Below are 72,089 nucleotides of genomic sequence, written 5' to 3' on the forward strand. Positions count from 1 at the left end.
GAAAGCTCTATTTATGGGAACAAAATGATAAAAAATTTTGTTTGGGTACAGTGTTCCATGACTGCGTAATTGTCATTCAAAATGCGACAGCGCAAAAACATGAAAATTGGCCTGGGCAGGAAGGGGTTGAAAGTGCCTGGTATTGAAGTAGTTAGTAGACATGGATTAAAGGATAACAAACTGCATTCTCAGTAAGTGAATAAATCAGAGCTGAAAGTGCCTAACAACTGAGGGTTTAAAGCGATAATAAAGTCTTGTTTTTGTTGTATAAAAATAACAAACATGTCATATTTACCTGCTCTGTGCAGTGGTTTTGCACAGAGTAGCACGCCCAGATCCTCCTCTTCTCGGGGTCCCTCGCTGGCGTTCCTGGCCCCTTCCTTCTGCCGAGTTTGCTATGGGGGCACCAGAGCCACTGCTCTGTGTGCCCATTCAGACACAAAGCCGTGGCTCGGCCCCACCCTATCTCTCTCCTGATTGACTCACTGACTTGACAGCAGTGGGAGCCAATGACAGCCACTGTTGTGTCTCAGCCAATCAGGCGGGAGAGTCCCAGACAGCCAAGTCTCTTGTGCAATGTCGCTGGATCGAGATGGGGCTCAGGTAAGTATTAGGGGGCTGCTGCACAAAGAAGTTTTTTATCTTAATGCATAGAATGCATTAAGTTAAAAAAAAACTTCTGTCTTTAGAACCACTTTAATAATGAATATGTGTAGATTTATTCACTGGCATAATGTTTATCTAGTTTAACCAGCATAGAGAGCTGTAGGGCATTTGGCACACATGATCAGGAGAGCGTGTCTTGTACAGTATTCTGTATTGGTCCTGCAAGCTCCAAATTTGACATCTGTGCAGGTGCATGGCCCCAAACTCAGACAGGGCCATGCACCTCCAAGGATGTCAAATTGGGAACAGTGACTATGGGGATGATTTATGAAAGCCGTGCACCATCAGTAAAGGCGCACGGCGAGGCGCAACGCACATTACCATATTTATGAAATGGTGCGCCGGTAACAGAGCATGGGAGAATGCAATCTGTGCGCCACTATGGACATGGCGCACGGCATCTCCAAATCAATATTGACAGAAGATGGAGGTGCCAATATTATGGGGTGATGTGAGGAAGTTTAGTAACAACTGTCCAAGTAACAAATATGCCCAAAATAGAATGAGAAATAACTTTTTCAGAGAAAGCCTGCTGTGCCTGCAAGTCTGTTTAGAACTGCGTGAGAGCAATGTAAGCAATGCGCATGGGCAAGTGGCTCTTGGGCTCGTTCAAATGCGTTTGTTCACTGTGCACCCAAAATCTTAGAAAATGTTAAGTAATGTACATGCAATTGCACGGGTTGAACGGGTGCACCTCTAAACTTGACACATTTTGTTTTTACGCTGGTTCACCTTTTTTTACTTTTTTAAGGGGATTTGCACACAGGTCATGTTAGCATGTTACGTTGCCAACATGGGAGATGCACCTTGTTAAAATTATGTAATTAGACTCTCGCTCCTCTAGCTCCTCCTAAAAGGGCATTTAACCACTTCAGCCCCAGAAGGATTTACCCCCTTCCTGACCAGAGCACTTTTTGCGATACGGCACTGCGTCGCTTTAACTGACAATTGCGCAGTCGTGCGACGTTGTGCCCAAACAAAATTGATGTCCTTTTTTTCCCACAAATAGAGCTTTCTTTTGGTGGTATTTGTTTCTTGCGCTATAAACAAAAAAATAGTGACGATTTTGAAAAAAAAAAGCTATATTTTTTACTTTTTGCTATAATAAATATCCCCCAAAAATATATAAAAAAAAACCTAATTTCTCTCTCAGTTTAGGCCGATATGTATTCTTGAACATATTTTTGGTAAAAAAAATAAAATCGCAATAAGCGCATATTAATTGGTTTGCGCAAAAGTTATAGCATCTACAAAATAGGGGATAGTTTTATAGCATGTTTATAAATTTTCTTTTTTTTTTTTACTAGTAATGGTGGTGATGAGCGATTTTTATCATGACTGCGACATTATGGCAGACCAATCGGACACTTTTGGCGCTATTTTGGGACCATTCACATTTATACAGCGATCAGTGCGATGAAAAATGCATTGATTACTGTGTAGTGACTGGTAGTGAAGGGGTTAACCAGGAGGGGCGCTGAAGGGGTTAAGTGTGTCCTAGGGATGTGTTCTAACTGTAGGGGGTATGGGCTACGTGTGTCAGGACACTAATCACTGCTCCCGATTACAGGAAATGCTTGTTTACATCAGCATTTCCCCGTTATTCTCCGTGAGACAATCGCGTGCCCCCGGTGGACATCAAATCCGCGGGACCCGCGGGCACGCTCACGGAGTATGCGGCACGTGCGTCCACTATGCCGCGATTTAAAGGGGACATACCTGTACGCCCATTTGCCCAGCCGTGCCATTGTGCCGATGTACATCGTCGTGCGCTGGTCAGCAAGGGGTTAACCTTCCCCCTCTAATGCATACAATTTCCTTGGGCTAGCTTTTGCTTTTAAAAGGGAACTCCACACTCCATTCTCCAATGCTCTTGTCTCCCCCTCTAATCTCTTGGATTTCCATGGGCTAACATTTGCTTTTAAATTGGAACTTCACACTCCACTCCATTCTCAAATGGCTGTGAGTCCAATCCAAACCACATCCTTTTTCAGAGCATACAACAGGGCCAGCTAGGAAAAGGGCGAGAAGAGCGATCGCCCAACCCCCTCCTGAACCATACAAGGCCACATGCACTCAACATAGCTGGCTGCCTTTGGGGCATGTTGGACTCAGCCCAATACCAACCACAAAGCACCATGTACCCACTAGTTTAAAAGGGGCTTTCCACATTCCGTAAAGCCCCCTGTCTGCAGCCCCCCACAACCCCAGCCTAGGGTTACTTGGAAGAGGCCCTTGTTCCCCTGAATATGGGAACAAGGTGGTTGACTTCTGGGGTGCCCGAGCCCCCTCCGGCCCTCAAGCATCCACCCCCTTTCATGGACTGGCTTGCTGTGTGTTTGGTTAGGGGTTTGTTAGTTTGTGGGAGGGGCACAATATTTTTTTTGTTTAGTTTAGGTGGTATTTTTCACGTGGGGGTTCTCATTTTAAGCCTTAACAAACCCAAATGGCCTTGTATGTATTGGGGGGCAGGCTATTTTTTGTTTTGGGCTAAAATCTTGCAGATTTGCAAGTTTTCTCTAAAGCCGTACATCTTTGAAGCAGCATTTTGGATACATGCTACAGATGCACCACTTTACAGGCAGAGTAAGCCCCCCAAGTTACTATCTTTTAAGCAATTTTGCATTTTTAAAGACAGTGTGCCTCCTGCACTTTGTCACTGGAGTTCATTATAACAATGGCACCACTTGAGTCTGCTACTGTTAAATTTTACAAAGAGAATGTAAAAGAAGGGGCAGTGGCCACAGTGCTCCCCCATAGGAGTGCCCATAAATTGCCTTGGGTGGAGCTACAACCAGTACAAGCAAAGTATTGCATGCACTTGGTCCCTTGGGAAAGTCAACAGTAATTACTGGTAGTTTGCCTTTACAAAAAAAATCCTATGCATTGCAGCCTCCTAAGTATATTACAAAGCAGTGCTCCTATTTTCAGAATAAAAGCTTCTTGTAAAAGCAATAACCATAGGTAGTGTACAACCTCTCCTAAGCCTGTCGCCTTAATGGCAGAATGCACTGGATGTTGGGAGTGGTGCATGACTAGCATGGGCTCTCTTCCTCTATCATACATCGCTGAGCTTAGCAGCTTCTGTGACAGCTGGAGGGAGGGCTCCCTGCACACGTGCAAGTTCTGAATGAACCAGAGTACTCATTCATGCTGTGCTGGGGCCTCGTCCACCAGCATCTAGAGCAGGGATCTCCAAAATTTCTAAACAAACAGCCAGTTTATTATTGTTCCGACTTTAGAGGTGCCAGACTGTCGCCAGTAGGAGTACAAAATGTCCTGGCATAGGTAAAAAATGACCCATCCTTGGTGTCAGTGAGAGAAATAGTGCCCCATCCTTGGTGTCAGTGAGATGAATAGTGCCCAATCATTGGTCCATGAAAGGAATAGTGCTCCATCGTTGGTGTCTGTGAAAAGAATAGTGCCCTGTTATTGCTGTCAGTAGGAGGAATAGTGCCCCAAGGGCCAGATAAGGGCCCTTGGGGCACTATTCCTTGGGCTTGGGTCCAGAAATGTGCAATTAGCAGACCTCCAGCTGTTGCAGAACTACAAGTCCCATGAAGCATAGCAAAACTCTGACAGCCACAAGCATGACACCCAGAGGCAGAGGCATGATGGGACTTGTAGTTTTGCAACAGCTGGAGGTCAGCTAAATGCATATCCCTGACCTAGGAGTTGTGAGGACAGGCTTGGGAGAGGCTGTACACAGCCAACAGGTATAGCTTTTAAAAAATACGTTTTTTTCCCCCAAAATTGAAGAACTGCTTTGTAATATGCTGCAATGCATAGGACATTTATTTAATAAACTTGCTCTTTATTAGCGTTTACAATTAAAACAATTAAACTGTACATATCCAGTCAATACCAATATGTATGCATAACACATATAATTATTTTTTTTACATGTTTACAGTAAAGATCAATTCACTTTTTACATATTAATAAAGAACTTTAAATATCAGCTACTTCTCTGTGCATTGTATCTTTCAGACTCTCATTCACAAAGGTACACATCATTTTAACCCCTTCCTGCTGGTGCCTCCCGGCCCTTTAAGAACTTCTAGATGGCGGGAGGCAGAGGCGGGCATTTGGGTCATGTGACCGTTGTGATTGGCAGTTACATCATAGCAAAGCTCCTGATTGCAAGCATCGGGAACTTTTCGGCACACCTGTGCTGAGAATGCGCAGGGCACACGCTCTCAGCACAGTTTTGTGTTTACCTAGGACCCCATATATGTGGCCTCTCGGCGTTAAAGATCCCACTCGCCGAGAGGCCACATATTTGCGAGCAGCCAGGGAGAAGAGGTTAAGGTTTTACAATGTTTTCCCACTCATTATTCCTGCACAATGGTATGTTGGGTCTCCTGCCAGGCAGCCCATTACTTATCAACTGTTTGAGGCAACCACAAGCTTTATGACCATAGGTAATTTTATACATCAGCAGGGCCTGGTTAAAGTGTTTCTAAAGTCTTTTTTTATTATTATTAAATTAATAAACATGTTATACTTACCTGCTCTGTGCAATGGTAATGCAGAACAGACTGGCCCAAAACCTCCTCACCTGGGGTCCCCCACTGGTGCTTTTGGCTCCTCCTCTTCACTATCTGCCCTCATAGTAAGCTGCTTGCTATGGGGCAGATGTGCTGGCTTGATGCAGACAATGGCTGTGCATGTCTTTTTAATCACACCACGTGGCTCAGCCCCCCACCACCACCACCAGAACACAATAAGGCTGTCGGATTCACGTGGTGGAAGGAAAGAAAATCGAATCATCTCTGGCTTGCCTTAAAGTACAAATAAAAGCAAGACTTTATTTTAACCGCTTCAACCCCAGAAGATTTGGCTGCTCAAAGACCAGGCCATTTTTTGCGATTTGGCACTCCGTCACTTTAACAATTGCGCAGTCATGCGACGCTGTACCCAAACAAAATTGATGTCCTTTTTTTTTTTTCGCACATGTATAGCTTTTTTTTGGGAGGTATTTGATCGCCTCTGCGGTTTTTATTTTTTGCACTATAAAACAAACAAAAAAAAAGACTATTTTGTAAAAAAAAAAAAAAATAAATAATTTTTTACTTTTTTGCTATAATAAATGTTCCCAAAAGTTTTTAAAAAAAACAAATTTCTTCTCAGTTTAGGCCAATATTTATTCTTCTACATATTTTTGGTAATAAAGAAAAAATTGATTGGTTTGCGCAACGCAAAAGTTATAGCATCTACAAACTATGGGAAAGATTTATGGCATTACTATCATTTTATTTTTTGTACTAGTAATGGCGGTGATCTGCGATTTGTAGCAGTACTGCGACATTGTGATGGACAGATTGGAGCCTTTTGACACTTTTTTGGGACCATTGGCATTTATACAGTGATCAGTGCTATAAAAATGCACTGATTACTGTGTAAATGTCACTGGCAGGGAAGGGTTAACACTAGGGGGCGATCAAAGGGTTAATTGTGTGCGCATGTTCTAACTGTGTGGGGATGTGAGTAACTAGGAGAGGAGCCATCTTGTTTTTCCTACTTAGTAGGAAGAAACAAGATGGCTCCTCTCCTCTGACAACACAGGGATTTGTGTGTTTACACACACAAATCCCCATGCTGGCGCTCGTCCACGAGATAGTGTGTGGCCGGCGGCGATCATGCCCGCCGCCAGCATCAGGTCCCCCACTGTGCAGTGGGCCTGCACCCTCTAGTGGCCAAAAACGTGTAGGACTTACCCGTACGAGATTTCGCCCAGGAGAGCCATTGTGCCGCAGTATATCTGCGTGACACAGTCAGTAAGTGGTTAAATAAGCTGACTGTGCACCGGAAAGTTCTGTGCATGCATGCGCATGTACGTGTGTGGTCTCAGCAAACGGGCGTGGCCAGATAAAGGCTACTGCGCATGTGCGGCGCAGCCACGTGCGCAATGGCCACCAAACAAACTGCTAAGTCTGCTTAGTCCAGGGGTGCTTTTGCGAATGCACGTGTGCCATGGTCACCAAACAACTGCTGAATACAGTGGCACTCTTGCGAATGCACGTTCACCCTGGTAAACCAAGGTGAAATGGCGCACCGACAGTCACCATCATACAGGTAAAAACAGCCAGACGCAAGCAAAAAAGGTACACTTTGCAAAACACCCACAGCTGGCCCAAAACTCCCCTGTATGGTCACCGCACACAGGTGTCCAGCCTCTAGCTAGCTTGAATGACTGTTACAATCACTGGGACACCCCACAATATTAAAATAAAGGGGTTTCACTTACCCGTCCAGGTGCAGGGCAGCTTAGAAACTAAGAGCCCAATCTTCACCCTTCACAACGGGTTCCTGTCACTTGAGGACCTTCAAGGACTGGGTACCCTTTTCATGTTTAGGGCCCTCTCCCTTGGACCTGAACAGCACCCTGCAGGAATGCCTTAGTGCTGTAGTGTCCAGGAATCCACTACACAGGGTCCAGCGCCTGGAGGCCGCATTACAGCCAAAACCTCGCAGGATCTTGCGTCTTCTTTGCAAGGCTCAGGTACCATTTATCTAAGCAGAAAAAGCCTGTGTCAAATGGATCCGATCGGTCGACCCCTTGATTCATTTAAGAACCGTTTGTGGGACTAGAGAGCAAACGAACGGTGCCATCCACCTTGCAGACACTGGTTAAAAAAAAAAAACTGAAGTGCTTCCTGTATGGAAGGGGTTATATAGGGGATCACTTCCTGTCTAAAGACCTTTGGTCTATCAGTGTCCATGAGATGAAGTATAACCCAGCAAGAAATGAATATTAGCCTGACTTTGTGCCCCATGATGTATGAAAAAGAAAAAAGTTTTGCCTATAGTGCTACTTTTTTTTTTTTTTAACAGTGTAGAGTTTTATTAAAGGTTTTACAGGGTATACAGGCAAGGCAAAACTGGGTGCAAGAACTTAAACACAACAACAGCAGTATCTCATGTCCACAGGCATAAAAGAAGGGATAATCAGAGTCTGCAGTATAACAGCAAAGTGTGGTACCATTACAAAACAAAATAACATGCCCAATGGAGGTTAACAAATACTATTCAAACACCAGCAAGGAAGGGAAGAAAGGGAGGGAAGGCGGGGAGAGCAAGAGGGTCATAAGCACGTAGGTAGCCCGCAACATTAGGTTGCACAACAGGCCAAAGTTGGGCATGATTTAAACAGTGTCACCTTGCGCATCAACCCAACAGCTCCAGATCTTATCGAACTTGTGAGGGCAGTTTCTTCTAGCGTAGGTCAACCTATACAAGGTAAGGGTATTGGTAAACTCTGTACTTCCACTTGTACCTACAGGCAAGCCTATAAAAAGGCTTACTTGTAGTCAGGCACTGTAAAGATTTTCTAAACTTACAGAGTTTAGGAGATATTCAGAGTGTATGCACCAGATGACATCATCGGCTTATGCGCTCTGAAGGTCTGGCTTACAGTGTCGGTGTTCTGCCAAGAAGGGTCCCCCTGTCGGATAGTGTCCGCCCTGTACTGCGCAGGCGCAGTGCTTGCGCAGTACGGGGGACAAAGGAGACGCCGATAGTCTCCAAACATGAACAGCTGTTCATCAGCTGTACACGGCGCCTGCGCAATTAAGAGTACATTGTGCCACCCGCTCCCGATGCTCGTGCAACTCTGCAAGGGTCAGGTGTAGGGGTGGATGCATACAGAAGAGGCCGCATGATGGGCAGAGCTGATACGATGGGGGTGGATTTCTGAAAGGGCGGCCTCTACTGTATGCATCCGCCCCTACACGCGGCCCTTGCAGAGTTGCACGAGGCATTGGGAGCATGCGGCACAATATACTCTTAATTGCGCATGTGCCGTGTACAGCACCGAAAGTCTCCGAACATGAACAGCTGTACACGGCGCATGCGCAATTAAGAGTACATTGTGCCACATGCTCCCAATGCCTCGTGCAACTGCCGGGTGTAGGGGTGGATGCATGCAGTAGAGGCCGCCCCTTTCAGAAATCCACCCCCATCGTATGAGCTCTGCCCATCATGCGGCCTCTTCTGTATGCTTCCCCCTACACCTGACCCTTGCAGAGTTGCATGAGTATCGGGAGCGTGTGGCACAATGTACTCTTAATTTCACAGGTGCCATGTACAGCTGATGAACAGCTGTTCATGTTCGGAGACTTTCGGCGTCTCCTTTGTCCTCTGTACTGCGCAAGTGCTGCGCCTGCGCAGTACAGGGTGGACACTATCCGACAGGGATATTTCTCGACAGGACACCAGACCTTCAGAGCCCGTGCTGGCCAACCACATAGCCAGAGCTTGCAATCCCGGATTACAGACAGGGAGAGCATGTCAGCCCTCTCAGTGGTGACTTTACAGCGCTGGAAGGCTTTGTTAGTATTTCATAATCTGCTAGTATGCTATGCATACTAGCAGATTATGCCATTGCCTTGCAGGGTTTTTTTAATTCAGCGGTTTACTGCTTCAGTGGTCATCCTCCCTCCATATACAGTGGGAGGCATTGAAGCTTTCCAGCATAGAATTTCTCCACATGCATAGTGGAACACAGAGTCGTGTGCATCTGGCAGGTACCACCCCTTCCACAAGGCCCAGTAGCCAAATGACTGTATACAGTGGAAGAGAGAGACCACCCACGTCAGTAACTGTATTTACCACACCTTTCCAGTAATAATGTAGAGCTGAGCCTGACCAAAATACATGGAAGTAGGTGCCCACCTCTGTGCCACAATGAAGGCAAGTTTCTGATGTCCCAAGGGTATATGCGAGACAATTGTTGGGGTGGAGAAACTTCAATTGAAGGAACTGATCCCTAGAAGAGATCATAGTTTAGTCTTCCCAATCATCGTCTGTCAAAGTAGGGATATCAGTCTGTCATTTAGGGCAAAGTCATAGTTCTACTTTAAAGGGAAAGATCACCTTTACCGAAAATCTGTAAGGTGAACTTACACTGGACCCTCTTCCCCACCCCCCGGTCCTGCTGTACCTGAGGCCAGTGAACACCTGCGAGAAGACGACACCACTTCACCGGTCCGGGGATTTGAAATCCCAGCGGCTAATCACCTAAAAGTACCCCGTAAAGGTACGTATAGGAGGCATTCTAATTGGTCGGCGATGACCAATCAGAACCCGCCTAGCCTGTCCGTGAGAGAGGAGAGAGAAAGCCGTAGGGATTTCAAATCCCTGGACTGGTAAAACGGCGACCCAATGTCTCCTAGCGGGTGATCCCTGGCCTCTGATACAGCGGAACGGGGTGGGTGGAGAGGGGGCCTAGTGTAAGACCCCTTTCACACTGGGGCGGTATTGCGCTAAAAATACCGCCTGCAAACCGCCCCTAAACAGCCTCCGAGGGCTTTCACACTGAAGCGGTGCGCAGGCAGGGTGGTGAAAAAGTCCTGCAAACCGCTTTTTTGGAGCGGTGTATTCACCGCTCCTTCCCATTGAAATCAATGGGACAGCGCGGCTATACCGCGGCAATATCGCAGCTATAGCCGCGCTGTACGAGGGATTTTAACCCTTTTTCGGCCACCAGTGGGGGTTAAAACCGCACCGCTAGCGGCCGAATACCGCTGCAAGGACGGTACAGCAGCGCTAAAAATAGCGCTGTTGTACCGCCGACGCCCCCACCGCCCCAGTGTGAAAGGGGCCTTAGTTCACCTTACAGATTTTCTGTAAAGGTGAACTTACACTTTAAGCTGGCCATAGAGGGAATTTTCTTTCCTGTGGTTGCAGGAAACCTCTTGATTCCCCATCAACATAGTCTTTGTTGATGTGTTGATGGGGGGGGGGGGGGTTTCCCTCCAGCAGAGCTATTGTGCTCTCCCAGTGGGGGTGGATGGGCGTGGGGATTGGAGAACACAGTGATTGCTGATAAAATCTATAGCCGCTGGCAAAAAGTGCATGAAAGAAATCCAACAGTCTGGTTGTACCCAAGTTGATTAATCGGGTACAATCAGCCTGCCCATACATGCTTCGAATCTCAGCAAGTCCCAGCCAAGATTCGAACTGTCTATGGGCTTTATACCCAGACTAATCCCAGACATAAAAATGATGCAACCACATTGCAATCTCCTTCCCACGTGGTGCACTGTGCAGCAGCCTGGACACCCCTTATACACAGATTCCCATCATGCACTGCACAGATCTGTGTGAGCACACATTAAATGGGCAGATAGAAGCCCTGGCACTAGGCCACAGCAATGACAATGCAGCAGAGCACCGTGCACTCGGTGCTGGTCAGCACACACAGGCTCAGGTAAAGAATCCCCCTCCCCGCCTGCGGTGCAGCACCTCCGCTGCAGGAAACCCGCACCACGCCCTGCCTTCTGAGCATGAGGAGCCAGAACTTAAAAAAAAAAAAAAGCTGCAACTCTGTTCCCACAGCAACAGTGACGTCATGTCACCCTGCACTCCACTGGAGGAAACCCCGTGCACCCAAGCCTTGTCCTTCAACCTAACCCAGCCCCTTTTAGCCCAGCCCTCAGCTCCCGCGCTAAGTTCTCATTGGCTCACGGGCTGAAGGAACACGGAATTGGCGGGTGTCCACCTCGGTTTTGATTGGCGGAGGCCTCTTTTCCCCACGCCCCTTTTGCCAACGCCTGGTAATTGGGTTAGGTAGAGCCAGGAGGATTTCTTGTACTCTGTGTGTGTGGTGTGGTTCGGTTCCATCCTGTTCTCTGTCTTTTCCTCACAGCGCCGGCCAGCGGCTCACACGGCGAGGAGCGCCCACCAGGTGAGTGTGTCAGCGCGGCCTCCCTCCATTCCTCCTCCGTCCTTGCTTCGCGGCCCTGCGGTGGGAGCGGCACGCCTTATACTTCGCCGCTGTGTGCGTGCGCCAGACGCCATTACCGACGCCGCCTCTAAGCTGTGACCGGACATGGTGCCCGTGTAATGGCTGTGCGCACACCGTTCCGGATACGCCTTGTGGACAGGGGGCAGCTTATGTAAGAGCACCACGGCCTTCCAGGACACACGGCCATTGTGTCCGATAACCATCAATGGCCGCCTAGGCCGGGGGCCAATGTGAGGAGCCCTTACTGAGGATACAGAGCAGTGTGCTCCCATAGGGCCCTCTTCTGGATGGATGTGTCCGCCCTTTGCTGTCTATACTTGTCTCCTCTCCTGGCTGGGCTCTCTCCCTAATGTAATGTGCTGCCCACACCCACCCCTCCGATGGGGTCCCCATGACCTCTTCTTCCTGTGCTGGAGGAAGAGAGGGATCTGGGACTAATGGGGGGTGTACGGAGAGAGGGATCTGGGACTAATGGGGGGGGGGGGTGTACGGAGAGAGGGATCTGGGACTAATGGGGGGGGAGGGGTATACAGAGAGAGGGATCTGGGACTAATGGGGGGGAGGGGTATACAGAGAGAGGGATCTGGGACTAATGGGGGGGTGTACGGAGAGAGGGATCTGGGACTAATGGGGGGGGGGGGTGTACGGAGAGAGGGATCTGGGACTAATGGGGGGGGTGTACGGAGAGAGGGATCTGGGACTAATGGGGGGGGGGTGTACGGAGAGAGGGATCTGGGACTAATGGGGGGGGGGTGTACGGAGAGAGGGATCTGGGACTAATGGGGGGGGGGGGGTGTACGGAGAGAGGGATCTGGGACTAATGGGGGGGGGGGGGTGTACGGAGAGAGGGATCTGGGACTAATGGGGGGGGTGTACGGAGAGAGGGATCTGGGACTAATGGGGGGGGGGGGGGGTGTACGGAGAGAGGGATCTGGGACTAATGGGGGGGGGGTGTACGGAGAGAGGGATCTGGGATTAATGGGGGGGGGGGTGTACGGAGAGAGGGATCTGGGACTAATGGGGGGGGGGGTGTACGGAGAGAGGGATCTGGGACTAATGGGGGGGGGGGGGTGTACGGAGAGAGGGATCTGGGACTAATGGGGGGGGTGTACGGAGAGAGGGATCTGGGACTAATGGGGGGGGGGGGTGTACGGAGAGAGGGATCTGGGACTAATGGGGGGGGGGTGTACGGAGAGAGGGATCTGGGATTAATGGGGGGGGGGTGTACGGAGAGAGGGATCTGGGACTAATGGGGGGGGGGGTGTACGGAGAGAGGGATCTGGGACTAATGGGGGGGGGGGTGTACGGAGAGAGGGATCTGGGACTAATGGGGGGGGGGGGTGTACGGAGAGAGGGATCTGGGACTAATGGGGGGGGGGGGTGTATGAAGAGAGGGATCTGGGACTAATGGAAGGTGTACGGAGTGAGGGATCTGGGGCTAATGGAAGGTGTATGGAGAGGGGAATCTGGGACTAATGGGAGGTGTAAGGAGAGATCAGGTTTGCTAGTGTCTAAATTTGTTAGTCCCCCCCCCCCCCCCCCACAATGCTGCTGTCAAAGGTGGGGCACTCTAATGCAGGAGGTGGGGCACTGGTAAGATCACCAGGTGTGACGGCAAATGCAGCTCTAATGTTTAGTAGGCTGCTGTATCTTACATTCTTGGCTTTGTATTGAATAATGCTTTAGCTCCCCTTTCAGGTTTGCAGTGTTTTCCTACCCTACCCCCCACAGTCCTGGTGACCACTGCTGCCCAGACAGGAAGTAATGGGAAGATCCATCACCTTAGTGGTGTCACCACAGTTGAGCTCCCTTACGCCAATACATTTTCTTACAAACACCCCACCAGGGGGAGGTTTAGTGGGGTCAAATTGGCATTTATTTCCAACAATAGTAATGAGAAAAATGAAAAGCCGTATCGTAAATTTTATTTTCCCCATGTGCAAAATCCTAACTAAGGCTTTTGTTTGGCTAGAAATTGTAGTACTTTTAATGAAACTTTAATACATCTGTGGTTCCATTCAGTGAGGAGTGGAGGAAATTTTAGGGGTTATCCATCAAAATTGGTTGAATCTATGATTGGGGAGAGAATGTTCTGACAAACATTTTATTCTACAAATGTTCAAATGGGTGTTCCCTTTATTATTACGTAGATCAGAAATGGGACTTCATTGTATCTCTGTAGTTGGCTTTTTTTATGGACCGGATGTGGAAGATGCACATCCACTTCTGGGAATTACATAGGCCTACAGGGATGTCATGTAGAAGACCATTTTTATCTGACTCTGCAGAGGATTGGGCTAGGGTCCCTTACTGAGACAGAATGGAGGAGGACACCCATGTTAAAGTGGCCTAGGGCTTGTTGATCAGTCTGGGGTACCCTAATGAGGAGGGATGGAGTGAAAGTGGCCTGGAAGGAGGTAGAGAAGTCTCCACTAGGGACAAATAATGACTCTGATTTGGGGAATTCTGATGTGAGTGAGATTTCCTGTTGGGTCGCAAGGACAGGAAGTGAAGGGAAATCCTCAGGGTGGACACAAGCAGATTAATAAGCACCCAGATGTGTGGTTTTTTTTTTTTTTTTTTTTTTTTTTTTTTTTTTTTTTTAGCTCTTGCCTTCTCTAGCCAAAACCTAATGAGACTTTACATTTAACAGCCCTTCTTTGATGTGTTTGCAAAATAGAAGTGTTGAATTTTCGAGAGCTGGACTCGTCATGGTAGCCAGGGCACCTTGGAATCTTCTCGGGGTGTGATGTTCAGATTACATGCCAAACCTTTATCCCTTTAAGCTAAACACGTAGCTTTTTGTGGGATTTCAGGTTGTCCTCCGTTTGTCTGATGTTGCACTAGGATGTTAGTGAGCCTGTCTGACATTGGAATACTTTGCACCTTCTGTCATATGTGACACGGCAATTCTCTGGTTTCTGCATGTCTGCCTCTGGTTGATGGATTGTGGGTTGGTGTGGGGATCTCCATCTCTGGATTTAGTCGCTGCCTCCAGTGGTAGGAGGGGGGATTCCTGCTCTGTATAATCCTATATGCAGAATATGCCAGTCTGCCAATCATTACTGTTTTTATGTTGGTTTTTGCTGTGTGGGCTGAAGCTGGTTGTGGAGGGTTGGCACTGTCACAGATTTGCAGGTAAATAACGTGGGGTGTGAGCGATACCACTTTTCTAAACAGATTGTATGACTAATTGCACATCTCTATTGTCTTTTAGCTGGGAAGCAAACTGTTCATTCCTGATATCTATTAGTGATAGGAAATCTGCTCACAGGGACATTTTGTGGCTCTGCAGTGATACAAAATCATTGTGTGTATTTGGTTACCACCCCTTTTTTTTTTTTTTTTTCATATGTATATGGGTTACATGTATATTTTGGGTGCCTGTCTACTGACTGGTAGAATGGCAGCTGTTTGTCTTTTGCAGGACTTGGTGTTTCCCGCACTGTCAGCCCTGCGTGTTGTGTGAAGCTGGTAGCGTGTTGCTGGGATGGGAAGCCTGGCTCCCCTGAGGGGTGGGAGGAATGGTGGAGGGAGAGGCAGGCAGGGCGGAGATGATTCAGGGAGCCTGGAGACAAAAGGCAGGGCAGCCAGATTCATTTCTGCTCTCTCCTCTAGTTCGGGTTTAATTTGTGAGCTCCTCCTGCTTCTGACTCATGCTTTAACTCCATTTGCAAGCATATACGCCTTTTGGAGGATTTTGGTCTTCCAGCCTGATTTTGCTAGAGTATTAGAATGCTCACTATGCTGTGAGGTAACTTTAGTTACTGTTATAGGTATTCTATATAGTACCAGCAATGTATGTAGTTTTACTTACTGTACAGTTACATCAGTTCTGCCCTCAAGGAGCTTACAATCTAAGGTCCCTACTATCATGCATAACATACACTTTTTGGCGCTAATTTGGAAAGGAGCCAGTTAACCTACCAGCATGTCTTCAGAATGTTGGAAGAAACCGAAGGAAACCTAAACAATTCAGGAAAAGATACAAACTCCATGCAGATGTCCATGGCAGGCTTAAAAGGATGCTTCTAAACAGTCCTGTATCTTTTACATGCTGGGTATTTAGGTTGATTAAAATCAGCACTATGATATGATTGTCAAATGCGGTTTCCTCAGTGTATTATGTGCATAATTCCACCAAGGTACTGATGGTTAGGTCTAAACATATTATTTAAAAAAAGTAGTTTGAAAGTGCGTGTGTGGTTTTTCTTAATGAAGCTTACTTTTATTTTTACAGGTTTGGCTTCCTGCTTGTAGTCCATTTCCAGCTACAACTCCTCACTTGAGTCCTTCACATCTCTGATCTACCTAATTTTATTTCCATCTCCTGTGTATACCAAATCACACAAAAGCCATGGCAGAAAGAACCGATCTGATCCAGAGGGCCAAGCTGGCAGAGCAGGCAGAAAGATATGATGATATGGCAGCCAACATGAAGGATGTAACAGTATGCGGAGCGGAGCTGTCCAATGAAGAAAGGAACCTTCTTTCTGTTGCTTACAAAAATGTGGTTGGAGCAAGGAGGTCTTCTTGGAGGGTCATTTCCAGCATTGAGCAGAAGTCAGGTGAATCGGAAAAGAAGTTGCAATTGACTAAAGAATACCGGGAGAAAATAGAGGGCGAGCTCAAGAGTGTTTGTGACACGGTTTTGGTAAGTTGGTTATCTGAATTGATGGAGAATAGAAATGGCTTCATAAGCCATCTTTTTGAATATTGTAGTAAAGGTAATTTTAGTCCCTCCTTCTTTTTTTTTTTTTTTTTTTTTTTTTTTTTTTTTTTTTTCTTCTCTTTCTGGTGGACTCTTGGAAATATAGTTGGTCATTACTTCCAAAGAGATTGTGTCATGGACTTTGAGTTCCAGGTATGACATTTTTTACATAATTACAGCTTATGTGTATATCATACTTGTGGGAGATTGCTAGAAATCACTGTAGAGGGAACTGCTACTCCAGTGATCGCCACTAGCTTCCAAGTCCCATGCTGAGCGTCTGCCTTGCAGCATTGATTGGCTTGTCAGCACAGGCACCATTTGGATCATTTTCATTGTCTCAATTGTTGCAAAGCATTCTCTAATTGAACAAGGTGGAGAGGTGGGGCGGTGACATCCCCCCCCCCCCCCCCACTTTGTTCAATCAGAGAATGCTCTGCAACAATTGAAAAAAATGCAAGGCTTTCTCTGGGTGGTGCCCAGTGGATTACCTCCAGCCATTAACAACGCATCAGGGCAGCCACTTGGTACAGAACCCCGAAGTTAAAAAAAAAAAAAAAAAAAAAATGTTGCTGTAATAAGGGTGCCTACTACAGTGATTTCCACCTTCCAGAAGGATCCCACAAGCCTGGTATACGCATAGTTATATTGGTCCAAGCTGGGCCAATGTAACTATGTATAATGCCATGCCTAGAATTCATTTTCACAATTCAGAAACCCTAAAATCTTTTCTGCATTCATTTTAAAGTGTAGTACAGTGGGACCCAACCCCTTTTTTTTTTTTTTTTTTTTATCATGGGGACAAGTATGAGGATAGGGACATGGAATAACCTTTTACAGTACAATCATTCCACATCACTAAATCCATTTCAGTACTATTCCACTGTTTGAAGTAATGTCCTGTAGTAGTGCTGTCTCAGATTATTAACCCCAATGCTAGCAGCTCTGTGAAAATCTCATATTTTTCAGACCTTCCTGGAAAGGGTTGGAAATTGTCTTTTGGTGTTAAAGCGTATAGAAATATATTGTGGGGTTTTATTTATTTTTTCTGCCAGTAATGCACCTCTACTCGCTGATTACAGCATCTGCAGAGCAGTATTGTCACCCTTTAGTTGCTCTCCTGATTTGAACCAATACCCCCTCATAATTACATACAGAGTAGGTGTTGTATTTCACAGAAGATGGCTTGGAAACTGATATTGTGGTAAATGATATTCCTGTTCCTGGGTTTGTATCCCATCCTTGAAAGTATGTATCTGTCTAGGCACAACTTTGCAGTTTTGGATAGAATGATTGGGTTGCATTCAGGATTTCCTGCAGCAGATTCCTACTACAAGAAGCCGCAGCTGTTCACAAATCTGTGCACACATTTGCACATTTATCAATTGCCTGTGGACCTATGACCGGTCCTGGGGGCTGACGGATTGCCATGGACGCTCATCTGTCCCTACACAGGTAACTGCTGAAGATTGGTGACAGATGTGGCTCCTGTTGGGCCTGCCATTATTTTGTACAGTCTGGGAAGCTGCAGTTGTCTGCAATCGCCTGTTTCCAGCTGTAAGAATCCACTGCCAGACCTAAAATCGCCAGGCCTTGGAACCTCTTGCAGTTTGTATTGCTCTCTAGTCCTGCTGGAGACTTCCCTTGATGACTAATATCTCACCACAACAGGAATAAAACATTTTAAAGGTACCGCAACCAGTACTCATTAATATTCCCCTCCCCAGCTAGGCCTAAGCATAGTCTAGTAAAAACCTAAGGGTTATAATTCCCCCATCCTGCTGTCTGGTGTAACACTTTTTATTGCAAGTGATCGAGAAGTGTGAAAATGTACATACAGTACCTGTAAGGCCCCTTTCACATTGACGAACTGATCAGAGCCGCCTGTCAGTTTTTTCAGATGGACCGGACTATTCATTGCTGTGTATGGGGCGGCGGATGTCAGTAGACATGTCTGACACTCGTTGGCATCCAATCCGAGCCATCAAAAAGATGGATCGATTGATCCATCTGCCGATTTCTATGGCATGACAGCTGAATGAAAGCAGACAGGGGCTCAGTTTCTATCTGAACGCCCGAAAGAGAACAGTGGGCTGTGTCCTGCAGAGAGTAAATGGACCTGTCAGCCTGCTCGGTGGGGATGAGCGGACATATTCCCTGCTGAGCAGGGAGATCTGCTTGATGGAGTCTGCTCCATGTCAAAAGGGCCTAACACAGTTGTCCTTTTCTATCTTAAGTCGTCTTTTTGTGTTAATCCTTTTTTGTGTTCTCATAATGCATCAGTTTACCATGTTTAGGTCTTTTTTGATTATTGTTTAATTCAGTTTTCTGCACAACTGGCTTATTTTAGTAATCTATAATCTCTATTTTCAAAACAGCCTTTTCTGCTCGCAATGTGTCCTTTTTTCCCATAGGGGTATTGTGATTTATACTGTGACCCTTCTAGGTCAGGAGTATATAACATAAGCTAGTTAATCCTGCTTTGAGACTTTAATTTGCAAAATAATTGGCCATTGATGGAACGATACCAACGTTTGCAGGAAAGAAAATTGCTTCTGTGGTTGCTAGCGGCTAGAATAGCTGTTGGCAATAATTGCATATAAAATTCAACAGGCTGGTTGTATCCAAGTTGCTAAACAGCCTGTCCATGGTTAGAATCTAGGCCAGTCCTTGCTGATTCGGTCAGGTTTCTAACAGTCTATGGCCAGCTTAAGGATCATATTCAGCTCCAAACCTGATGTTCACCAAATATTCAATGCCAGTAAACCTTTGTGGTAAAAGTTTTTTAAATTTTATAGCGATTGACAGTGAATGCCACATTTACTACTTTATACATTTGCCCCAATGTCTGACCTTTTTAGATATTAGAATTCTGCAAAGCTTGGGGATCGGGCTGTAAAGATTTGTCAAATAGTATGCAAATTCGGTATATTATAGTCCAGAAAATGGAAATTTTTATCTGCACCTGTGTTGGACTGCATGTTTGCTTCAAAAGGGTGGCTCTGCAGTTTGATTAAAAAGGCCATCAGCAATGTATTGCAGCTTACTGTCCTGAGATGTGGTGGCTGCTTATGTGTGTATGTATATTCTACTTTTTATTTTTTTACCTACTTTCACCTGGTGATCCATTCATTAACACATTTCCTGTTTTTAGATGACAATGTTCGCTTGCTGTACTGTATCTAGGGAGGAGCTGTGTTGTTACCCTAGGCTGGGAAGTTAGGACTCAAAACGCCTCCCTTTCCTCCATTACGTATGTGGAGGTGTTCTGTAGTCCTAATATACTTTCTAATGCCATTCTTTTATGAGATTGTAGAGTGCACAGGTTTTCTGTCAGGACCAACTGGTACTTTTTACTTATCAAGCAGATGTAGAAAAATGCTTTTCAGTGGTTTAATTTAGTAGACCAAAATGGAACAGCAACTAAAATTCTTTAATATTGTAAGGTTTTTGTTTTGTGTGTACTGCCTGCTAGTAGTATTTCTAGACCTCTTTTGCTCATCGAACATCATAGCTGAGCTTTCAGGATCCCCCACAGAGCTGCTGCTACCCTGAAGCTGAACATATCCTTCAAATGCCCTCATTCAGTTTTTGCGTAGCTTGATATAAAGGAGTGATGGAGATGGCAAACTTTTAGTGAGAGATTGAACCTCAACGATGCATTGTAGCATTTAACATCTTAAAAAAAAAAAAAAAAAAAAAAACCTCTCCCTCCATGTTCTGGCTACTCTGTATAATACTGCATTGTGCTGGCTGCCTTCATGTGAGCAGTGCAGTAGTGGTGCTGGATCAATAAGCACTGAAGCTGCATAAATCCTGCTGCCTGTGGCACTGCAAACAAGCATGCTGCAGATATACTATGTCAGCAAAGCTTGCAGCAGAGTACTACACTGGATACTGGGTGTGTCATGTCCCAGGCTTCCAAGGTGCCTAAATTGCTTTATTTAACCATTTCACTTCTATTATTCAGATTGCTTTTTGATGGAACAGTCTTCCCCTTTAGAATTTCACTTGTTTGACTTGCCTGTTTAAGTGTAGAATTTCATATCTGCGCCACTTTTTAGTCATGGTTAGCACATGTTCCCTGGAATTTATAAAGACTGGCGCAGACCTTTTTTACCAAAAGTTTCTCATGCATGCTAAGTGGTGCAAAATGCTCTAAATTCAGGTGCCTGTCTAGAACATTTACTCAAATTTGGCGTACGATGCACAACTTTTAGCATGTTTTTTCTCTGTATACGAAAAGTTGGTCCTAATTAGCTCCACTTTTGTAAGATATTAAGTCAGTTTAACTTTGAATTTGCGCATTTGTTGCGCGACAATGTGAATTTAAGAAATGCCTGAATTTGTTTGTTACTGTAATAACAAAGTGTCAAACTTTTCATGAATTTGATGCAATACATACATCAACGGGGATTAATAGCAGCTTTGTTGCATTTTACTCCCCCATTATCTGTGGGTTATTTTTTTTGATGGCTGCTAGGGAGCTCCTGTATTCTAGTGCAGCTCCTGAGCCTGGACAGGAGGTTGTAATGTGAGCTGTCTGGTACAGAACGTTTCTGATACACAGTAGTGTTGGAGGTTAAAGTACATCAGTCAGAAAGAAAAGCTAAGAGCCGGGTCACACTGGGGCGACTTGTCAGGTTCTGTACAATAGAACCGTTCTAATGCCCTGTACACGCGGTCGGATTTTCCGACGGAAAATGTGTGATAGGACCTTGTTGGAAATTCTGACCGTGTGTGGGCTCCATCACACATTTTCCATTGGAATTTCCGACACGCAAAGTTTGAGAGCAGGCTATAAAATTTTCCGACAACAAAATCCGTTGTCGGAAATTCCGATCGTGTGTACACAAATCCGACGCACAAAGTGCCACGCATGCTCAGAATAAATTAAGAGATGAAAACTATTGGCTATTGCCCCGTGTTTTACGTCACCGCGTTCAGAACGATCGGATTTTCCAACAACTTTGTGTGACCGTGTGTATGCAAGACAAGTTTGAGCCAACATCCGTCGGGAAAAAAAACCATGGGTTTTGTTGTTGGAATGTCCGATCAATGTCCGACCGTGTGTACGGGGCATTATAGGATCGACTCAAGTTGCTCCGACTTAGTAAAAGGTTCCTGTACTACTTTGGGGGCGACTTGCATTGACTTCTATATAGAAGTCGTTTTGCAAGTCGCTTCTGCTGTCGTGTGCAGGCAGGTCGCCTGAGGCAATCGTGCTGCAAGTCGTGCTGCCTCAGTGTGAACCGGCTCTGAAGGGTATCTTAAGTATCCTTTCTGTTCAGTCACAAAAAGTTTGGCTTTACAGACATTGACAGACTTTTGTCTACGTGAAGCATATGTACTATGTACAAGCATATGGCTCACTCAAATAAGATTACAGTACAGGCATGCAGGGCACCTAGCTGAGAAGTTGCACAGACAACATACCGGTACTATAGTGAGTGGTGTGTGCCAACATTGTGCAAATGGTGGTGGCATAAAACTTCAGATTATGTGCAGAATATGAAATGTACAGTGTGGGGTCAAGAGTAGGTAACCCAGATTGCAGGGGTCAGATGTGTAATGTATGTAGTGCAGGGATCAGAAGTATATACAGGCCAGCACCTTCTAAGACTGGTGTCCAAACTTTCCACCTTCCTGGGTCTCGGAGGAAGAGTCTTGGGCTGCACATAATATACACTAATTATAGGGATAGCTGATGAGCAGAAAGTCAGGCAGGTCACAAGTTAACTATCACTGATTTAGATAATGTACCTATCTGAGTAATATAACATTTTTTTTTTACTTTCATAAAAAAGAGGGCAGCCTTAAACTAGTGATATTTGACTTTTTTTTTTTTTTTTAAACTCATCGATATCTGGATGGATGTAGCAATAATTCTCAAGGTGCTCATTGGATATTTTGGTTCTAAGTTTGCCCTTTGCTTCATCCTTGAAAATGCTTACAAATGATAGGTGCTGCTGGAAACTGGGTGACATGAGGGGTGGTTGTGAAGAGTGGGAGATTATTCTTTGGGAATATAAATGTCCAGTAAAGAGGCATGATCCAATTTTTCTTTGGCTAGGTGTATTCGCTAAGTTTTAGGGAGTGTTTTTTTTTTTCTCCAATTAATTTTTGCAAAAATTTAACGATTGTGTTGAGCCGCATTCATAGCTGTCTTGGGCTGCAGGTTGGACACCCGTGTTCTGATTTCACATCTACCCCTTAATGCATAGAACAGCAATACATACTCTATATACAGAACACGGATTCTATACACTGTCTGACCGTGCATATACATATATATATATATTCGCACGCAATCACCCCTTTGGTGACAGGGCTGCTGGTTTTAACCCTTCAAGCAGTTTTCGGCCTCTTGCACACTGCAGCTTGAAGGCTCAGTACAGCCTTTTTGTTTTATAAAAAAAGCGTTGTGCGTTCTTCAATTAAAAAAAAAGTGAGAAATCTGCTTTTTTTTTTTTTTTTTTTTTTTTTTTTTTTTTTTTTTTTTTTTTTTTTTTGTAATGTGCGCCTCATGCGCATTTTTCGCGTATATGCACATGCAATTTTGAGTAAGTGTGTGAACTTATTTTCACGTTCTTGTTCTGCACATTATGCAAATGGACATTTGTGCACATGAGGTGTAAATTACTGACTAAAAAGCAGATTTTTATTTAATTTTTTTTTTTCTTGTGAGCACATTCCCTCTGTTCTCAGCTGCATAAAGGATCACAGAACTGGGGGAGGAGAGCAGCACACCGATCTTCTCAGTGAATTGGGGGGGGTGATATGTCAGGGCAACTCTGATCATAGGAGCTGGATAACTGACCACGGCATATTTTTTGGTGCACGCTAGCATAATGTGGTGTAGACCGAAAAGTTTTGCGAAATTAAATTCTGCTTTCAGCTGCACTTGTTGGGAAAAGTGTGCTGGCAGCGGTGCTAAAGAGTAGATTGATGGGTTATGCCTTCTTTTAGTGCTGTCTTCATGCCTGTCTGGGGGGGTTCTGTCTGTTTCCCCAGCTTTGTCCAAACCAACTATTTAAAGTGAAAGGAAACGTGGAAATCAGCTTTAACTTGCCAATCCTCTGGTCTGCCAAAAGATGGCACTTCCTAACCCTCTGGCATTGGACTCTTGGCATCCTTGTGCCCAGTGCAGGGCCATTGTTCCTGCATCAGTCTTTGACCTTAGAATGCGGGTGCATAGTGAACAAGATGCTTCTGGGCTGGTCTAGCATTGCAAAGGTCTAAGTAAATCTGCTTTTACCAAGTCGCATAGACAAATGAGTAGTTAAAGGTGGTTGGTTCTAAAGGCTGGTGCGTCGTGCCTTTTTTTTTTTTTTTTTTCCCCCCAAACTAGTAAGTATGACAAGCATGTAGCCTTAATAAACTCTTGAAAATAGGGGGGGGGGGGGGGGGGAGGTGAACTTGGTTGGATGAGGCACCGAACATTTTTTTGGAGGATACTTCCAGGTTTTAAGATGTGTGGTGTAGTTGTTTAGTAGTGTGGTGATTTAAAAAAACTATTTTTAATTTTTTTTCTTTCTTTTAGAATCTGCTTAAGGAGTTCTTAATTCCTAAAGCCACGCAACCAGAGTGCAAAGTATTTTACCTGAAGATGAAAGGGGACTATTACCGATATCTTTCAGAGGTGGCGAAGGATACTGAGAGAACTGGTGAGTATTTTTAGAAGTCACTGAAAGGTGACCTAAATGGGTTTTTGCTTTCACTTAATGGCAAACAAAATAGGGCCATGGTCTGGATTTCTATTCTGATAGGTGGTTTGTGGGGGTGTGGTTTGGTTTAAAGCCCCCCCCCCAAAACATGTTTTTAATTGTCCATAAACCTCACATGGTTTAATATTTGGCAGCAAGATTAGATGGTTACTAAGCTTTCTGTGTGTGGTGCCATTGCCTTTTATGGTCTTCTATAAAGTCTTCTATTGGGTTGTTATATCTTTATTGTACGGGACACAGGTGGGATATTGATAGACCTTTGCTCGGCTGCTATCTTTCAGGTGATTGCACACTGGCAAAACTTTCAGACATGCCCATCTTGAGTGTACCCCTATAACCCAATAATGGTGCATACAGATCAGTGCTGGGACAGCCTTTAATGTTTCAGCTGTGGATCTTGTTTGGGCATTCGCCTCGGCAATCAGTGCAACTTTGTATGTAGTTAGCCACAGGGTTACTATACTGGTCCAGGGCTGTGGTTCATTACTGAGGTTCCCAGGCCCTAAAGACCCCTCCAGGGGTATCGCCATCATGAAAGGAAGCCTGTACCCATACAGGGATCGGAGACTTAGACAGGTTAGTCCTTTTTAGATTTGCTGTCCTCCTATTGTAGATATGAGACTTTAATATTTCCGCTACTTGCAATACTTGATGTTTCCTGCTTTACGATTGCAATACACATGTCACACAGCGTGGCGCAGAGCAAGAGCAATAATCCTTGCACCAGACCACCTCTAACGCTAAACTGGTGACCTGTAGGGACTTTTAAAGCATCACTTACGAAAAATACAGAGTACTGACGTTTGTTGCTATTTTCACAGGCCCAGATATTTAGGGATTGTTTTGGATACTCATTCGGTGCAACCTCATCTTTTAGGATTTACAAAAAAATCTGATAATTTGTGCCCCCTAACTTTAGTGTAATTTTTACTGAAATTTTGCATTTCATAGTAATGTGTGGCATAAAAAAATTGAAGTACCACTGCTTTATTCTCTAACGTGTCTGCATAAAACTCCCAAAATATTTTCAGAAGGCAATCTACAGACCTAAAGTTTTATTTTTTAAAACCACTACAGTCCTTGAAGGATCTACCCCCAAATGACCAGGCCATTTTTTGCGATATGGCATTGCGTTACTTTAACTGACAATTGCGCGGTGTAGCCAAAAATGTTTGTTTGCCCCCGCCCCCCAAATAGAGCTTTCTTTTGGTGTATTTGATAAACCTGCAGCTTTTATTTTTTGGCACTAAACCAAAAACAGCAATTTTGAAAAATTACTTTTTGTTATAGTACATATCCAAAAAAGTAATAAAATGTATCAGTTTAGGCCAATATGTATTCTATATATTTTTGGTAAAAAAAAATCACAATAAGCTTATATTGATTGGTTTGCACAAAAGTTATAGTGTCTACAAAATAGGGAATAGATTTATGGCTATGGGAGGGGAGAGGACTGATGGAGTACAGAGAAATCGCTGTTCCTAATCACAAGGAACAGACTGTCTCTCTGTACTCATGTCAGAACAGGGATCTGCTTTGTTTACATAGGCAGGCCATCCCCCCTCTCTGCCTCTGAGTGATTGCGGCTGGCCAACAGACATTGCGGCCGCCAGACCCACGCATCGGCTCCCCCCACCGCGCAGGGGAGGCGTGCGCCCCCGCAGTGTCTCTTGCACGAAACGATGTACGGGTACATCGTTTCTTGCAATAGGGCCGTCCTGCCGCAGTATAGTCTCAGGTAGATGACCACCTATTGCATCAAAACTTCGACCCAGGGCACTTTTCCCATGGTCTTTTTCGGGGGGGGGGGGGGGGGGGGATGTAATTGCAGGACAGAGGACACCTGGGTTGCGGTGTATCCTTCTCTGGACATGCTTAACCCACTTCTGCACCCTTCTCTACCTTCGCAATGGTAGAAACCAGGCACAAGGGGAATCGCAACAAAAGCTGCTCCTAGCAAAGCACTCTGCTCAGTGACATTGCTTTTCTTGTATCGGACAGGACCCTATATTAACACCAGTGTCTATCAGTGTGATTCTATCTGTCTCAGGCATGCAACTCAAAGCCTACCTAACAAGGCAGATTTCTCCAACTATTTCAAAATGTATTTGACAACTAAAGGCTTATAAGCGCCAGGCTTTTTCTCCGCCTCCTCTAGATGACAAAGTGGAACTGCATCCCTTGGAGGTAGAGATGGGAAACTTTTGAAGAAGACCCAGAGATAGTTGCTGATGAAAAGTTCTTGCCACAGCCCCTCATATACACTCTTACCAAAAGTATTGGGGTGCCTGCCTTTACACGTACGTGAACTTTAATGGCATCCCAGTCTTGGTCCGTAGGGTTCAAAATTGAGTTGGCCCACCCTTTTAACAGCTTCAACTCTTCTTTGAAGGCTGCCCACAAGGTTTAGGAGTGTTTATGAGAATGTTTGACCATTCTTCCAGAAGTGCATTTTGTGGGGTCAGGCGCTGATGTTGGACAAGAAGGCCTTGCTCGCAGTCTACTAGGGATGCACCGGAATTTCGGCCACCAAAACATATCGGCCAAAAATGGCCCTTTAGGCAAAAACTTGAAAGAATTCTTGCCGACAATGGGGCGGGGCCTGGGTGGGGGCAGGGCTCCGCCCCCGCAACTGGTACCGCCTATCAGGGAAGAGAGGAGAGCCGCCGCCTGTTTGATTACAGCGCCGGGAACATCACAGCTTTCATTTTAATAGCTGTGTGTTCCCCGCTGCGTGCCATCATACAGCCCCTCCCCCTTGTCCGGGCAATTTGATAGACAGCTCACCCGACCAATCCTGGGACGCAGGCTGCACTACTTGGGACACAGGCTGCATCGATCTCCTGTACCATGTCCACAGTCTCTGACCATCTCCTGTACCATGTCCACAGTCTCTGACCATCTCCTGTACCATGTCCACAGTCTCTGACCATCTCCTGTACCATGTCCACAGTCTCTGACCATCTCCTGTACCATGTCCACAGTCTCTGACCATCTCCTGTACCATGTCCACAGTCTCTGACCATCTCCTGTACCATGTCCACAGTCTCTGACCATCTCCTGTACCATGTCCACAGTCTCTGACCATCTCCTGTACCATGTCCACAGTCTCTGACCATCTCCTGTACCATGTCCACAGTCTCTGACCATCTCCTGTACCATGTCCACAGTCTCTGACCATCTCCTGTACCATGTCCACAGTCTCTGACCATCTCCTGTACCATGTCCACAGTCTCTGACCATCTCCTGTACCATGTCCGTGCATCCCTACAGTCTACTCTAATTCATCCCAAACGTGTTCTACTGGGTTGAGTTCAGGACTCTGTGCAAGCCAGTCAAGTTCCTTCACCCCAAACTCGCTCATCCATGTCTTCATGGACCTTGCTCTGTGCACTGGTCCCAGTCATTTGGTGGAGGGGTGATTATGGTGTGGGGTTGTGCTTGGCCCCTTAGTTCCAGTGAAGGGATGTCTAAGGTGTCTGTATGCCAAGACCTTTTTGGATAATTTCATGCTCCCATATTTGTGGGAACAATTTGGGGATGGCCCCTTCCCGTTCCAACATGACTGCACAAAGCAAGGTCCATAAAGACATGGATGAGCGAGTTTGGGGTGGAGGAACTTGACTGGTCTGCACAGAGTCCTGACATCAACCCAATAGAACACCTTTGGGATGAATTAAGAGTGGAGACTGCGAGCCAGGCCTTCTCGTCCACATGAGTGCCTGACCTCACAAATGCGCTTCTGGAAGAATGGTCAAACATTCCCATAGACACTCCTAAACACTGTGGACAGCCATCCCAGAAGAGTTGAAGCTGTTATAGCTGCAAAGGGTGGGTCAACTCAATATTCAACCCTACGAACTAAGACTGGGATGCCATTTAATATTCATGTGTGTAAAGGCAGATGTCCCAATACTTTTGGTAATATAGTGCAGTGGTTCTCAACCATGTCCTCAAGTACCCCCAACAGGCCATGTTTTGGGAATTTCTCTTAGATAAAATAGCTGTCCAATATACCAAGTCATTGACTGATTTAAAGCACCTGTGCAAGATGAAGGAAAACCTGCAAACATGGCCTGTTGGGGGTACTTGAGGACAGGGTTGAGAACCACTGATCTAGTGTACCTGATATCGCCTTTGTGCATTATGCTTGCCCATATAGGCCGCTCACTACTGCAGTATTCTCAATATAGTTGCACTTGATTTTTCTCAGGCTCACCAGGCTGCTATGACTACAAAGTCTAAAGACTTTCCCATTCGTGAACAAATAGATTAGCTGGTTTTATTACAACTCCTAAAAAGGTGTACACCCTGCTAAGAAGCGTTGCTGAGCTAAATCCAGTGGAAATGGAGACTTTAGTAGAAAGGGACTGTTCCTGTAGTGTGAACCCTGTTGTGTGCCTTAAACACTGATGCACGTCAGCGGTAATGCACTGCTTTTTACTGTCATTTTAGCGGTGCTTTTTGCCTGTGAGCAGGGTGCTTTTAACCCCTGCTAGCTGCCCGAAAGGGTTAAAAGCACTGCTAAAGCAGCAGTTTGCCATCACTTTGGCGCTGCCCATTGATTTCAATGGGATGGGGCTCTTTAGAAGCTTTAAAGCGCCTCAAAGATGCTGCTTGCAGTCCTGCCCTCAGGCTTTCACACTAGAGTGACAGAAGAGGCGCTTTACAGGTGCTATTTTTAGTGATATAGAGCCTGTAAAGCCTTTCAGTGTAATAGTAGCCTCACTGTGTCAATATAAGAGGCTCAATTCTAAGATTCTGCTCTGCAATCGGCCATTGCTGCTGTTTGGCAAACCACAGCTAATTGGACCAAAGCAAATACTCAAATAGGTTCCTGTCTTTCAGGACCAAATTCTGGTGGAACACTTGCAAGCATTCCGACTTTCTTTTCTGTGATGCCCTATACCATGTCATTATGGCCCCCCCCCCTCCTAAAAGGGGTTAAAAGCACCCATCTAGAGCTGCTGCCGAAGCACTTTGCAGCACTGCCCATGCATTCCAATGGGTAGGGGTGATGGAGGAGCAGTGGTGTATAAACCACCCCAAAGATGCTGCTTGCATGACTTTCTAAAGTCTTGCAAGCGCACCGCCCCAGTGTGAAAGCACTTGGGCTTTCACACTGGGACTGCAGATGAGGCATTTTACAGGCACCTGAAAAAACGCCCCAGTGTGAAGGAGGGGGGTCTAAAAGTTGCTTGTATTACATTTTGAAGGGCATCAGTAGTGAGGCACTTGACAGAAGTCACATGAGGAAGGGTGGGCCTTCACAGTAGAAGGCTTCAACACACACACTCACTCTGCAAGGTTATGCTGAATACCTGCAATTTACCTACCTCATCAGTGTTCTTCTACACTTTGCAATAGGAAGCAAATCTGTCCAATTTGTTCTGCTGTTTTTGGCATGTCCAATGCACCAGAGTGTCCCCAAAGGTGCTAAATCGGAATCGGCTATGAAAGAAGCTAGCATTACTTAAACAATTTGCTTGGATGATCTATGTTCTTTAGTGCCTTAGTCACTGCTAGAGGTGTGTGTCCTAGCTGCTTTTTACTGGGTAATATATATTTTACTATGTTTGCTTAAAGGAGGCTCAGTATGCCTTTTCCACGCTTGATCGTATCGAATACAATGTGAAATACTTTCTGTATCATGCTGTAACTGCTTTTTTGGGGTTTTTTTTTTTCCTTAACAGAGACAATAGAACTCTCACAAGGAGCTTATCAAGAAGCATTTGACATCAGCAAGGAGAAAATGCAGCCAACCCACCCCATCCGCTTGGGCTTAGCCCTAAATTTTTCCGTATTCTATTATGAAATTCTTAATAGCCCAGAAAAGGCTTGTTCGCTGGCAAAGACGGTGAGTACTGACCTGCAAATATTTAAATTCTAGCTAATTTTAACCCCTTGGGAATTTTTCACAGGCTTGCAGGTCTTGAGTTTTGCAGTTGAAGTGCTCTTTCTAACATTTTATTTTTTTTGAGGCTTGTATAGTGATAGGCATGTACTCGGCTGGAATTGTCAATTGCAGTGTTGGAAAGTGTTCTGCCTGCCCATCAGGCATGAATAAAATATTTTCCAGGAGTTCTTTAATGCATTAAAGACCCTGTCAAGTCTCTGGTGTAAGCTAGAAGTGAAAGACTGTGTATACCTGTCGCACGCTGCAAATCGGTTCCTTTCTCTAACTCCCCCCATGTCACCTCACCAAATATTCTTCGTTGCACGGATGCTTATTTTTCTCATGCAGGCCCCATTCATCTTTAAAATCAATATTGCATGTAACAGCAGTATGGATGTGTTGGGAAACACTTTCGCTTTATCTTCTGTTTATTACAGGTACTTGTATAGCACGCAGCGCTTTACATATATCGTACATTCACGTTAGTCCCTGCCCTCAGGAAGTTTACAATCTAAGTTCTCAAACTCTCACACTGAGGTGGTTCATTAATTTCAGTGTGGCTTTTTCACACTGGGGCGGTGCGCTTGCGGGACGTTCTGAAAAGTCCTGCAAGCATCATCTTTGGGGTGGTTCAGGAGCTCCCATTGAAATGAATGGGCAGCGCTCCCAAGTTGCTTCGGTAGCGCTGCAACATGAGCGCTTTTAACCCCTCCTTTGGAGTTAAGTGCCCAACTACCACCGAAAAGTGGTGATTTACCATGGGTCGGCCCCAGTATGAAAGGGGTCTAAATTTCATACAAAGACTAGGGCCAATTAACCTACCAGCCTGTCTTTGGGGTATGGAAGGAAACTGGAGTATCTGGAGAAAATCCGCACAGGTAGAACTCCAAACTGTTGGAATTTCTTCATTTATGACTTGGTGGGGGGGGGGGGGAAATGTCAAGCCCAAAGACCAGCTTTCTAAATGTACTCCACCCATATTTAGTTTTGTATTAATCCTTTATAGTTTAAAATGTTTTTCTTTTGACAAAGTATTGCTAAAATATTGGCATTTCTCTTTGATAGGCATTTGATGAAGCCATCGCAGAACTAGACACCCTCAATGAAGACTCCTACAAAGATAGCACTCTTATCATGCAGCTACTTAGAGACAACTTAACAGTAAGTTGTGTTTTTTTGTTTTTGTTTTTTAACCACTTCAGCCCCGGAAGGTTTTACCCCCTTCCTGACCAGAGCACTTTTTACAATTCGGCACTGCGTCGCTTTAACTGCTAATTGCGCGGTCATGCAATGCTGTACCCAAACGAAATTTGCGTCCTTTTCTTCCCACAAATAGAGCTTTCTTTTGATGGTATTTGATCACCTCTGCCGTTTTTATTTTTTGCGCTATAAACGGAAAAAGACCGAAAATTTTGAAAAAAAAATGATATTTTCTACTTTTTGTTATAAAAAAAAAATCCAATAAACTCAATTTTAGTCATACATTTAGGCCAAAATGTATTCGGCCACATGTCTTTGGTAAAAAAAAATGTCAATAAGCGTATATTTATTGGTTTGCGCAAAAGTTATAGCGTCTACAAACTAGGGTACATTTTCTGGAATTTGCACAGCTTTTAGTTTGACTGCCTATGTCATTTCTTGAAGTGCTAAAATGGCAGGGCAGTACAAAACCCCCCCAAATGACCCCATTTTGGAAAGTAGACACCCCAAGGAAATTACTGAGAGGCATGTTGAGCCCATTGAATATTTATTTTTTTTTGTCCCAAGTGATTGAATAATGACCAAAAAAAAAAAAAAAAATTTACAAAAAGTTGTCACTAAATGATATATTGCTCACACAGGCCATGGGCATATGTGGAATTGCACCCCAAAATACATTCAGCTGCTTCTCCTGAGTACGGGGATACCACATGTGTGGGACTTTTTGGGAGCCTAGCCGCGTACGGGGCCCCAAAAACCAAGCACCGCCTTCAGGATTTCTAAGGGCATAAATTTTTGATTTCACTCCTCGCTGCCTATCAGTTTTGAAGGCCATAACATGCCATGATGGCACAAACCCCCCCAAATTACCCCATTTTGGAAAGTAGACACCCCAAGCTATTTGCTGAGAGGCATGGTGAGTATTTTGCAGCTCTCATTTGTTTTTGAAAATGAAGAAAGACCAGAAAATTTTTTTTTTTTTTTTTTTTTTTTTTCAAAACTTTGTGACAAAAAGTGAGGTCTGCAAAATACTCACTATACCTCTCAGCAAATAGCTTGGGGTGTCTACTTTCCAAAATGGGGTCATTTGGGGGGGTTTTGTGCCACCTGGGCATTCCATGGCCTCCGAAACTGTGATAGGCAGTGAATTCAAAAATTTACGCCCTTAGAAAGCCTGAAGGCGGTGCTTGGTTTTCAGGGTCCCATGCGCGGCTAGGCTCCCAAAAAGTCCCACACATGTGGTATCCCCATACTCAGGAGAAGCAACAGAATTTATTTTGGGGTGTTATTTCACATATTCCCATGGCATGTTTGAGCAATATATCATTTAGTGACAACTTTGTGCAAAAAAAAAAAAAAAAAATTGTCTCTTTCCTGCAACTTGTGTCACAATATAAAATATTCCATGGACTCGACATGCCTCTCAGCAAATAGCTTGGGGTGTCTACTTTCCAAAATGGGGTCATTTGGGGGGGGTTTTGAACTGTCTTGGCATTTTATGCACAACATTTAGAAGCTTATGTCACCCATCACCCACTCTTCTAACCACTTGAAGACAAAGCCCTTTCTGACACTTTTTGATTACATGAAAAAATTATTTTTTTTTGCAAGTAAATTACTTTGAACCCCCAAACATATATTTTTTTAAAGCAAATGCCCTACAGATTAAAATGGTGGGTGTTTCATTTTTTTTTTTTTTCACACAGTATTTGCGCAGCGATTTTTCAAACGCATTTTTTGTGGAAAAATACACTTTTTTAAAATTTTAATGCACTAAAACACACTATATTGCCCAAATGTTTGATGAAATAAAAAAGATGATCTTAGGCCGAGTACATGGATACCAAACATGACATGCTTTAAAATTGCGCACAAACGTGCAGTGGCAACAAAATTAATACATTTTTAAAAGCCTTTACAGGTTACCACTTTAGATTTACAGAGGAGGTCTACTGCTAGAATTACTGCCCTCGATCTGACGTTCGCGGTGACACCTCACATGCATGGTGCAATTGCTGTTTACATTTGACGCCAGACCGCCGCTTGCGTTTGCCTTAGCGCGAGAGCAGGGGGGACAGGGGTGCTTTTTTTTTTTTTTTTTTTTTTTTTTTTATTGTTATCTCAGGGAATGTAAATATCCCCTATGATAGCAATAGGTAGTGACAGGTACTCTTTTTTGAAAAAATTGGGGTCTATTAGACCCTAGATTTCTCCTCTGCCCTCAAAGCATCTGACCACACCAAGATCGGTGTGATAAAATGCTTTCCCAATTTCCCAATGGCGCTGTTTACATCCGGCGAAATCTAAGTCATAAAATGCTCGTAGCTTCCGGTTTCTTAGGCCATAGAGATGTTTGGAGCCACTCTGGTCTCTGATCAGCTCTATGGTCAGCTGGCTGAATCACCGGCTGCATTCTCAGGTTCCCTGTTGAGACAGGAGAGCAAGAGAAACACGGAAGACGGGGGGGGGGGGGGGGGCATTCCTTCCCACTGCTTGTAAAAGCAGTCTAGAGGCTAATTAGCTGCTAGGATTGCTTTTACATGAAAGCCGACCGCTGGCTGAAAAGAATGATACCAAGATGATACCTAAACCTGCAGGCATCATTCTGGTATAACCACTCAGTCGTGAATGGCGTACCTGAAGACAAAAAAATGGTTAACAATAAAGCACAGTGAACAGTAAAGTATAAAAAATTGCATACCTGAAAAGCAAACATGATAAAACATTGCAGAATAGAATACAGTAAAGAGCAGAACAATAGAGAGAGAATAGAGAGAACAATAAAACGACAACTATTTATTTTTTTTTATTTTTGTTTGTTTTTTGTTTTTTTTTGTTTTTTTACACTTTTTTTTTTTTTTGTAACTAACTTTTATAACTGTAACCGGTTCCAGGTTCGGGTCTCAAAATGCGATGGCATCTTGGGAGACCCTGTGAAAGTGTGCCTAGTCTGTGCAATGCTGTACCCTACGCTAATACTCAACTAGTGAATGGTAGCGTTCAAAACATTCACCAATGCAAAGACCAGGATTGTCAGGACAGGAGGGACAATAATAGCGGGTGTCACGCCTATATCCGCGCTTGCTGCAGACACAACATCTTTTTTGGGGGGGTTTGTTGGGTAGGGGTACTCGGGAGGACATAAAGAAAATGCCTCTCATGCAGCCGACTGCATCTGGTTGGGGATGTGAATGGGGGAAGTACGGGCGCTGCAGAAGTGGTGGGTTCCCAATTAGGATTGGCGAATGCAGCAGGAAGGGCACTATGGGCACGACGGGCCTGTTTGTCTTCTTGGTGGCAGCGGGACACTACTTGTGCTTGCCACCTCACCAGCTTGAACTGCACTTATGGGACTCGCCACGTCACCAAGTGTTACTGCAGTGCTGGTTTGACTACGACCGGGGAGTACTAGGCCGCTGGCGCTTGCCAGTTCACCAAAACGCTACAAAAAAAACTGTTAACGATCGCAGGGATCAGGCCTGACTCTGCGAACGCTGCAGTTATGCGTTTAGTGTTTTGTAAGTGACGGTGATCGATCGATACTGCACTTGGGTGGGCTGGGCTGGGCGGAGGGGCAAAACGCAGGTGCTAGCAGGTATCTGGGTTAATCCCGCTAACACTGCGTTTTTGGGAACCCTAAACTGCTGGGGACGCTAGTATAGATCTGATCGGATCAGATATTGATCCGTACAGATACTATACCACTAAGGTAGGCGTATGCTGCGTGCGTGGGTGTTAGCGGTACTGGCGCTAATCTGACGCTGCCTGGGGTGACGCATATCACCGCCGGGCGATCAGGGGGCTAAAACTTTATTCGGTAATAAACGGCGGGTGCCCTGACACTATAAAAAATAAACAAACTAACCAGCGTCACCCGTAACGGTTATACAGTGATCAGTGGTGAAAGGGTTAACTAGGGGGCAATCAAGGGGTTAAAACATTTATTAGGTAGTATATGGGGGTCCCTGTCGCTATAAAACACTGACGGCGAACCTCAATATTTACCTCACTAACTAGCGTCACCAGCGACACTAATACAGCGATCAGAAAAATGATTGCTTAGCGACACTGGTGATGGGGGTTGATCAAGGGGTTAAAACTTTATTAGGGGGGTATCCTAGAACTACAGGGGGCTAATACTAACTGCCCTACCACAGTAACTGTCACAAACTGACACCAATCAGTAATCAGGGAAAAAAAAAAAACAGCTTGGTGTCAGTTTGTGACGGGGGGGGGGGGGGGGGGTGATTGGGGGGGCGATCGGGGGTGTTTAGTGTGCCTGGCATGTTCTACTGTGTGTGTTTGTGTTTTACACTTACTCGGATGTCTTCTCTCCTCGGCGCCGGAACGGAAACTGCCAAGCCGAGGAGAGATGACATCACATCCTCTGCCTGTGTGTACTATACACAGGCAGGGGATGTTTCTCATTGGCTGGGAGCGATCGCGAGGGGGGGCCACGATCGGATGGCCTCCCCCTCATCTCTGATCGCTCCTAGACAAATGCCGACCGCCGCTGGCACCGGGGGGGGGGGGGGGGGTCCGATCGGACCCCCCGCCCGCGGGAAGGCAATCACGTACCAGGTACGTGATTTTGCCTGCCCGTGCCGCTCTGTTCACGTATATATGCGTGAGGCGGTCGGCAAGTGGTTAATGCTATGGTTGTCATGTTTGAAATACTTGGGCTTCTTGGACTTCTGTTCTAGTAGTTCAACTGCAAGCTTTTTTACTACATGGACAAAGATGTGAATGAGGAATCATGGAAAACTTTACTTTTTTTTTCTTTCTCCAGTTATGGACGTCGGACACCAATGAAGGTAACGACGGCGGTGAACCAGACGAGACCAACTAACTGGTGCAGCAGACACATCTTTCCCCGAACAACCCTTTTTACACGTCTCCATTCCTAATCGCTCCACGTGGATTTCCTATAGCAAAGAGTCCATCCATGTGTAACGGAAATAAAGTTTTTAGTTTCTTCACGCTGCAGCTTTGGGAAACTCCTTTTTTTTTATTTTTTATTTTTTTGTTGTGTTTTTTTTTTTTTTTTTGTTTTGTTTTTTTTTTATGTTGAGGTCGTTGACTTTTTTTTTTTTTTTGGTGTGCGGTTACTGCTGTAGAGAAGTATTAATGGTTTCACTTCATGTTAAAATTTAAAAAATATATATATATATATATAGAAAATGCACATAAGTAATTACAGGACACTTATGTCAAGGACTTGAAATTTTTCTGATATTTAAATAGAAAAATTTGAACCACCAGTTTCTGCAACTGATGTGTTGTGTATTATAATGTACAATGTAGAAAACTGCTGCAGCCAATTCTGGTTGTGGTAATTACCCACCCCTTTTTATTGGTTGGGCCCACAATACTTTTATTTTGCAAAGCTTTTTTTTTTTTTTTTTTTTTTTTTTTTTTTTTCTTCCCCATTTTTCCACCCTGTAAAAACCCAAAGTTGTACATTCTGGGGTAGTGAAGGTAAATAAATATTGGGTGTGGCTATTGAATTAAACGTAATTGCTGTTAGCAGGTTCTGTGTACTTTCTTTCTAGCAGCTGTTCATTGAAATCAGTGGCTGCTGACAGCAAATGTGGAAAACTCCTCCTCCCTCCTCTCGTTTTCCTCCTTGCTGCTGTTCAGTTGACAAACCTGTGCCTATTCCAATAAACCCATCATTACACTCCTGGCCTTGTTGTCCTGGTGTTCACTTAGCATGTAACAGATGCATGTTATGCACACAGTAATCTGCGGTGTAATCATTTCAGTACACTGGAACTTCAGGGTTAAAGGAAGCCACTTAAATAGTTTTTGAATGACACGTTTATTTTTACAACTTCCAGATGTATTCCTGTAATGAGGGTGTCGCATTTTATCCTGTGATTGTTTGAACACCTCAGTTGGCTTGTTTCTTGTCATTGTAGTTCCACATGAAAAGAAAAAAAAATCTTGTGCAATTTATCCCTTCTGTTATTGGAAATTATGTATGAAAATAAAAAGACATTTTGTAAACCACGTCTTGTCGCAAATTAAAGAACTTAACTTAACTTAATTGCCTTAGTAATTACCACAGCCGTTTCATCTGAGGGAAATCCTGAAAACATGACCTGTTGGTGCACCTTGAAGACTGGAGTTGAGACACACTGGGTTAAAACTGTGAAATAATGACATGGCAATGGTTCCAGACCCAATAATGCTCCGATTCAGGCTTTTGAATGGTGACTGAGGGATGTTGTCAGGCTGGGACAGACTAGGAAGGGAGAAGGCAGGTTCTTGAGGTAATAAAACACTAGCATAATATTGATGGAAACAGCTTCCAGTGTTCCAGGAAGTACAACCCCAATTCCACAATAATTGACAACAGGTCAGTAATATGATTGGATATAAATGAAGCATTTTAAGCCTGCCATACATGGGTCAAATTCTGAACAAATTTTCTTTAGCAAATTGTAATTAAGAATTTTATTCAATTTTCGCTCCATTAGGCCTCATGCACACTGGACATTTTTACAGCTGCTGTTTTTGGCTTAAGACTTTTTTTTTTTTTTTTTTTTCCTGCAGCCAGAAAAACTCCCCAGCATGTTATCCTATGTGTCCATGCACACATGGGCTGTTTTCAGTAGTTTTTGATAGGGGGTGTTTTTTGACTGGAAGAAAACTAGGGTTACAATTAACTATTATTTTCATAATCTTATTTGGCCGATTTTTTATTGTTTCAATTAATCGGTTAACCTTTAAAAAAAAGAGTGAGGTATAATTTAGTTAAATTGCTTTTTTTTTTTTTTTTTTTTTTTTTTTATAACTAACTTTAAATATTATTATTCCTAAATATCTATGCAGTGGTAAATATAAATAAATAGCAAAATATCCAATCCAAACCACTCTGAGAATAAAAGACCGATACTGTATATACTATTAAAGGGTGAATCTGGTAAATATCATCAGACTCAGATCAAATTTTTTTTTTTTTTTTTTTTTTTTCCTAATAAAGTCTTCCTTCAAAAAAACTTCATTTTAAGAACGTTCCTTCGTTTTTTTCTAATCAGTGGGGTCAAATCAACTCATTTTCAACCACAGTGTAAGGAAAATTTGAAAAGTTTTCTAACAGCGTATGTGGTTTTTGTTCATAAATTGCATTCGTTTTAAAAACAAGTGAAAATTGCAAACAAAATTCAGTGAATGTGTACAAAGATTTGTCGTCTGAAATTTGATCCGTGTGGCCAGCACAAGGCTTGGTACACACCTATGCAGTTTGCTTTTGATGTGTTTTTGCTGCGATTTTTTTTTTTTTTGCATTTTTTTTTTTTTTTTTTTTTTTTTATTTTGCCAATTTGTTAGGCAGATTCAAAAACAAATTGCTGCAGCTTCTCCATTGAAGTATATTGATCCAAAAAAAAGTTTTGCCTTAAAAGTCCATGACCCTTTCTAAATGCACAGCGGCTGAGAAAAGCATAGATGTCAACGTATCCCATAGGAAACCATGTAAATGAACTGTAGTGAGTTTCTGCAAAAAGCACCAAAAAACACAGATGTGAACCAGGTCTAAGGCTCGATTCACACCTATGCATGTTGCTTTTGGGCGTTTTTGGAGGTTTCTTTTTCATGCTTGCAATGTTTTTGAGCAGCGTTTTTGCTGCGATTTGCGTTTTGCGTTTTTTTTTTTTTTACAGTCTAAAAAAAAAATGGCAAAAACGGTGCACTTGCGTTTTTGATGCTTGTCCATTGAATTCTATTACATGCAAAACGCTGCATTTTGCATGAAAAAAAGTCCCCGACCCTTTCCAAAAATGCAGAGAAACAAAAAGGCATTGATGTGAACATGTTCCATAGGAACCCATGTTAAAAAATTCCCGTGCATTTCTGCAAAATGCATCAAAAAAATGCGCTAGTGTGAATGGAGCCTTAGACTCTTAGTACCATAATGGGGTTAAAAAAACTAGCCCTTTATAGTACAAAAAAAGCAGATAATCGCTACTGTAAGGGGTTAATTTTTTACTGTTGAACTGAATAATATTTATAGTAGTGATTATTTGCTCCTCTTTGTACTATAAAGGGCTCATTTTAGGTTTTTTTTTTTTTTTTTTTTTACCCCATTATGTTACTGGCTGATCGATTGGAAATAGTAATTGATTTCATAATCGATTAGTTTCAGCCACAACGAAAATGCAGAACTAGTTGGGCCTTAGAGGAATTTTCCAGCTGTAAAAACACTCTATGATGAAAGCTAAGCGCAGAAAAACCCGGCTATTTGGTGTTTATCAGTGTTTTTGAGCCATAAGATTTATTTCTACAGCTAACGCTACTGACTTTTTTTAGTGTCCAGTGTGCTTGAGGCCTTAGTAGGCTGCAGCCTACTTTTTTTTTTTTTTTTTTTTTTTTTTCCTTTTGTGCAGCCACAGTATTTGGGCTTTTGTTTGAGGGGTAAAAAAAAAAAAAAAAAAATCTAATCGATGATGGGAAAATTGGGAAAAATAGTCAAATGCTTAAGCTGTGACCTGGAAAGAAAGATTCCTGGCCACAAATTCTATTTTTGCAGCAACATGAGGTGAAATTAAAGGCTTGATTGGTCGAATTTTGATATCAATGGTGGCATTAGCGGATCACAAGACACACCATTTCCAAGATTTAAATGAGGATTCCTTTGTAATTTGACCCATATAGGGCCTGCATTAGTGTCAGTGGGGTTTATTTATTAAAGGCAAATACACTTTGCGCTACAAGTGTACTTGGAAGTGCAGTTGCTTTAGATCTGAGGGGAAGCGCTGCTTATTTTATCATCCAATCATGTACAAGCAAAAATGCGTTTTTTTTTTTTTTTTCCTTTTCTTGCATGAGCCCCTCAGATCTACAGCGAGTGCACTTGTAGTGCAAAGTGGATTTGCCTTTAGTAAATCAACCCCAATGTCTCCGAAGTAACGATGGGCAGAGGTGTGAAAAGCTGTGTCTTAAAAATAAATAAATAGTGGCACGATTTCAGAGTAATGTTACTTATGTTAAAATTGCAAAGACTGTAAATATATCCTACAGTACATAATGGCAAGATTATGATTGAGAGAAATCTATGTGTACGAGAGACTAAGACTGAAATGCAAAATTGGATGTTTGATCTGTGGGGCTCAGATGGCACTGACGGCAGACAGACATGATTTTGTGATGGACAACACTGAATGGGCTCAGAAATAGTTCTAAAAATTAACTGTCTGTGGACCCAGCCTTGCATCCAAAAAAATGCAAGGTAAAGCTCTAAAGCCATATCTGAACATAATCCAGAAACACAATCCTCTCTGGGTCAAGATTAATTTTAAAATGGTCTGTTGCGAAGTAGAAAACTGTTCTGTGGTCAGATGAATTGAAATTTGACATTCTTTTGGCAACCATGGGTGCCGTATCCTCCAAACTAAAGAGAAGGACCTTCAAAAGCCTGCAGCTCTAATGGTATGGGGGTGCATTAGTACGAATTAAATGAGTAACATCCACACCTGGAAAGGCACTATCAATACTGAAAGATAATATCCAGGTTTTGGAGCAGTGTTTTCTCCCAACTAGAGCATGTCTTTCAGGGAAGGCCTTGCATATTTCAGCAGGACAATGCTAAACTGCATCTTTGACAAAAGCATGGCTTAGTAGAAAAGTCTGGATGCTTAACTGGTCTCTCTGCAGTCCAGATGTTCTACCAATTGAAAATTTTTGGTGCATCTTGAAACCAAGCATGACAGACCCAGGACTGTTGAGCAGTTATAATCCTATATCGGGCAAGAATGGGACAACATTCCACTCCCAAAACTAGCAACTGGTCTCAGTTCCCAGATGTTTACAGAGTGTTAGAGGGGATGCTACACTGGTAAACCTGGCCCTGTCCAAACTTTTTTGAGACCTGTTGCTGACATCCATTTAAAAATTACTTTATTTTTCTATCTTAAAGCTGTACATTTTCTTAGTTTTAAATATTTGATGTTTTCTATTGTTAAAATATGGGTTTGAGGGGGGTGTGGCCTGACCTGACATGGAGATGGTCGCTTGACTCTGAAGCTCCCACCACCACAAGCATATTCATCAGCTTCACGGAGGTTGAAACTTCACTAACCCTGATACTCAGATGGGGACTGCTTTCCGAAACTCCTCTGCCTCCTGTTCCCGCTCCCCTCTGGAACTATCCAGAGGTCCGGGCCACAACATCCCTGAGATGTTCCGCTCCAGCCGAGGGAACATGGCGTCTTCCCGCCGCAACCACTCACAAGCGAATGCTCCCTCACTGACTGAGATACCAACTGCGTCCCTGCCGACAGGCTCCTCAGATAGAGAGGACATAGAGGGTCTTCCGCACCCCCAACTAAACATCCACGACTTGCGGACAATCGCTGCAGATATAAAGGACACACGACTGCTATTGCGGACCTCTGCCTGGACATTCATGCCCTCTCTGACAGAGTACATGCAGTGGAAAGAGTTTCTGACTGCCATGATACCCTGATCCAACGGACCACTCGCCGCATTGACACCCACACCCTCCAAATGAGGGATATGCAAAGGCATTTGGAGGACCTCAACAACAGAGGTCGGCGCCACAACTTGGTGTACCTAAAACGATCGAGGGAGACCAAATATCCTCCTCGGTCACAAGTCTATTCAATGATTTGCTGAACAGACCACCCCAGGCTCCTATATGCATGGAAAGGATCCACAGGGCCCTGAGACCCAAAGGCAGGGATACTGATCCCCCACGGGACATCATCTGTTGCATAGTGGATTTCCAACTGAAAGAGAAAATCCTCAGACAGGCAAGAAGCAAATCACAGATTGTACACGTTGGGAAGACAGTCCAAATCTACCAGGACATCTCTGGCATCACACTTCAACCCCCGGAGGGACCTAAGACCCCTGCTAGATGTCCTTCGCACATAGGGAATATCCTACAAATGGAAGTTTCCATTTTGCCTTGCGGCCACTGCCCAGGGCCGCACAGCATTCCTGAAGGTGCCGGAGGATTTACCTCACTTCTGTGAGGTACTGAATATACCGCTGGTAGAGGTGCCCAATTGGTATGCGGATTTTCGCCGCTTCTCTGTGAGAAAAGAACAGCAACCTGTGGAACCTATGGAGGAACAAGCCACCGGATACCAGAGGAGATGCTCTCCTTCGATTTCAGACCAGCGTACAACGTCCGGTGGAGCGGACCAAGAAGATGGTCACACTAGCTCTCCCAGATCAAGGAGAGCCCGGCGGGACCGCTAACCCGCTCCACCAGTGTTTCTGGCTTTATTATTACAGTTCAGCCACGTTCGGCTTTAATATGCTTCATACAGCTGATGTTTTTAATGACTTTACTTAACTTCTCTCCTTAATTAATTACCGCTTCCCTATACGGCAGTTTTCTGGATCATAATACCTGTTCATCCGATTAACTCCAATTCACTCTTTATACTGCTGCTTCGTATGTCTCCCAATGAGCACAGAGGAGTTAATGAACTCAGTAGCCGGAACTACATTCCCCACAACACCCAGCGGCCAGCCTCATGACATGCACAGGAAAACGTCATTGCGATTATCTCGGTCTTTTCCGGCTCTGTTATCTATGAGAGATGCCGCGACGTGTAACTAACGTCTCTCACTCCATGGAGCATGCAAACTGTTTGACGGTCATTTACATACAAGGTACTACCAAGGTAACGTCGATTGGACTCATCGACCTTCCATCTCAAGGTACCCACATGACTACACCGGGGTTACATATATGTGCCTTAGCAAATGAGAACCTTCGGGCTTCACAAGTAAACAGATCGGGCAACGAACTCCCACTGCCTAACAGAATACCTATCTGTACCTTCACTTAGGCTGACTTCCTCTCCCTTGCTCTGTAGCACCAACAACACTAATATGGATGTCTCTCACCTGATGCTGTCATTCTTACCTTACACAGCACTTACACCAAGAACAGGGACATTCTAGGACTCTCCTATAGCCTCCTAATATTGTTTCCGGGTCTGGGATCACTCCTGCTCATTACCGTGCCACTGGGAGGATATGCAAGGGCCCAGCCAGGTCCATAACTGACCTATTGCAGATTCCACCCGCCTCCAGGAGTTAATATAAACCCGAATTGCATATATTGGGAGCACATTTTACCTGCTCGTGGAACTCTTATAACCCAGGAACAGGTACCAAGGCTATTTAGCATGGATTACTGTTAGTTTGCACTTTTCCTCAATGCCTAACAACCAGGTTTTGCTATAGTGCTCTATTGTTGTGTTATAAGTCAAGTTACAGTTCAATGCTACTGTTTAATTGATTGTTGCTTAGAATACGGATGCGCACAGTTTTTCATAGTTGGGTTATTTTACATATTCACCCTGATATCACTTCTTAGTAAAAACCCTAGGCTTCGCATCACTGTCCTCCACAGGGGCTCAAGGACTACTCCTGTGGTTGCTCTCCTACCCCAACATGGTGGGAGGACATGTTCATAGTTAACATACCCATACACTCCATTTAAGCAGCCACACTTCCCACCTCTGTCCCCTTTTATTTGTGTTCTTCTACAACAGAAAGGTATTCCAGCTCACACACCTCATAAGGGACTTTACCTTGTCCTCCTTCCACCTCACTATGCATGCACAATGCATGTGGTGGTGGGACACTAGTGTTCTACAGACACTCTCCCCTGCTGGGTTCTAGCCAACCCCCACACGGTAGCCGAACAGTGGGTAATCGCATCTACTCAGGTGCACTCACTGTTTGCGCTCTGTACGTTACCGATTCCCCCTGATAATTGAGGCAGGTGGTTAGCTTTCCACTACCTCTTCGGTATCTCTTGTATCGCTTACTTCAAATGATCCCAACTCTCTACTCCTCCCCCACTGCCAAAATCAGGGTTAATGGTTGCCTGTCGAACGCCTTCTCCATCTCCAATGGCACACGCCAGGGATGTCCCCTCCCCCCCCTAATTTTTATACTTACCATGGAACCTATCCTCCACAAGCTAAGAGAAAATCCTGATGTCAAAGGAATCAAGATCAAAAATATAAAATAGCAGCATACGCGGATGATATCCTACTTTTTCTAACAGACCCTATAATCACCATCCCTAACCTACTCAAAGATTTCTCACTTTTCAAAACACTCTCTAACCTGCAAATAAACTTCTGAAAATCTAAAGCCCTAAATATCACCCTCCCTGCTTCACTCATTACACAATGCAAAAATAATTTCCCCTTTTACTGGGAACCACATTCTATCACTTATTTGGGTATCAATATCCCCTCCAGACTGGCCGAACTATATTCTCAGAACTTCCTACCTGTTCTCCAAACCATCCAAGGAGACCTTCACAAATGGTATGCAGGACCTTTCTCGTGGTTCGGTAGAACAGCAATCTTGAAAATGAATGTAGTGCCCAGACTTCTCTATCTCTTTCAAGCTATCCCCATTACGCTCCCCTCCTCCTTCTTTTCATCATACAAACGCATGTGCAGGAACCTCATATGGTCCTCCAAAACGCCCAGACTCAGTTGGGATAGATTGACGCTCCCCAAACTACAAGGGGGTCTTGGCCTTCCAGACATCCAAAAATATCACTGGGCGTGTCATTTGACCAGAATAGTTGACTAACATATACATGGACAAAATAAAGATTAGATCCAGCTTGAAAACTCTTTTACGCAAACTCCGCTACACAGCTTTTCGTGGATTCATCACTCTCACATCCCCAAAGCACTCTCATCACACCCACTAATTAATGCCACCCTGTCACAATTTAGAGCGGCTTGCAAAAAACTGAAATGGCAACCTGTACCTGGTCCCATGACCCCTATAGATGACAACCCTGAGTTCCCACCGGGCCTGTCCTTACTCGCCACACATGAGACACCACACAGAACCCAAATAAGAGCTCAACAATTTTTACAAAACAACAAACTCCTTTCACACCAAGCTATGTCTGCTAAATTCCCTGATCATAACATTCCTTTCTTTAAATTTCTACAACTGCGGCACTTTTTACATGACTCCAAACGCTACACTCATTGGCAAAGGGATTACACGCCCTTCTAACTACTTTGTAGTAGCGGAGAACCCCATAGACACCTAATTTCGACTATCTATGAGCTCCTTTTCTCGAACCATATCATCAAAGATGGCAAAATTGTCCGACAATGGGAATCTGACCTACATGTGGACCTTACGAAGGAGAAATGGGAGCGCATATATAGCCACATACACAAAGGTTCCATCAATGTTTCCACTCAAGAAAGCAGATACAAGATATTTTCAAGATGGTACAGGACTCCTGACAAGATTCATAAGTTTCATCCTAGTCTCCCCCCACTATGCTAGAGATGTAACTCGGCCCGAGGCACACTATTACACATTTGGTGGGAATGCCCGCTCATCAAACCATTTTGGACAGAAATTCATAACCTAATCTCACAAATTACAACTTATACTCTTGATTTCACACCTGCACAATTTTTACTCCACCACACCTCCCTCCCTATATCTTCTTATAAAAAATCCCTTGCTCTACATCTCATAAATGCGGCCAACCTTTGCATCCCGGTTCACTGGAGAAGCACCTCCCCTCCCGCTGTTACAGAATGGCTCCATAGGGTGGATAGAATAGCAGAGATGGAAAATCTTATACACCAAACTAGAGACAACCCGACAAAGTACAGAAACACTTGGGCATGTTGGACACATTTCCGTGAATCTACACAGACTAAAAGTCCACATAATAACCCGTCATCTACAACTTAGAGGAATTGATCTTGGAACCCACTGATCCCTACATAGACCTCCGCCACCTCCTCCTCCCCCCCTTTCCCCCTCCTTCCACCATTCTATCCCACATAACCGCTTCTTTACTGATCATGTTATTCTACCTCGTTATACACAAACTGTCCTGCTTGGCTTCCTACGAAAAAAAACAAAAAAAACAAATCCAAATATGGCTCTTAGTGTTGGACACCAAGTATCACACCTAGGCTCCCAAAGCCGGAGAGCCTAAACCCAAATTGTGGGCTCACCGTTACAAAAATATTCACAGACCAGACATACACAAAATAGACTTATACTCACATACCCCCCCCCCCCCCCCCATCACAGTTAGATCCCTTTAGGGGTGATCGGGGGCTGGGATAACGGCTGTTGGTATTCACCTTTCTTTAGATCTAAGCCCAATACAGACAAACATACCCGTTCCCAGATGCAGAGACACATACACATTCGCCTTACCCACATGCTCCTAGACCTCTTTTATCCGCATATAAAATTGAGAAGGTCATTGTCCAATCGATTGATTGTGTCAGAATGCCAATAAGATATCTACTAAACGTGTTTCTTTGGCTATTACCAATATATGAATATAGTTCATGCCTGTTAACAACTTTTTTGGAATCGGGGTTGTACTTGGAAAATCGGAGCCCACTCTTGCTGCTATTGGCAGGTTATACCACGTGTGTGATTTACAGATTTTTTTTTTTTAAATCATTTCACTATAGTTCTGCTTTAGTTGAGTTTAAAGTTGATAGCTAATGGCTGTCAACTATTTAATTAGTGGTTTAGTTGGTAAGCATATGACATTTTTTTTTACATGTCAGTAAACTCGGTGCAGCATACACCGCTCAGTACACTATATATACATGTCAGTATACACAGTACACCTCAGTACATCGTCCATACATGTCAGTAAGTGCCTGAGAACATGTGAATGTGTGAGGAGCAATGGGTCATGTAGTCCTGGGCATGAGAAGGAAGTGATTCTAAAGGCAGAAGGGTTTTTTTTTTGTTTTTTTTTTGTTTTTTTTTAACCTTAATGCATTCTGTGTGCAGCCCCCCTTATACTTTCCTGATCCAGCAATGTGCAAAAGAGCAACGGCGCTGCTCTCACTTCTCACTGGACTCTCGTGCAGCAGTGGGCGCCATTGGCTCCTGCAGGCTGTTAATCACAGCATCTGAAGAGGGAGGGAAGTTGGGGGCAACAGAAGCACATAGTTCAGCTAGGGTCCAAGTGCCCTCATAGCAAGAGGCAGGAGGAGCACTGGTAGTGGTGTCACTAGGGATGGTGTCATTATCACCCCCAATAATTTTTTGTCTCCATATAATGACAATAGTAGTGCCCTTAATAACTAGCAAATTTGAATAACAAATGAAAATAGAACTCAGCGTTTAAACTTTTAAAGAACTAGGTGCTATGGCATAATTAATTGGTCCCAGTAATGATTATTGATTACAATAAAATATTATTTATGCCTACAGTTATTAAAGTGTGCAAACTTCCTTGCTTAACTCCAGTGGTCTCCAAACTGCAGCCCAGGGCCTGGATGCGGCTCTGTGCTTGCCATTACCTGGCCCTTGGGATGCTTTTCCTTTCACTGATGCAAGAAACTGTTCTTCCCACTGGTGCCAACGATGGGGAACTATTCCTCCCCTTAATACCAAAGATGCACGTTTACTCCCACTGATGCCAGGACATTTTCTACTCCCAATGGCCACAGTCTCCTTGTACATTAAAAGCAGAAGACTACAAGGACTTCTTTGGAGGATATGTTACCACCGCCTTCTCAGACATGCTTACCCCATTTCCATTCACTACAGGGGAATACCCTCACTGTTCGCAGTGGCGAAAACCATGCACAAGGGAACCATGGCAAAAGCTTTGGTGAACATTTGATTTGCCAAAGACCTGCAAAACACTCAAACTGCATAGGATGACGATGATTCTAGCTTCATGTGGCCTACCTAAGGCAGACTCTTCTGCAACTATTGTCACAATTCTTAGGACAACTAATGGCGTTCTTAGTCATCACTCTCAATGAAAAGAGAAAGAAATGGTTCTTAAGATCTCACACAGCTCAAGGAACTTCCCTAGCTTGGTGGATTTACAACCCAGCCTTGGCACTTGGGAAGTTGTTTCTACTATACCACTGGAAAGTTATAACAGATGCCATACTATCAGGATGGGGAGGAGTGAGCCAGTGTCTTAGTTTAAGGACAATGGCCACCTAAAGAAGCCAAGCTCCTCACCAATGTATTGGAGCTCACAGCAATAAAAATGGCTCTGCAACACTGGACCCAGCTTCTTCAGGCACACCCAATTAGGCTGCAATCAGACCATGCATGACTGTGGCCTACATCAGTCACCAAGAGGGCACCAGGAGTCATGATGCCTTAAAGCAGTGGTCATCAACCCTGTCCTCAGGACCCACTAACAGGCCAGGTTTGCAAGATAACTGAAATACATCACAGGTGGTATCATTTGCTGCTCAGTGATTGTAGTATTCTAGTCTGCATCTCCCCAAGGTAATACATAAAACCTGGCCTGTTAGTGGGCCCTGAAGAAAAGGGTTGATGATCACTGCCTTAATGCCCCGTACACACGATCCGAAAATCGTACGAAAAATGCCGCATTCGAAACGATCGTACGATAATCGGATCGTTAGTACAGAGCTTTCGAGAGCCGATCAGGACAGTTCATCCGATATTATTCTATCGGACATGCACGGAAATTTTTTCCGTACGATGCCCGATCGTACGATTTTTGTTTAATCGGTACAGCTATCGTTCGAAAATGCAATACAAATGCATTGCAACACATGACATCGTTTCTGAATTTTTATTCTGTCGTACGGGAATTTTCGGGACTTTAGTAAACTCATCAGATTCGATGTGAGATTAGCAGGCAAACAAAAACGGACGATCATTCGTCCGATATTCGGATCGTGTGTATGGGGCTTAAAGGATGCAAGCCTGATCATTTCATAGACAAAAAACACTGTCCAGTGATCTCTGCTGTCCACCACAGGAGTGGACAATTGGGAGGTAGAATACTTCAGTTGTCACCACCTGGGCCAAGGGGGGTTAAGTAAGTCCTTCTTCCTGACTTATTCAGCCTGATATGTCAGATATTGGGGACTGTGGATGCGGATATCCTGGCCTCCAGGTTAAATAACCAGTTACCAGAGATGCCTCTGGTTAAAAAGTGTTGATGCCAACAGTTCTGAGACAAAGAGATTACATCCAATTGCCTTGATATGGTCAGTGTAGAGGGATCAAATGTCAGATTGCATATACTATTGGAAGTCTTTAACTCAGGGGATGTTCCCTGTATCCATCAAAGGTAATAGGCATAGATGCAAACTAAGTTGCCTATATTGCTTGCCCCCCAGGGGTTGAATATTGAACTTAATTGGCAAGTATTCTTGGAAGAAAAAACTAATGAAAATGAGATAAGATGAAGGCTAATATGAATCTCTCGATCTAACTACATCTAATTAGGCTTGTATTAAGTCTATAGTATTATATTGTATTTTAAGCTGCATAGATGCCAAGTGCATTATACGAGTGGGGGAGAAAATAAACCCTCAATATATAAAGGAATCTAAAATGATATACGGTTGACATCAATTCTATCGCAGCAATATAGCCAACTTTTCAATTTTGAGAAAGACATTAATGTCACTTCAGCCCCAGAAGTTTTGGCTGCTCAATGATCAGAGCACTTTTTGCGATACGGCACTGCGTCGCTTTAACTGACAATTGCGCAGTCCCCAAACCAAAATGACATCCTTTTTTTCCCACAAATAGAGCTTTATTTTGGTGGTATTTGATCATCTCTGTGGTTTTTATTTTTTGCACTATAAACAAAAAATGAGCATCAATTTTGAAAAAAAAAAAAACACAATATTTTGTACTGTTTGTTATAATAAATATCCCCATTTTTTTTTTTTTTTAAAAAAGCAAATTTTTTTCTCAGTGAATAATATAACATTTAAACTCACGCTGAATGGTGCAAGTGGTCCATTGCACTTCAAAAGTTTTTTTTCCATTGTGGATCAGAATATTCATATTTATTTGGACTTTATATGTTTTTTGCTTTGTATATTCACATCTGCACTCATCTACACTTGGTCACACATGTTTAATAACATTTGCGAGCGCCACATTTCCATAATTTACATTTTTTTTCTCAGTTTGGGCTGATATGTATTCTTCTACAAATTTTTGGTAATAAAAATCGCAATAAACGTATATTGATTGGTTTGCGCAAAAGTTATAGCGTCTACAAACTAGGGGATAGATTTATGGCATTTTTATTATTATTATTTTTTTTTTACTAGTAATGGCGGCGATCTGCGATTTTTATAGTGACTGCGGCATTATGGCGGACACATCGGACACTTTTGACACATTTTTGGGACGATTGACGATTGTACAGTGATCAGTGCTATAAAAATGCACTGATTACTGTATGAATGTCACTGGCAGGGAAGTGGTTAACTGTGTTCCCTGAAATACTGTGTTCTAATTGTAGGGGGAGGGGACTGACTATAGGAGATGACAGATCGTGGTGCCTAGCTAATAGGAACTCATGATCTGCATCTCCTTTCAGAACAGAACAGGGATTTGTGTGTTTACACACACACGTCCCTGTTCTGCCTCTCGTGCCGCGATCGCTCGTGGCCAGCGGTCAACCAGACCCCCGCAGTGCAGCCTGGTATTTAAGGCGAAGCGGTGATGAGGACCATCATCCTGGTGAAGCTATGCGTGATGTAGCAAAATGCGTTGACATCACTACGGTGCCACCTGTCCTAACAACAACTTAGGAGTCTTGGGATTTCTCAGAATGACGGAACTGCACAGCTGAGAATACAGCTACACACTGCACGGAACTGTGTATGACAAGCCGCAGAGGACCTGCAGTTCAGTATCCTTGCGGCCTGCTCTAACAGGAGTTAATTTACTTACGAGACTGCACATCAACCATCGCTGTCTCCAACCTATGCAAGGAGGAGCAGGAGCTATCGGGAGATCAGGCAATCTTCACACATTTGATCCCTTTACACTGGCCATATCAAGGAAATTTTTAACCAGAGGCATCTGTGATATTAGGGGAATTCATGGTAGCCCCGGGGCACATGTGAGCTGCACACTCTGCATCTAACAATATTGCAGGATACCGGACAAGAAGTGTGCAACTCGCATGGATATTCGGTCCAGTTGACTTTATTTTGACATTGATTTTAATTTGTGGTGGAGGGCAATTTTCTGCACCGTGTGTTTTGATTCTATTAATCTTTATAAAATTAACTTAATAAAAGTACATTTTCCCATAACCCAGCAAGTCCAGATTTCTGCCGTATTAACTGCTTGGTTGTCCACTGGGGATGCTATACCTCCAGAGCACCATGTGATGACCACCATCTCTTTTTTTTGTACTATATGCTTAGTTACAAGGCAGTACACCCTACTAAGGTGTTTGGACATTGGATGTGAAATACAATAACAATAACAGTATCCCAACCTTTGTTTGTTATATAAATAACCAGTTATCCCTGTTTGTAGCTAGGGCCAAGGATCCTCTAGCACTGGCATCAGATGTTCTGATAATTTTCGGGATAATGTTTGACTTGCCTGCAATGTGAATTCTGCCTCGACTGCTCCGCAAAATAGAACAAGAGCAATTTTCACTGCACTGAACCTGTCCAGAAGAACCTGGCACACAAACATACTCAGACTTCTAGGAGACCACTTCCAAACAGGTCAGACCTATTATATCAAAGCCTCCGTTTCAACCTGCTTCTGAGTCACTGGCTTTAATTGCATGGCTGTTGTAGCCAAGACCTAGAGAGACATAGGAGTCGCTAAGGTTGGAAAGTCACTTCCAGAAAGATCTACTATTGTACCTGGTAATCCTCTTGCTTTGTGTGAACACAGGCATTTCAATCCCTGAGATTATTCTGTCCCTTGCATTCTGGCCATCCTACAATCAATGCTTAATTGGCATTAAGTACTGTACTCTTAAGGGGCAGGCTTCAGCTTTGTCAATGCTTTCCAAAAAAACTATCAGGAAGATAGACTTCCTTTTCATCCTACCCTCAGGATCTTGCAAGGAACATCCTGTTTCAAGATCCACCATTGTGATGAGACAGCCAATCTCAAGGGCTTACACCCCAAAGGACAAAGCAAACCCTGTGCAATTACAGTGGCTTGCGAAAGTATTCGGCCCCCTTGAACTTTTCAACCTTTTGCCACATTTCAGGCTTCAAACATAAAGATATAAAATTTTTATTTTTTGTGAAGAATCACCAACAAGTGGGACACAATTGTGAAGTGGAACAAAATCTTTTGGATTTTTGAAACTTTTTTAACTAATAAAAAAATGAAAAGTGGGGCGTGCAAAATTATTCGGCCCCCTTGCGTTAATACTTTGTAGAGCCACCTTTTGCTGCGATTCCAGCTGCAAGTCGCTTGGGGTATGTCTCTATCAGTTTTGCACATCGAGAGAATGAAATTCTTTCCCATTCTTCCTTGCAAAACAGCTTGAGCTCAGTGAGGTTGGATGGAGAGCGTTTGGGAACAGCAGTTTTCAGCTCTTTCCACAGATTCTCGATTGGATTCAGGTCTGGACTTTGACTTGGTCATTCTAACACCTGGATACGTTTATTTGTGAACCATTCCTTTGTAGATTTTGCTGTATGTTTGGGATCGTTGTCTTGTTGGAAGATAAATCTCCATCACAGTTTCAGGTCTTTTGCAGACTCCAACAGGTTTTCATCCAGAATGGTCCTGTATTTGGCTGCATCCATCTTCCCCTCAATTTTAACCATCTTCCCTGTCCCTGCTGAAGAAAAGCAGGCCCAAACCATGATGCTGCCACCACCATGTTTGACAGTGGGGATGGTGTGTTGAGTGTGATGAGCTGTGTTGCTTTTACGCCAAACATATCGTTTTGCATTGTGGCCAAAAAGTTCGATTCTGGTTTCATTGGACCAGAGCACCTTCTCCCAGGTGGCTTGTGGCAAACTTTAGACGAGACTTTTTATGGATATCTTTGAGAAATGGCTTTCTTCTTAGGCCAGATTTGTGCAGTGTATGACTGATTGTTGTCCTATGGACAGACTCTCCCACCTCAGCTGTAGTTCTCTGCAGTTCATCCAGAGTGATCATGGGCCTCTTGGCTGCATCTCTGATCAGTCTTCTCCTTGTCTGAGCTGAAAGTTTAGAGGGACAGCCAGGTCTTGGTAGATTTGCAGTGGTCTGATACTCCTTCCATTTCAAAATGATCGCTTGCACAGTGCTCCTTGGGATGTTTAAAGCTTGGGAAATCTTTTTGTATCCAAATCCGGCTTTAAACTTCTCCACAACAGTATTACGGACCTGCCTGGTGTGTTCCTTGGTCTTCATGATGCTCTCTGCGCTTTCAACAGAACCCTGAGACTATCACAGAGCAGGTGCATTTATACAGAGACTTGATTACACACAGGTGGATTCTATTTATCACCATCAGTCATTTAGGACAACATTGGATCATTCAGAGATCCTCGCTGAACTTCTGGAGTGAGTTTGCTGCACTGAAAGTAAAGGGGCCGAATAATTTTGCAAAAATTTTATATCTTTATGTTTGAAGCCTGAAATGTGGCAAAAGGTTGAAAAGTTCAAGGGGGCCGAATACTTTCGCAAGCCACTGTATGTGCTCACTCTTCTAGATCGGTAAAGAGTTTCCTGGGAATTTTGACACAAAGCCTCTGTTGCCCAGCTTTTTATGGCCACCACCTGGTCTTCTGTTCATGCTTTCTCCAAGTTCTACTAGGTGGACGCCCAATCATTTGCCGAAGCAGTTTTTGGCTGCAAAGATCTTGCAGCAGCAGTCTGCAACTGAGTTGGGTCAGTTGACCATTGTTATTGAACCTGTTGGCACAGTTCAGTTTGTCTTGTTGTTGCCAACCCTTCTTATCCATTGCTTGGGGACATCCCAGGGTCTATCAAAATTAAAGACAGCCCTGCCTGAAGGTACCAGCCCATAACCCAGGATCTATGCATATAAAACCTGTGTCCTGTACTTTACTCCAAACTACAGAATTTACAGGTGTCATATTTTTTTTTCCCGAAAGCATAGTTTCACTTTAGAGGCTGAACCCTGTTTAAGGCTCCATTCACACTTGTGCAACTCTGAACATCAAAGTCTCATGACAAGTCGTTCCCCATATTTTTCAATGATAACCATTCATATGTGTACGACTTAAAGTTGCAGCGACTTCATAGTAGTTTAGGCACTACTGGTCTGACTTTCACGCAACTTGAGGGCCATAGGCTTTAATGTTAACCCTCAAAAGTTGCATGAAAGGCCTACCTGGATGTTATATAGTGCATCAGTTGTCCATTATCATTGATCAGTCATATCCAAGTCACACCTATTCAGAGTTGCACTCCGAAGTCGTGCAACTTTGGAGTCATACAAGTGTGAATGCAGCCTAAGGGCCCTTTCACACTGGGGCGACGTCGGCGGTAAAGCGCCGATTTGTAAGTGGCGCTTTACCATCGGTATTCGGCCGCTGGAAAGGGTTAAAAACCACCGGAAAGCGCCTCTGTAGAGGCGCTTTGCCGGCGGTATAGTCGCGCCGTCCAATTGATTTCAATGGGCAGGAGCGGTGAAGGAGCGGTATACACTCCGCTCCTTCACCGCTCCGAAGATGCTGCTAGCATGACTTTTTTTCCCGTCCTGCTAGTGCACCGCTCCAGTGTGAAAGCCCTCAGGGCTTTCACATTGGAGAGACAGCAGCGGCTGTTTCGGGTCGGTTTGCAGGCGCTATTATTAGCGCAATAGCGCCTGCAAACCGCCCCAGTGTGAAAGGGTCCTAAATGAGCACTCCATAACATTATCAGTTACAGCACCTCAGTCCAGAAAATACCACATCATTACCACTAGATGGAGATGAAAATCATTGAAAAATAAATATACTAGGAAAAATACTGGATTTTTCTTGATAACTGAGCTAATACTCGAGACATTTGCACAGCATTATAAAAACTGACATTGCAACAAATGTGGAAAGGTATTTTTTCTGCTACAAAAAAGGTATATTGAAGATAATTGACAGTCATATACAGAACAAACACATGGCAATGAGTATAGTGACACAGTCCCATACAGACAATGAGCCCATAGAGGGGCGATACATGAAAACAACAAAAAGTATGTTCCAAGGTCAATGGAAACAGGCAACAATAATATGAGGCAGAGGGCGTGACCGGAAGCCGCTCTGAATGGCAGCCTGATCCCTCTGCTCTCTCTCAGCCCGGGAAATAACGGCGTATAGGGGACACTACACAGCACGCTTATGGGCAAATCTAGGACCACCAGATCCACGGCAGCCAGGGGATTATCCTTACCCCCTCCGGGAACCTCCGCGGACCTCCGGTCCTTCTTTCCGCCGACGGACATGCCACAGACCGGAACAGCCAAGATGGCGCCGGATCCCCCTGCGGCCTACACTCAGAGCTCCGCCCGGACCTCTCCGACGCCGCATTCACCACAACGGTCATCCACAGACTCCGGACCTGCCCCGCTGGGCAATACAACCGGACCTCGCAACCCGGGAGCGGTGAGTCCCCCCTCCAGATCCCCGCCTCATGAGGCAACACAGCATGGCCCCCAGCAGTACACACAGTGCTCAGAGGCGTTTCCTCGCTTGCTGAGGACAGCATCAGACCCCTGTCTACATGGCACTGAACCGGACTCACCAACCTCCTCAGTCTTTTCTGTGGACTTCCCGGCCTTGCCGGTCCCCAAGCACCCAGCTAGTGGCATCCCTCCGGGACCCGCTGCACACTCAGCATCCCACAGTCACGCAGAGCCTGCTTCACCGCCACCAAAAGCCCAAAAATTAGCGCCCCCACGAGCGCTGGGCTTGCCCAGAGACTGGACAGTACCACAGACCACCTATGCCCAAAAAGTGAGCTTACCCAACCCCCGCTCTCAGTGGACGGATACAACGGGGGCCACCCCACCTGCCCGGCCTTCAACCTGGAGTGGAACCTGGGACTCCCCACCGGGAACAGCGCATCAGGCCTTGGGCCTCACCACATCAGACCCCCCACCTTTACCACCCCGCACACCCCCGGCACAGTGGTCCACGCTACCGGAGCACCCCCAACCAATACCCCCACAGTGGCAAACATATTTGCAAGCGATCCCCACTAAAGAGGACTTCCGACAGCTAATAGAGGATGTAAAGTCCACGTGTCGCTCGGAAATACAAGTGCTCCAGTCAGGCCTTAAACATCTAACTGACAGAATGGAAATGGCTGAAGAAGAGATTCAGGAGACCAAGCTGGCAGTCCACAGAACTCAACTCCAGGGGGAAGACCACCACATCATGTTAAGAGATATGCAGCGTCACATGGAAGACTTGGACAACAGAGGGCGCAGGAACAACATACGAGTGAGAGGAATCCCAGAAGTTGAAGGCCCAGAAGACATCCAACATACTCTACAAGATGTGTTTAACAATCTCTTGGGTGAACCCGTTACTAAGTTCATAGAAATGGACAGAGCCCACCGAGCCTTGCGACCCAAGAATGCCACTACACAACCAAGAGACATTATCTGCAGGATTAACTCCTACCCCCTAAAAGAGGACATTATGCGACAGGCTCGCTTAGCACGCAGAGTGACTTACATAAATGCTCAGGTGCAGCTGTACCCTGATCTCTCATGGATCACACTACAGAAGAGTAGACTTCTTCAGCCACTACTACGCATTTTACAAGAAGAAAATATCCCCTACCGCTGGGGTTTCCCCTTCAGCCTTACAGCCAAAAATCAAGGCAAATCTGCCATCCTACGTTACCCAGAGGACCTACAAACCTTCTGCAACACGGTGGGAATATCCGCCCCCCGTCTTCCAGAATGGGACCTGATCACCAATCCGCCCGCACCACCCGCAACCTGGCAGAAGGTTTCTTCATCCAACAGATCCCGAAACAAAGATGCTTCACGCAAGAATACCAAGCACGGAAATGGCTGACTTCAGATGTCCCAACAGCACCTCAAGGACGCTTACCAATGGCCACTTTGACCACCAGATACCACTGGTGAACTTGCCCTGGACATTACAGTTTACTTAGTCCCCCCCTTATCACGCCTTAAGCTCACATTTCAGTTTACAAGATGGGCACATCTCCACGGAGATTTGAGAGAGTAGGAGGTTTCACTATTGACCACCCCCCCTTGGTTAACTGATAGCAGTTGTAGCTATTTTACAGTTCGTGTTTTTTATATGACCAAATTAGGGCTCCCTTGCATCCACCCGACGGGTCTGCCTGGACCACAGTTGGGGGGATCCTTGGAATCCCGTACAGACCTAGGCCTTTTTGCCTCTCAAGGTCGTTTGTTAATGGTTCGAACTTATACCTGTTTGATTTGTACTAATCACGTGTTTATCTTTCTTCTTCTCTCTTCCTTTCCCCCTTCCTTCTTATCCGTCTCCCCCCCCCCCACCTATCTGACATCAAGTGACTCAACGGATAACCCGTGGAACCCACCTGGCTCCTCTCTCGGGGTATGTGCACAGCCAACCCACCGCCTTCTGAACATCCTCTCCACATCAGGTAAGACACCCACCTCCCCCAATCTGACACCATGGCTAAGATCTTATCTTTAAACGTTCACGGCCTAAATTCTGACAAAAAGAGACATCTGGCGATGAGGGAATTTAAACAGTCTGGGGCAGATATCATATTTGTCCAGGAAACACATTTTGATAAGGGGGGCTCATTTTCATTTGCTTCCAAACATTTCCCCCAAATATACCACTCTTCAGGTCCACATAAACGAGCAGGGGTCGCCATCCTCATTAAAAATGGATCTCCCTTTAAATGTACGGCACAATATAGCGACCCAAATGGCCACTTTGTCATTATTCAAGGACAGTGGCAAAAACAGGCACTCACTCTCTGCACCCTGTATGCCCCCAATATTAAACAATATAACTTCCTGACTAAAGTATTTACCCGACTCTTTAAATCTGAACATGAACTATTAGTAGTGGGGGGCGACTTCAATCTAACCCACTCCACAACGGCGGATCGCCAGGTGTTGGGCCCCGGGACAGTACCGGCTCGTGCCCTGAGGGACTCGAAGCTATTCCGCAGACTCTCTAGACGTTATGCTCTCTTTGATGCCTGGAGGGCCCTCCACCCTGGCGATCGGCAATACACGTTCTACTCGGCCCCCCACCAAATGCACTCACGCATCGATTACTTCTTCGTAAATAACACTGCACTTAGACATACAAAAGAAGCACAGATATTGCCGATTTCATGGTCTGACCACGCACCTATCTCACTTAAGTTAGAATTAGGTACCACTACCAGTAGACCATACAATTGGAAACTAAACACATTCCTCCTTCAACACATCCCATCGAAAACGGAATTAATATCCACTTTAACTCACTATTTCGAAGAAAATGACACCCCTGGCATATCTACATCCACACTATGGGAAGCCCACAAGGCTGTGATCCGAGGCAGATGCATGGCATTGTCCTCTGCTATGAAAAAAGACGCCCTGGCCACAAAACTCCAAACTGAAAAAGAACTTAGGGCTTTAGAAACCCAACTACAACGGTCCCCAACCCTAACCCTCCTTAAAAAAGTCGTAAAACTGCGAACAACCCTGAGCGACTTGGCAATGGGGCGGGTGGAAAAAGCCATCATCAGACTAAGACAACTATACTACGATAAAGGCAACAAAGCACATTCCCTATTAGCGAAAAAACTACGTGATAATTCTCATACATCCATACCACACCAAATTAAGAATAAATTAGGCTCCCTATTATCCCACCCCAAAGACATTGCCGATACCTTTGCAGACTACTATCAAGACCTCTACAATAACCCCAATATCCCAAGTAATCCTGCCCCCCCAGACCTCCTCCACCGAATGCAGCACTATTTGGCGGAGAGTGGAGTCCCAAAGCTCCAAACTTCTGACCTGGCCACCTTAAACATGCCGATCACTGAAGAGGAAATAGAACAGACTATAAAAACTCTCCCATCACACAAAGCCCCCGGCCCAGACGGGCTTCCCTACGAATATTACAAAGCCACCCTCCCCATCCTCTTACCCCATATGTGTAAACTCTTCAATGCCTTTTATCGAGACTCCCCCATCCCGTCAGATATGCAGCGTTCATATATCACCCTGATCCCTAAACCAGAAAAAGACCCCACCCTATGTGCCAACTATAGACCCATTGCTCTGCTGAACTCAGACCTAAAAATTTTCACTAAACTACTATCACTCCGGTTGAACATGATTCTCCCATCCCTGATTCACAAGGACCAGGTGGGCTTTGTCCCCCTTAGGCAGGCAGGGGATAACACTAGGAAGGTGATTGACCTGGTGGATGTGGCGAATAGGGAAAAAACGGCGGCTTTGCTACTCAGCCTGGATGCTGAAAAGGCCTTTGACCGACTTGGGTGGCCTTTCCTGTTCGCCACATTACAACACGTGGGATTTCGAGGACCGTTCCTGAGAGCCATAAAACACCTTTATACAAATCCCTCTGCACAAGTCAGAACTCCCTTCGCCATTTCCCCAGCTTTCTCGATAACAAATGGCACACGCCAAGGATGCCCACTGTCACCCCTATTATTCGCACTGTGTCGAACCCCTAGCGGCATCTATCCGAGGTAATCAGGACATTAGGGGGATCCCCGTTAGAGGTCGGGAGTACAAGATCTCGTTGTTCGCGGACGACGTGATCCTCACCCTAACCCAACCTAGAATTTCCTTACCAAACTTACACGCAGAGTTGGACAGGTACGGTGCCCTGTCGGGCTATAAAATTAACACCTCTAAGTCAGAGGCCCTCCCAATCAACATCTCGGACACGGAAACGACACATCTGAAAGCAAATTTCACATATCACTGGAAAACCACCTCCTTAAAATACCTAGGGGTACATATCACTACAAAATTCAACACTTTATATCAGGAAAACTTCCCCCCCATATACCGTTCCATCAGAGCCCTACTGACATCCTGGAAAAAACACCATATTTCCCTGCTAGGTCGGATCGCATCGATTAAGATGACAATCCTCCCAAAACTACTCTACCTTTTCCAGACTCTACCCATCCCTGTCCCCCGCAACCACTTGAGTAAACTGCAATCTGACCTTTTTAAATTTACCTGGAACTACAAGAGACATAGGGTCCCTCGGTCGGTGATGATGGCGGCACGCTCGGACGGGGGTCTCGCGTTCCCCAATCTCATTAAATATTACCAAGCTACCCAATTGCGAGCTATAGCTTCCTGGTTTACTCAACGGTCCTATAATAGGTGGACGGAGATTGAAAAAATATGGCTAGCTCCAACCCACCCTAATAACCTACTATGGAACGCGAGGGCAGGGGTCCCCCCTGAGCGCCTACTGGGAGCCGTGTCCCATCTTCGCCGACTGTGGAATAAAATATCACATGAACATGAGTTGTCCTCAGAAAAATCGGTCTTAACATCTTTTATCTGCAACCCCAAAATCCCAGACAGCCTCACTCGCCAGATGTCTCACCCGTGGTCGTCACGGAACCTTTTCCACTATGGACACATAGTAGACCCTAGAACCCGCAGGCTATTGCCATACTCTGATCTCCAGACCAAATATGGCCTCCCACGTCAAGCCTTCTACAGCTACCTGCAAATACGCCATTATGCCCTGTCCATAGCGTCTGACCTACAGTTCTCCCCTCCAACGCCTTTCGAAAACCTGATTATGGGAGGTACAGCCCAGAAGGGCCTAATCTCTGATATTTACAAAATAATAAATGCCTACCCATTAGAAACCAAGGGTAAACATGCTTATATGATCAAATGGGAAAAGGCCCTCGAGGAGGAACTTCCAATGGAACAATGGCAGACGATATGGACCCAGGCGGCGAAAAGCTCCCTTTGTACGCTATACAAAGAAAACGCTTATAAAATAATCCTATACTGGTATATGACTCCGGATACCCTTCATGCCATATATCCCACCAGTTCCGACCGCTGTTGGCGCTGTCAGAAAGAAAAGGGAACACTCCTCCACATATATTGGAGCTGTCCACTGATCACTCCCTACTGGGCTGAGGTACACCGATTGCTGACCGGTCTTTTGGAAATACAGGTCCCCATGACTCCCAAGTCCTTCCTTCTAGGGGTCCTACAACTAAAAATCACTAAGCCATATAAAAAATTAATGCGCCATATTCTTACAGCGGCGAGATGTCTTGTCGCCCTACATTGGAAAAAAACTCCCCCCCCCACTCCTGAAGCCCTATACGCCAGGATTAAAGATGTGGAGTTGATGGAGCGGATGACGGCCAGAATACAGGACAGGCTGGAAGCACATAATAAAATATGGGAACTGTGGCACCTCCGGGAGGACCCACCTTGACAAGTAATCAAGTCACTATAACAACCACCCCCCCCCTTCTTCTTTACCTTTCTACTCTTCTCCCCCCTCCCTTTTTCTTTACATTAAATGTTTAAATGACTTATATGGTTCTGAACAGTGATATGAGAAGGATGAGAGGGAGTATTTCATATATGGCCTCTATTACCTACCCCCCCTTCCCCCTCCTTTTCCTCTCCTTTTCCTCATCCTTTCTTAAATTTTATTACTCATTGCATTTTATGTAATCTTGTAATACAAATTCAAAATAAAATGTTATTTGAAAAAAAAAAATAATATGAGGCATATGGGGCAGTATGGATGATCAATATCAGGGGTGTCCAACTTGCATCCCAAGATGGCTATGATTGTGGCCCAACACAAAATAGTAAACCTTCTTAAAAATGTTGATTTTTTAAAATATTTTTTATAAAAATATGTTTACACTTAGCGAACACATGCGGTTGAGGAAAAATTTGACGGTGTCTCTTTACTGAACTTTTAAACCTTTTATCTTCTCAAAGAAAAATATCCTACTCTTCACAATCATGTCATCAGTTTTTGGCAGCACCTATATTTGTGAGCAACTATTTTTAAGGATGAATCACACGAAGGGCAAAATTAGAACCAAAATATCTGATGAGCACCTTGAGAATTCATTAAAAATTGCTACTACATGAATCGAACCAGATGCTGATGAGTTAGTATATTAAAAATAGTGTTAAATATTGCACTGGTTTTATGTTGTTCTCTTTTACTTTTATAATAAAAAATATTACAAAAATTGATGTTTTATTACTCAAGTACATTATATCAGTGATCGTTAACTTGTGATCTGCCCAACTTTTCATCAGCTATCCCTACTGTTAGTGTATTTTATGTGTGACCCAAGACAATTCCTCTTCTTTCAATGTCGCCCAGGAAGTTCAACAGGTCAGACACTCCTGATCAAAGATATAGTGCTGTATACTGAAGTGATTGCGTAATATTGCTTCATAAACTCATAGGTGAAAGGCAGACTAAGCATGCCCTGCATAGATGCAGCCGGTATGTGAGTAAATCCAGAGCAGAAAGATGTCAAAGAGAGAGAGAGAGAGGGGGGCGGTTGTGGGGTCATGTTCTTCTGGCAAAGATCTCCCCTTGGCAACTTTCCCTTTCTTGCAGGGAGTTTCTCCTCATCTGGTCCAGATTTTGACCTTTGTTCTTCAGGTGGTCCTGAGTTGCAGACAGTCCCCTGTCCCCTCCCTCAGTTAAGTCTCGTACACACGATCGGATTTTCCCCAGACAAAGCGCTAGACTTTTGTCCAAAGGGCGCGTGCCAGGAATTTGTCTTGCATACAAACGGTAGACAATTGTCGGCCAACAAACACGAATGTAGTGACGTACTACGAGGTATTTCAGCTCTTGAGCGCCACCCTTTGGGCACCTTTTGCTAATGTTGTGTTTGGTGAGCATTGATTCCGAGCATGCGTGTTTGGATTTTGGACTTTTGTGTGATAGACTTGTGTACAGACGACCATTTTATTTTGTAGCAGATAAAAATCAACTGATTTTATTATGAAAACTGTGTTGGGTACCAGTGTTACTAAACCCACAACAGTAAAATCTGTCTGTATATGCAGAATTGCATGCTTGTTATACTCACTGTGGAACTTAAGGGGTTAAACCTCTGTATTGTGTAAAAAGGCTCTTTGATCCTGTATGCACAGATCCTCCTCCTCCTGCAGGGTCTCTCTTTGCAAGGCTAGATAAGAAACAGTGAGGGTAGTACTGCTGCACATGCTCACACAGGTCTCTATTGCTGGAGAGAATTTTTGCTGTTTGAGCTGAGATTTTAAGGTCACATGGTATTGACATCACACATGTGGGTGTGTATACAGATCCTAAATGACAGCCCAGTCCCTCCCTTGTCCTCCATGCCCAGTAACTGAAAAAAAAAACAGTGGGTGGGAGGTCACATCTTGATTGATGGATTATCCGCCTCTCATAACAGCATGAGGATACAGGCTGTAGTGAAAATCTCCTATTGGAACACTCAGCACTCAGGCAGACCCTGCAATTTATCACTGACTGTGGTATACAGATCAGCCAAAAAAAGTATATAGCGGCAGTATTTTAATGTAAATGAAGATTTATAAGCTGTGGGGGGTGGGATGCAGATGAACTATTTTCATTTTACTGGGTTTATGTTCACATATCATGTATCGGGAACAAGCATTCTTGCTACCTGATTTTCAAAACATGATTATCACAAGATTCTGTGTGTTGCATATGGCCAGTCCATTCACTTGAATGGGCTGCCCTATGCGCAGTTCTCACCTGAAAAGAAGCTCCTGCTCTTTTTATGGCAAGACGATTCATGCTATTTTTAAAGGAGCGGTTCACAGCGATTGGCACTCGACAAACGCGGCAGAACTGCATCGTGTTTGTGGTGCCATTGAAGGATAATGGCATCCAAATGCGCATTTTGCAGTGATTGCCATGCAATTTGGAATCACAGGCAGAATCGCGTTGATTCTGCTCACAATTACAAATCACAAAGTGTGAACGGGGCCTAAAAGTTTGTTTTTGTTGTCAAAAGTTTGTAGAATTCACCTCCGTAACATCTCTAAAATGCGCCCCTTTTTAACAAATGAAACCACCAAGCTCCTTATTCACTCCCTCGTTATCTCTCGCCTTGACTATTGCAACTCCCTTCTCATTGGCCTGCCTCTCCATAGGCTATCCCCTCTTCAGTCTATCATGAATGCTGCTGCCAGACTGTCAGAGAGCTCACCTTGCTGGTCATGGGATTGGCCGCCTGGGGGCGTGCCTGTGAGCAAGCCGGCCTATTTAAGTTTGTCAGGCACTCTGTTCAGTGCTGCCTGATCATCAGCTTCCTGTGCCATAGTTCCTGTTTCCTGTCTTGTCTTCCTGTTTACCTGATCTCCTGACGACCCGGATTGCCCTTGGATTCTCCTGTTTGCTGCCTGTACCTGACCTTGGCCTGTTTGACTCCGCTTCTGCCTGCTCCTATTGTACCTTGCTGCCAGTCTGTTGCCGAACCCTGCTTGTGTCCCGATCTGCCTGTCTTGCTCCTGCTCAGCACCTGTTACCAGTGTTACGGACTACTGACCTGTTGTCTGAAGATCATCTCTCATCCTGTACCTGGATCTCTTTAGCAGGCTCTCATACCATTCCGCACTCTCGTGCCTCCTGTCTGCTCTACCAGGGGCCGTGAGTCGGATAAGTAAGGGAGTCTACCCTCTGCCCAAGCGGACTCATCAGTCTGGTAAGTAAAAGTCTGACAGTATCAGGCAGCCATGACTGAGTCCGGGCAGGGGGCCTCCCCCATGGATGAACTATGTAGACACCTGGCAGGACTTACCCAGGCCGTGAAAAGCCTTCAGGAAGGTTACTCAAGATTGGAGGAACAAGTCCAGGCCTTATCTTCCTCTTCCAACCCCCAGGGGGCGTCTTCTGCTGGATTCCAATCTGCACCCTCCGTAGTAATGCTTCCTCCAGAGCCCAGAGTACCCACTCCCGAGAAATTTGCCGGTGAACGCAGCAAGTATCGTGCCTTGCGCAATTCCTGCGAACTCTACTTTGCTCTGCAACCCCGCACGTTTTCACTGGAAGCGACCAAAGTAGGCTTTGTTATTTCCCTGCTGACAGGTGAGCCACAAACCTGGGCTCACCGCCTTCTGAAGCAAAAATCTATCTCCCTAGATAGCCTAGACGATTTCTTCAGGGCCATGTCCCAATTATATGAAGATCCCCAACTGACAGCGACTGCTGAAGCTGCACTGCACTCTCTGCAACAGGGTCGCAGAGCGGCCGAAGATTATGCAGTCGACTCCAGACGTTGGAGCGCCGATACGGACTGGAACTACGCTGCCCTGCGTCATCAGTTCAGAATGGGGCTATCTGACCCACTCAATGACGAGTTGGCTCGAGTGGGGGTACCTCAGTCTCTGAAAGACCTCATCGATCTCTCCATCCAGATTGACCGTCGCCTAAGAGAGCGTCGGTCAGAAAGGTCTACCAGCCACCTTCGTCCCACCTGGATGTTACCCAAGGTTCCCAGTCCGGTCAGTCAGTTTCCTCCGGCTTCATCTGTCTCGACTCCAGAAACCCCTGAACCCATGCAACTCGGTCTGCTCCGGCCTACGCTTACTCCAGAGGAAAAGATGCGCAGACGAACCCACAACCTGTGCCTATACTGCGGTGAATCCGGGCACTACGTGAGAGCCTGCCCCAACAAGATGCGTAAGTGTCGTTCTGCCTCTTCAATGTGTGCATCTGTGTTACCTAAACTTGGTTCTCATCTTGCTCTTTCCTTCACTCTGCAGCTTCCAGGAGGGAGTATTCCAGTGTCAGTAATTATTGATTCCGGCGCATGCAGCTGTTTCATTGATTTGACCTTTGCTGCCAACCATCATATTCCGCTTCAACCTAAGGCTCAGGGGCTTACTGTCCATCTAGCGGATGGATCCATCCTTAGTTCAGGCCCGGTCACTCAAGAGACCGTCCCCTTGCTGGCCACCATGGGTACCCACCATCAGGAGCTTCTGCGTCTGGATGCCATCTCTTCTCCTCTCTTCCCTATTATCCTAGGGATGCCCTGGCTGCAGGCCCACAATCCCAGTATCACCTGGGCCACAGGAGAAGTCAAATTTCTCTCTGAGTATTGCCAACAGCATTGTTTACAGCAATCTTCTGACATGACCTCCCAACTCCTGTGCTTGGACTCAGATGCTGAACTACGTCAGTCCGTCCCTGAAGCTTATCTGGACTTCCTGGATGTATTTAGTAAAAAAGGAGCAGAAACCTTGCCCCCTCATAGGCCGTATAACTGTCCTATAGAACTGTTACCTGGTACTGAAGTTCCATTTGGGAGAATCTTCCCGTTAACTGAGCAGGAGTTAGACACATTAAAGACTTACATAGATGAAAACTTGGAAAAAGGGTTCATTCGTCCTTCTACCTCCCCAGCCGGTGCCGGCATCTTCTTTGTCGAGAAGAAGGACCACTCGTTACGTCCCTGCATCGATTACCGGGAGTTGAATAAGATCACCATTAAGAATCGTTATCCCTTGCCTTTAGTACCTGAACATTTTAAAAAGATTAGGAACCGCAGTCATATTCACGAAACTAGATCTCCACGGAGCTTATAACTTGATCCGTATCAGAAAAGGGGACGAATGGAAGACGGCCTTCCGTACTCGATTCGGGCACTTCGAGTACCTTGTCATGCCATTTGGATTATGCAACGCTCCCGCAACCTTCCAACATTTCGTCAACGATATTTTCCGTGATTACCTGGATCTGTATGTAATAGTATACCTTGACGACATCTTGATCTTCTCCTCTTCACTAACCGATCACCATAGACATGTCTGCAATGTCCTAACCCGGCTTAGGCAACACGGCCTCTATGCAAGACTCGAGAAATGCGAGTTTGAACGTCAATGTATTCAGTTCTTGGGCATAGTCATCTCAGTGGAGGGTATCAGGATGGACCCCCAAAAGGTGTCTGCTATTCTGGATTGGCCCGCTCCGATAGATAAAAAAGGGGTACAACGCTTTATTGGCTTTGCCAATTTTTACCGGAAGTTTATTAAAGGTTTTTCTGCAATCATCGCTCCAATCACCGAATTGACCAAACAGGGAACCCGATTCTCTTGGACTGACAAAGCCCAGTTGGCTTTTGACAGACTCAAAAAGCTATTTACTTCAGCCACCATTTTGAAACACCCTAACCCTGTCCTACCATTTGTCTTGGAGGTCGACGCTTCGGAGATCGCAGTGGGAGCGGTGCTCTCTCAACGACAGGGCACCAAGGCCCTCCTCTATCCAGTAGCGTTCTTTTCACGCAAACTTTCAATTTCGGAAAGAAATTATGATGTGGGGGATCGAGAACTTCTGGCCATCAAGGCGGCTCTGGAGGAATGGCGTTACCTATTGGAAGGCATGTTTTACAATTCAGAGAAGACCATATCTCCCGATACTATTCTTCCTTCGGGGAACTTCCTGCTCCTCCAAGGGGACCTTGTTAAACGGATAAGACAGGCCTCGGTGGGAATGCTTCCGTACCCCGAAACCGATTGGAGAGAGGGCCTGTTTTGGTGAAGAGACAAGATCGTGGTTCCCGAGAAGCTAAGGGTAACTGTGATGGAACTATGTCATGATCATAAGTTGGCCAGACATTTCGGTGTCCTGAAAACCACTGAGCTGGTACAGCGCACCTTCTGGTGGCCTCAATTAGCCTGTGACTGTAAAAATTTTGTGGATTCATGCAACACTTGTGCTCGGAGTAAGAACACCAGGACAAAGGCCTGGGGATTATTAAAACCCTTACCTGTTCCAGAGAGGCCATGGAAGATGATATCAATAGACTTCATCGTGGAATTGCCCCCCTCCGAGGGTTTCTCTACTATTTTTGTTGTGGTAGACAGGCTGTTGAAGATGGCACATTTCCTCCCCATGAAGGGTACACCTTCGGCTATGGATACGGCAAAGATTTTTGTCAAAGAAGTGGTTAGGTTACATGGAGTCCCAGCAAGCATTGTGTCCGATCGGGGTGTTTAATTCACTTCAAGGTTCTGGAAGGCCCTCTGTGGTTCCCTCGAAATTGAATTGGCCTTTTCATCCGCCTATCATCCCCAGACGAACGGGCAAACTGAGAGAACCAACCAGACCTTGGAGCAATACCTCAGGTGCTTCTCTGCCTTCTCTCAGGATGACTGGGTTTCCTTATTACCCGTTGCAGAATTCTCCTATAACAACTCCTTGCACTCTGCCATCAATCAAACACCATTTTACGCTAATTACGGGTTCCATCCATCTTTTCTACCAATCTCAGTACCTGAATGCTCCGTTCCGGCCGTCTCAGAGACTATGAATTTCTTTTCCACCAACAATAAGATCCTACAAGAGACTATGGCCAAATCCCAGGATTACAATTAAAAAAATGTTTGATAAGAAGAGGCGTGGAGAATTGATCTTGGAGCCCGGCAACCAAGTGTGGTTGTCCACAACTAACCTGAAAATGTCTTGTCCCTCTAGGAAATTAGGCCCTAAGTTTATGGGTCCGTTCCCAGTGAAGAGGAAAATAAATGATGTGACCTATGAACTTGATTTGCCAGACTCTCTAAAAGTACACCCGTTCTTCCATGTGACGCTGCTGAAACCTGCTACCTCTAATCCTTTTGCTGGGCGCACTGTCGGCCCACCCAAACCTGTCATAATTGACAACGAAGAGGAATTCGAGGTAGTGGCAATCCTTGACTGTAGGAAAAGGAGGAATGGAATTCGGTATCTTATTAAATGGAAGGGGTATGGTCTGGAGGACAATTCCTGGGAACCAGAAAACAATTTACATGCCCCGGAACTTTTACAGACTTTCAGAAATGTTCATGCCTCCAAGTTGGCCCGGCTGGGCATCCGGAGACTGCCCTTAGGGAGGGGGCACTGTCAGAGAGCTCACCTTGCTGGTCATGGGATTGGCCGCCTGGGGGCGTGCCTGTGAGCAAGCCGGCCTATTTAAGTTTGTCAGGCACTCTGTTCAGTGCTGCCTGATCATCAGCTTCCTGTGCCATAGTTCCTGTTTCCTGTCTTGTCTTCCTGTTTACCTGATCTCCTGACGACCCGGATTGCCCTTGGATTCTCTTGTTTGCTGCCTGTACCTGACCTTGGCCTGTTTGACTCCGCTTCTGCCTGCTCCTATTGTACCTTGCTGCCAGTCTGTTGCCGAACCCTGCTTGTGTCCCCATCTGCCTGTCTTGCTCCTGCTCAGCACCTGTTACCAGTGTTACGGACTACTGACCTGTTGTCTGAAGATCATCTCTCATCCTGTACCTGGATCTCTTCAGCAGGCTCTCATACCATTCCACACTCTCGTGCCTCCTGTCTGCTCTACCAGGGGCCGTGAGTCGGATAAGTGAGGGAGTCTACCCTCTGCCCAAGCGGACTCATCAGTCTGGTAAGTAAAAGTCTGACACAGACTTATCCACCTTACCAACCGCTCAGTGTCTGCCAACCCTCTCCTCCAATCCTTACACTGGTTCCCAATCACCCAGCGAATTAAATTCAAAATACTAACCACAACATACAAAGCCATTCACAACTCTGCCCCGAGCTACATCACCAATCTTGTCTCCAAATATCACCCAAATCGTCCTCTCCGCTCTTCTCAAGACCTCCTGCTTTCAAGCTCCCTCATCTCCTCCTCTCATGCTCACATGCCTGATGAAGGGGTCCTGTGTGACTCCGAAACATTGCACTCTCCTTGTGTTGTGATCATGCAATAAAAATTACCAGTTTGGACGCTATGTCGTTCCATGGTTTGCTGGCAAATATCTTCACTTTGACTTGAACCAGTATCCAGCTGGTTGTTGCTGCAGCACCCATACTCGATAGCTCATCCAGGAATGTGTGCTATAGGAATATGAAGTACTCCTCTCATGCTCATCACCAGGATTTCTCCAGAGCCTCTCCCATCCTCTGGAACTCGCTACCTCCACCTGTCCGGCTATCCCCTACTCTTGCTACCTTCAGGTGATCCCTGAAAACTTATCTCTTCAGGAAAGCCTATCAGGTCTCTAACTAATCTTTTACCACTTCCATCAGCTCATTCCCCATAGTTACAACCTTTTGTACCACCTGCCCCACCCTATTAGATTGTAAGCTCTTCTGAGCAGGGCCCTCTTAATCCTCTTGTATTTTATTGTATTATAACTGTATTGTCTCCCTTTTATATTGTAAAGTGCTGCGTAAACTGTTGGCGCTATATAAATCCTGAATACTAATAATAATAATAATTATTTCTGATTTGAATTGTTTTGAATTATGTCACTTGATCAAAAATGGGGTATTTAATGAATAAGGTCTTATTTAAAAATATCTTTAGCATGTTGATGAGGGTGAAGGGGGAACTAAGGAAGGCAAAATATAAACTGAATAAATGTAATCTAATACAAGGTAATACTCTTTCAGGAAACCTCTGGAGTTGTGGCATGATGCTGGGTAAGGAGCCAGGGAGAAGTCTTCAGGCTAAAATAGACAGGGCAGGTAGATTCTGCTCCACCTCCATAAAGTGAATGGAATTGGGGTGAAGCATATTTCCTTTCTTAAGGCCAATTCACCTCTGTGAGGTACAATTTTAGGTGCACTGCAATGTAGGCAAATTTTATATGCTTTTTAGTTGAGTTACTATTGAACTCAATAAAACATGTTTTGATGAAAGTGCATCAAACTTGTACTATGCAGACCCTTTTTAATGCACTGCACCAAAAATGCATATAAATTGCACAGGCGAGAATGGGGCAGAAAAGACATAAAATGTGTCAAGTTGAAGTCCAAGTTCAGCCTTTCAGCCTTTCTTTGAGAACACTGAGGGCCAGTTCAAACCACATTCAGTCCAGTGCACTTTTTTTTTCTGCATCCAAAATGCATGCGAAGTAGGTTATATAGTTTTCAAAGGCATTATTCACACCAGTGCTTGCAGTTCTAGTGCGTTCCAGTTCCGGAAAAAAAAGTAGAACATGCTGCATTTTCCCTGCACTGGACTGTACTGGAACACTGTAAAACGCATTAAAAATGCACTGGAATGCACCTAAATGCACCAAAAAAAACGCACTGGAACTCACATGTCCTTATTTAGCCTAGGTTCACACTTGTGAGATGCCAGAACCAGCGCGATTACAGCGCCAGTTCCCGCATTGCACCTCTCCTGCTGGCAGTTCACACTGCCCTCTGCGAACCGCTGCGGGTGTCAATACATTGTTAATCGGTTCACAGATCGCAGTGCGAACTGTGAACTCGCACAGGAAAAAGTCCCTGCACATTTTTTCTGCGAATCGAATGTAAGTTCAGCCATACAACTGTATGGCTGAACTCGCATCGCATGTGATCGGCACCTTCGGTGTGGGTGCGAATCACATGCAATATCTGAGATCGCATGTGTGTGAACCTAGGCTTAAAGTTAAAGTGGAGGTCCACCCTGAAAAAAAAAATTGCACAAAAAAATACCTTAAAAAATGGAGGAAAAAAAATCAATTTTTTTTACTTACATGAAATGGCTGTTGCTAGGCAGTCTTCCTAATCTGCCTCTTCCTACACCGCGGTGATCTTCAGTCTTCTGCTCCGTTGTCTTCTGGGGAATGGGGCGCGGTGTATTATGGGAACGGTGTGTGTTCCACAACACATCGCGTTCCATTCACGGGTCGGCCTCGGGCGGGCGACATTGCGGGCACCCAGGACAGGTAAGTACTTATTTAAAGTCAGCAGCTACAGTGTTTGTAGCTGCTGACTTTTACATTTTTTTTTTCAGGGACGGAATCCCGCTTTAAGAAAAAAGACGGGGGGAAAATGCCCTGGACTGCAACAAAAACACACTGGAACGCAACAAAAAAGTGCATTCAAAAAAGCATCTGGAGCACATCCGGACTACGTTTCTATGGTGTGAACTGGCCCTAATACTTTTAAGATTTGGTGCTGTCCGGAAAGGGAAACTGGCAGAACACTACCAGAGAAACGAGTACAGAAGATTGTCAAGTTGACCCATATACCTCTTCCGTACACTCCAAAATGCAGGATGCATGCTAAAAGTTATCCAAATGGCAAAAGGTGCCAGACAAGCTTGCCAGCATGTAAGAGTACATGGAATGCTGGAAAGGATGTGTTCAGAGAGGTACTTTTTTACATCTAATGTGGCATTGGTCAGACATAAAACCTCTCTGGATGGAAATTATGGACTTAATTGAGAAAGCAACCCAACAAAAGGTATCAGACGATCCACTAATAGTCCATGTTACTACCACATCTCATGGTGCTTAAAAGTCATTTCTTATACCACATTCACCAAATGCTGAGAAGGGTTTGATCCCCTATTGTGGAAGTCACAGCATGGTTACTTAAAGTAAAATTATAGAAGCAGAGGATTTACAAA

The 72,089-nt window shown here is 44.8% G+C and overlaps 1 protein-coding gene across 2 annotated transcripts; it reads left to right on the forward strand.

Annotated features, from left to right (window-relative positions):
- The first annotated feature begins 11,200 nt into the window (after positions 1-11,200).
- YWHAQ (tyrosine 3-monooxygenase/tryptophan 5-monooxygenase activation protein theta) lies at positions 11,201-36,959 on the forward strand. Of its 2 annotated transcripts, none has more exons than XM_073625403.1 (6): positions 11,201-11,356; positions 15,657-16,070; positions 23,671-23,794; positions 29,548-29,711; positions 30,816-30,911; positions 35,740-36,959. In XM_073625403.1, exons 2-6 carry the CDS (start codon positions 15,774-15,776, stop codon positions 35,797-35,799), a joined length of 741 nt encoding a protein of 246 aa, XP_073481504.1. In that variant the 5' UTR covers positions 11,201-11,356; positions 15,657-15,773; the 3' UTR covers positions 35,800-36,959. The 2 variants fall into 2 exon arrangements, with proteins under 2 accessions (XP_073481504.1, XP_073481506.1); XM_073625405.1 differs by lacking the exon at positions 11,201-11,356 and adding an exon at positions 15,023-15,170.
- The last annotated feature ends 35,130 nt before the right edge of the window (positions 36,960-72,089 follow it).

The sequence above is a fragment of the Aquarana catesbeiana genome, linkage group LG04 (genome assembly GCF_042186555.1).
Source record: "Aquarana catesbeiana isolate 2022-GZ linkage group LG04, ASM4218655v1, whole genome shotgun sequence".
Classification (NCBI taxonomy): domain Eukaryota; kingdom Metazoa; phylum Chordata; class Amphibia; order Anura; family Ranidae; genus Aquarana; species Aquarana catesbeiana.

Excerpts from the sequence above, each read along its gene's own strand:
- YWHAQ (XM_073625403.1), top strand. The coding sequence starts at position 15,774 with ATGGCAGAAAGAACCGATCTGATCCAGAGGGCCAAGCTGGCAGAGCAG. Across the intron at positions 29,712-30,815 it reads CTTGTTCGCTGGCAAAGACG|GCATTTGATGAAGCCATCGC; the intron begins GTGAGTACTGAC and ends TCTCTTTGATAG. Across the intron at positions 30,912-35,739 it reads TACTTAGAGACAACTTAACA|TTATGGACGTCGGACACCAA; the intron begins GTAAGTTGTGTT and ends TTCTTTCTCCAG.